Genomic DNA, 72,089 nt, shown 5'->3' on the forward strand with positions numbered 1-72,089 from the left:
GTCTAATTAAGACGAGTCCAACAGTATAAAAGTTTTTGAAAAACGAGGTTGGAAAAGTCAGGAAAATACATTTTAAAGAAAATAAATAAAACAATTTTCTCTTTCCTTTTATTTATAAATTTGCCACCTTCCCCTGATTAATTTCAAAATTGGTCCTTATCACACAATAAGGCTTGTCACACCATAAGAAATGTGTCACACCTGATATATATATATATATATAAGTTGAAAAAATAAAATCATAAGTAAATATAACATTATAGAATTTAAGTTAGTGATAGCAAAATATTTTATTTTCCAATAAAAAAAATTCCGCTTATTGAATATTTTTCAAAATACAATAGTTTTAAACAAACAAACAAGACCTTAAAAACCAAATATGAATACTATATTCAGGTCAATGCAATTAAGTAATAACCAAGATTATTCTCAATATTTCAAATCTAAATCTTTCAATTACATGACCATTGACAACTCATTTCAAAAAAATTCTTAACATCTAATATTAATGCATTTTATATGGAAAGTAACAATTAAAATAACAGTTACATAAAAAAAAATTATATTAATTAATTAATTAAGAAAATAAAGTCAATTACCAAATTTTTTAATTTAAAGAAACAGTTTTTATCACCATGTTTCTTTCCTTTTCTCATTATATTTAATGGAATTGTACAGGAAATAGATAGAAAGTGAGTAAATATTATTGTATATTTCTTTTCAAAAAAAAAATTAATACATTTTGATTTTTTTAATAAGGAAAATAACTATTTTTCACATGTAATAGATGCTTGCCAAAAAAAAAAAAAAAAAGTCAAGAAACAATTCATTAATGCCCCTAATTAGGAATATCTTTGATTAATGAATTCAATTTTGAATTTGTAATTAAAGAGTGAGAGAGATTAGTCTATATATAAAGAAGGGATTCAATAGTCTCAATTGATTTGCTTTGCTATATATTAACCCATCTAATGGCTTCCTTTTGCTTCCTTTTGCTTGGATAGAAAGAAAAAACGAAAATTATCATCATCTACAGTCAACGATCTTCCATCAGATATACTATTAGAAATCCTTTACAAACTTCCTGCTAAACATCTTCATAGAAACAAAATCGTCTCCAAATTCTGGTTATCACTCATCTCTGATCCTTCTTTTCCTTCTCAATTTTTGCTACGAAGAAAATCTCTTTCTTCTCATGTAATTAGACCATCTCTGACTTTGTACCAAACGTTTTATGATTATATTTCTTGTTCCATCATTGTTGAACCTCTAACCAACGACTGCGAAACAATGTCATGGTCGAAAGGCAGTCCACGATTTTCCTTAAAGTTTCTTCCTGAAACTAAAGGGGAAAAATTGAATCACAATATCCCTCTAGCTTCGAGTAATGGATTGTTATTATGCAGCAATTATCCTTGCCAGTGTCATTATTATATCTGCAATCCGGTGACGAAGCAATTTTTTACCCTTCCTCCCCCACCCACTTACAGCGAATTTGATATGTGTGGAATCGTTTGCTACCCAAGTTGTGAATCTGCAAATGGTTCCACTCAGACTCAGTTCAAGGTGGTGAGGATTGTTAACTACGACTACATCCTAGAATCAGATGTTTTGAACATGGAGATATACGAGTCTGCAACTAATCAATGGAGGGAATTAACGACAACACTTGATGATATAATTATGTTTGACAACACCACGTCTCATGCTGTTGAACACAGAGGAATCTTGTATTGGAGAAGTGGATTGAGCCATTCCCTCATCGCATTTGATTTAAATACTGATTCGTGTCTTAGGATTCATTTACCTGGAATCAAGGTTTTGTATTCTGCATTTGGAGCAAGCCAATATCATCTCTACTATGTGCGGATAATTTGTCTTCGTGCTGTTATTTGGAGACTTAACGAGTTTGAAGGAGAAACAATTTGGAGTGTTCATCGTAGATTAGATTTGGATTTGATAAGTCAACATGGTTTCAAACCCATATCTATGCGACATAGTATGAATAATGTATTAGCCATAGATCTCATAGATCCCATTGATTGTGATGTTCTGTATCTTTCGGATCATGACTATCGTATTTACTCATTGGATGTAGGAAGAAAAGAGATGCGAGAGATATATTCCTTTCCACTGCATTTGGGAGTTTCTATTCAGAGTCTTATGGTTGTTCAACCGATCTGGCCGATATCAGTTCCCTGCATGTTGTCCAACCCCGCCTCCTTAATGATGTAAGGCATGGATTGTGAATCGAGAAGTATAATATTTTCAATTAATCAGAAGAATGATGGAATATGGCTCAATTTATTACAAAATTTAACGATGTATTCATATATTATTTATGCTCTTGAATATAAAGATAAGATTAATTAGCTCTTGTTTAAGTTTTCTCTTGTAGTGTTGAAGAATTCAATTTTATTCAATGGTTAAAAACCTAGTTTAATTTTATCATTTTTCAAGATTTTCTTTTCTATGTTTTGTCAATATTTTCTTACAAAAAAAAAATGTAAAATTAAATTAGATTTTTCTATTATGAAAGTAAAATTACTCTAACTATAAGAGTAAAAATGAGCTATTTTGTACAGTAAAAGCCAAATTGTTGTTTCTAAATTAGTTTTCTAATTATCGCATTGCAAATTTAGTATAGAAGTCCAATGTTAAATATATAATTGGTCACTGAACTTACATAGTTGTCTTAAAATAGTCACCCAACTTCAATTTGTCTCAATAAAATTATTCAACTTTGAATTTTATCTCAATTGGGTCACTTTTGCGATTTCAGTGATTAAAAAACATTAGGATGATGACATAGGTGATACATTAGTATGAGACAACTCAGATTTCTGACCGAGATGACACATGACATCCACGCATGGTATCACGTGTCGATATTTTTATGAAAAAAAAAATTTGTATTTAGTTGTTACAGAATAAGCAAGTTTGGGGAGTTGGTGAGACACTTGCAAAATTCAGGGAGCTAATCTACTTTTATGGACAAGTTTAGGGAGCTGGTGATACGAAATAAGCAAATTTAGGGAGCTAGTGAGACACTTGCAAAGTTCAGGAAGTCAGTCTACTATTTTGGACAAGTTCAGAGAGTTGATGATGTATTAAACCTAAAATAAATAAAAACAATCAATGACAGATAATAGATGTGAATGCTCATCCATATCGACATGAGGTTCTATTTATTGTCGATATGGATCATCAGTCAAACCAGAGAGGAAGAAAATCTAGTGTTTCAAATTCTACGTCCCCTTTTCTGTCTATCTCATAAAAAATGATCACCACTTAATTAAGATAATATATTATGTGGCCCAGGAGGACTACACAAAAAGAAAAAAATTGAGCTTTTTTTGTGAGAGGACAGAAAATTTGAAAGAACAGATTTTCTTCCATCCCGAGCCATATCATTTTGAATGTTAGCTCGAGAAGTCTCCGCTTGTCCAAATTACAAAAGACATTTGCACTCCAAGTCTTCATAACAATTCAAAAATTGCGAAGCTTAGTGCCAATCATGAGACAGGATGCTTTGGGCCTCATGAGTAAGGGCGTATACAGGGAGGGGCCCGAGGGGATCCGAGCCCCTCCGGCCGCCGGAACTAACCATGAGCAGGGATACTTCCAACCCCTCCTGCCTCCATAAAATTTAAGGATTAGAATGCTAAATTGGTCATTTGATTAAACTGTGATTAAGTATTTGATAAATTGGCATTTGACATAAAAAATTTGATTGAATATTTGATAAATTGGTCTTACCAGGGGCAGTACCAGCCCCTATCTCCAAGAAATAATAATGGCATGCTGGTTTTGGCCCGAGAAGTGTTAGACCCTTTCTAAATCCAAATTTCTATTTTTCTTTTGCCGGTTAGGCCCCCTTAAATCCAAATTTCTAATTTATTTTTTTGTCCTGTTAGGCTCTCTCAAATCCGAATTTCTAATTTTTTTTTTTTTTTTTTTTTGGCTATTAGGCCTCCCTAAATCCAAATCTTTTTATTGAACACAGTTTTTTTTACATGTTAAGAATCTAGCTTAATTTTAAGACATTTTATATTGATACTTAAAAATTTAGAAAGTTCGATTTAGCAAAAAAAAAAAACACGCACGTGCAAAACCGGGCCCCCCAACTGACCACTCCTGTATTCGTCACTGCTCACGAGTATTATATACTTCCTGCAACCAAGAATCAAGGTGAAATTTCATTATTAACACAAACAATGCACAGCTAACAGAAAACATTAAACCTAATAGATTTTTTTTTTTTTTTTTGGTAATAGATTTTAATTATAAAGTTCAGGAAAGTAATAGAAAAAAAGAAAAAAAAAAAAGTTGAGCACAAATAAAGTAATTTCACCTGAGACAGATAACAGATGTGAAATTACATATTTGTCCCTTGAATAAGCGAACTACAAAGAATCATTTCGTCAATTGACCTGCAACGGAATAATATTTGTTGAAAATGATTGGTGACATCTGTTTGAATGTTGCAAAAACAAAGTAATTTCCTGTTTTGGAAGAGAAATTTTGGGTTGTAATAAGAAAACATAATGATTCCATTCTAAAAAAATAACTATTACAATTTACAGAAACAACAACAAAGTTTTAGTCCCGAAATGATTCGGGGTCAGCTAACATGAACCATCATATAAAACCGTGAAATCAAGTCGTGTCAACGACATAAATTCTCTCCCTCCACTTCGTCCTATTCACTGCCATATTTTCCTCAATCCTAATAAATTCATATCACTCTCGATCACCATCTTCCAAGTTTGCTTAGGTTTTCTCCTAAGCCTCACCATTACATTCCTTTGCCACTCTTCAGTCCTCCTAAGCGGCGCATCAAACGCTCTTCGTCTTACATGGCCAAACCACCTTATTCGGTTTTCCCTCATTTTATTCTCAATAGATTTAATCCCTACTTTTGCAGTGGTTTTCACCTGGTCAGTGACTGACCAAGTGAATTTGGTCGGTCGCCATTAGATCTAGGAGGTGTGACGATGATTTTAATCTCCACTACATGATTTTAATAAGCTTCAATCTAACGGTGATTGATCAAATTCACTTGGTCAGTCACTGACTAGGTGAAAATTAATGCTACTTTTGTCCTAATTATTTCATTATTCACCCGATCCTTTCTCGTATGACCACACATCCATTTCAAAAACAACTCATCTAAAAACATAATGATTTCATTCTAAGTAAAGTTGTCCAAAACTCACATGAGAATACGATTTACAAAAACAATTCATCTGACGTGTTATCATTTATATTATATAGGAATAAAGACCAAATTTGCACCTATCGTTTTTGGAGATGTGCATTTCAATCATTTCTATCTGGAAGCGAATTTGGGTTGTAATAAGAAACATAATGATTTCATTCTAAATAAATGCCTAGTGAATACTACAAGTAAAACTGTTCTGAAATGATCATATGATTTACAAAGACAACGCATCTGACAAGACGGTCATTTTTATTGCATTTATATCATATATATATATATATATATATATATATATAATCATGCAAAAATATATGAACCCATATAACACAATTATGACATTAAAACTCCTAAATATGAGGAATGGAAATGAAAGAAAAACGGAAAGACTTAAAATACTATTTAGTCCTTGACTTTTGTGTTTTCCCGATGATCTTATTTTGTGATATTCACCTACTGACCTATCAAAATATTTGTGTTCCCTCTTATCTATTATTTTGTGCCATTCACCCACTGACCTATCAAAAATACTTTTTCCCCTGATCTATTATTTTGTGACATTGACCCCTGACGTCTAGCAATCAATCACATTTGGTTCTATTTAGACGGTAATTATCACGTCTATAAGGAGACTTGTTAAATTTTGCGTTCGATGATAGCTAACCACAACACAAACAAATGATACAATATTTCATCAATCTGCTTAGTTGACTCAGTTTTCATATAATATATCACAATGGTAAACCACTTGGTTCAATGCTTCTATAACCTTGGAGCACATCAATTCTTCTTCATCCGATTAGCAATCATCTCATATGCGATTGAACGAGTCTCTTTACATACACGCGAATTTCTCTCTAAATTGGACTAAATGTGATTGATTGCTATAGGTCAGGGGCCTTAATAATACTTTAAGTCAAACTAAAACTGATAAATACCTGAATGTTGTGGACTCTGAAATGACTTATTTCCTTCTGAACTTACTTAAAGTGACATATTGAACCCCTCAACTTGCTTAAAGTGCTACACGCTTCAACCTGTCCACATCTCCTCCTTGTCACGTAGCACTTAGGCTCTGTTTCTTTATCGCTGAAAAAAACTGAACTGAACTGAATTGAATTGAACTGAATGCTACTGAATACTGAATTTAACTGAATGCTACGGAACTTAACTGAATGCTACCGAACTTCACCGAACTTAACAATAATGATGATATTAGACTTTAAAATAATTTTAATGATAATATTGGACATTAATAAACTTATAATAATAATAATGGTTCTAAAAAATTTAATAATATCAATAATAAATAAATATATTATTAAATATAAAACTAAATTGAATATCAAATAAAAGTCTGGGTTGATAAAATCTTGGCTCGATAAAAGCCTATGAAATTAAATAAAAATGAGTTAAATTAAAAATACAAATTACATACAAACACAAATTTACATATAATTTAAAGCCTATGAAATTAAATACAAATCTTCATATGAATACAAACTCTTAACTTTTTATTTTAATTAGGGGTTAATGTGCAAAAATAATGTTTTGGGTTAGGAGTAATTTTACCTCTAACGTCCAAAATGGTGCAATTTTATCTCTAACATTGATAAATTCGATAAATTTGAGAAATAATTCATAATATGGATGCAATTCCTAATTTTTAAATATGGATGCATACTTTAGTTTTAATTTTTTTATTAAACGATATATACTTTAATAAACTATCATTTCTTGACTTTTATCTAATTTATAGATAATGATAAAATATAAATAATAATAATAATAAATAATGATAAATTATAGATAAATAATTATAATAATTATAATAAATTATATATAAATAATTATAATATAATAAATAATGATAAATTACTGAATACTGAAACTGAATGCTGAACTGAATTGAATTGAACTGATTGTTACTGAAATTAAGTGATAAAGAACATTGCCTTAGGGGTTAATCATGTCACATTAAGCAAGTTCAAGGGTTAATAAGACATCCTTAAAGTTCAGGGAGCCCATCGGTTTTTTGGACAATGTTCAGGTGCTCCTGATGTATCAAGAATTCAAGCCTACATATAATATCATGAAGAATACATAAATCACATAACATGATAATGACACGACAATGAATTTTAACACTCATAAATATGAAAGAAATTGGAAAACCAAAACTGATTAGTACCTGAATGTTGAGGATTCTGAGTGATGATATCAGAATCAATCTCTAAGTGTCGAATGTTCGAAATCTTGGACCAATAATCTCCTTCCCTTGTGCAACTTTGTGTCAACAAAGGGCAATCCCATATAACTAGAGAAGAAAGAGATTCAGGCAGCCCTTCTTCTGGCATGGAAAGCAGCTTAGGACATTTCCAAATAGTCAACTCTCTAAGTGAAGTGAGATGCTGAAGACCCTTGCTGTTCAAAGACTTCAGATTCTTAAAGTTTTTCATTTTAAGAGAGGTAACATTGGCCGGAAGTAACTCCTCCTCCGGGAAAGATTCAGCGTCTTCGCACCGGTCAATACTGAAGTATGCAAGAGAGGAAAGTGTTCTCAGATTCCACTGTGTCCGGCCGGTAACTAGCAAGTCACAACATGATATCTCAAGGGATTCCAATTTGGAAGGCAGGCTGCCCCTGAATGGCTCGAGTTTCGGACATTCGTTTACTCGTAATTTCGCAAGAAACGGGAAGAGGGAATTCATATGATCTGGGAACCACTTCAAATTCAGGCAGTTAGATATATAAAGCTCTGTCAAACTCAGAACATGTATTCCTCCAGGAAAAGAAATGGCCTTCAGGTTTCTACATCTAGCAAGATCAAGTTTTTTCAAGTTGGGGAAAACATCTAAAGAGAAGTGCCTTAGTGAGTAGTAGTCTTTTATTTCAACCTCTTCCAACTTGGTGCAAAGCTCATAAGTTCGTGTTGCTTCGTCTACTAGAGAGTCTACAGAGCTGAAACGTGCATCAGCTTGCAGACGGTGCAAACCAGAAGGCAATTCTCTTAATTCCATTCGACGAGAATGGTCTTCGAAAACCATCCTTTTGATAGCTTCAACCCTTGGGAATGAAGATAGAAGCTGATGACATTCCTTGATTTCCAATTTTGTTAGAGAGGGAAGGTGATCCGGTAAGACCCTTGTCAGGTTGGCACATTCCAGTATGCAAAGCTCTTCGAGGAAGGGGAAGGCTCGACTGCCATCTTCAGCTACATAAGGAGTCCATTCCTGCCATTCTGGCATTCTCTCAAACTTCAAAGTTCTAAGAGATCTGAATGGACTTTTCGCCAACGGGCATTTTCCGTAGAATTCAGGTCCAACTATCACAATGCTATGGAAGTCTGTGATTGACAATTTCTGAAGACAAACTAACTGCCCAAGTGGTGGTAAGGAAGAGCAGTAATTGCACCCATCTAACTTGAGGGATACTAACTTTGAGAAAGAAGAATCTCCTACCCAAATCGGGAACATTGTACCACCATATCCTGATACCGAAAGACTTTCTAAACCTGTATGTGGTTGTAGTAACTCCAATAGGTGTCTTTCATGTTGTGAATCATCAGCATTCCCATCCCACCTCAGTTCTAATTTGTGAAGCTGTTTTTTACCCTTCATATCAGCTTCAGAAACGGATCGAAGATCTGCAACATTTTGAAGATTCCAAATACGAAGTTTTCCATGTAGAAGTTGAAGCTCCTTCAATTCTTTAATGCTAGAACCACTCCCTTTTCCTACCATAAAATCGGTAAGCTTTTGCAGCTTCCTCAGTTTTCCCATTTGAGATGGCATTTCTCGCAAAGTTGTCCAACTTATATCGAGATGACAGAGATTTACTAACATGACGAAGTTAGTTGGCAACTGGTCGAGATACACACAATATGCTAATATTAAAGTCTGCAAATTGTACAACCTGCATACAGTCACAGGTAACCTTCTGATTGATGTTTTGGATAGATCTAGATACCGTAAATGTTTCAATTTGCCAATTGAATCAGGCAACTGAGTTATACTATTGTAATGAGATAGTGAAAGAACTCGAAGGCGAATTAGTTTAGGAAGTAAATCATTAGTTACCTCTGAATCAATGTGGCTTCCCCACCACTCCACAGCATCCACATGTAAGAAGGTGCGTAAGTATCTAGCTTCGTTGACAGGCCTGAATTTCTTGAAAACATCAAGCAGTCTTCTTGTGTACGATAAATGTCTTGCCCTTCTAACCGCCTTAGATGAATTATCACCCTCCAACCAGAAGCAAAATTCTCCAGACTCAAACTTAGCCAAGTCATTTATAAGGTCATGCATAACAAAACATGAGGAATCACCACTTGACCTTTGAAAGAATGATCTCGATACGAGATCACAAAAGTACTCGCTTCCTACATCTCCGTCTTCTACAAATCCCTCTGCCATCCACAAAAGGACTAATGCCTCCTTTTTGAACTCATAGTCCTTCGGAAATATTGCACAATAAGCAAAGCATCTCTTTAAATACGAAGGAAGATAATGATAGCTCAATCTTAACGCTGGAAGAATCTTGTCATTTGCCAAGTCCCAGATGTTGCTCTTTGATATCTTTTCCCATTCACCAGTATTTCTCTTTGAACGTAGCAGACCGCCAAGGGCTTTCAAGGCTAAAGGCAGGCCTCCGCACTTTCTCATTATCTCCATTCCAACTTTTTCTAACTCCATTTTTGCACTCAAATTTTCGCCACCAAAAGCATGCTTTGCAAACAATAACCAGCAGTATTCATTAGTCAATTCTTGCAGATGGTAATGAGATGATGAACTGCACACCATTGATGCAACACTTACATTACGAGTCGTGACAATTACTTTACTTCCTTTTTCCCCAAACTTCAAAGGAGTATGCAGAATGTCCCAATCAGAATACTCATCTGTCCAAACATCATCTAAAACAAGCAAGAACTTTTTCCCCATCAGAATCTCCTTCAGCTCAAGTTGAAGTTGATTAAAATTAGCAGTATCACATTTCTTTCGATTCAACTCCTCCAGAATATCTTGTGTTACCTTCAAGATATCGAATTCTTCAGAAACACATATCCAGGCTTTTAGATCAAACCGCTCACTGACTCTGCTATCATTGTAGATAAGCTGAGCAAGTGTGGTTTTCCCTACCCCGCCCATCCCCACAATAGAAATCACATCGAAATCGTTACTACTCGCATCACCCGAAAATAGCAGCTTCATCAAGGCTTCTCTATCATCATCTCTGCCATAAATAACAGACTCATCAACTAGAGAAGTTGATGGAATTTTCTGGGATGTTGCTGTTTTATCTCCTACATATTCCCGCAAACCAAGAGCATCCTTTTGTTCGACTAAATATTCAAGTTTCTCAATAATTTTTTCAAGACTTTCAGCAATGTACCCTGACGCTGATATTGCTTGAATCCCCTTTTCAAAGGGATTCAAGGAAGTTAAAGATCCCCGCAATTGAACATGGCTGGTATCAGAGCTCGAAGCTTCCATCTCCATTCGCAGAGCTTCATAAGCAACCTCATCTAACAAGTCTTCAGCTTCATACACAGCATGTTTCAGGTCATCTAGCCATCTTTTCACAGCTGGTCTAGTGATCTGCTTCTCCTCTGCATCTTCCATCACTCCATCAACAGAATTCATCATTATATTTAACTTTTCTAGCAAACCTTGATTGAGTTTCTGGCCATTGAAGAAGTCGAGAACTGGACGTGAAGCCATTCTGTCAAACAAAACCTGAAGCAAAGCAGAAAGAAATGATCCTCCTACCAAGGCTGCAGCCATTGTTTCTTGTTTTCACCAAAGTTGTGATTATGGTAATAAGAGATAAGCAGGAAGACAAAGCAAACTAACGCAGAGATAAGCAGAAAGAAGAAAATGGTGATGAAAAGAGATCAAGATTAAGCTTTACTAAAATATTTTATCATAATTTCGATGAAGGAGCTACAGAAGACTTTCAGCAAAAACGTAAATTATATTTTATCCATAAGTGGAAGAATTCACTTTTGTCTTTTATTTTATTTTTTATTTTATTTTTTTGGGAGAGAGGAGAAAAGTCACATGGTGTGTGGACAAAACAAATAATATAAGCATTGCTTCTCATTTGGACTTCAACAGTTGCTGAGCTATTTCCTCTGCAAATTCTATTCTTGGCAAAAGTCATATTTTGTCCCTTGTACTTTACTTTATTTCCATAATAAGCCCATATATTTCAATCTGGCCTCGTTAGCCACTATACTAGTAATTTTTGGATAATCTAGCCGCTAACTAACAACACGATCAAGCATATCTCTTACTCTCCGTCAATTGACTTGACAACTAAGAGGATTACATCTGACGTGAATGACAACACATTTACTGACAGAGTGTGATAGATGTGCCTAATAATTTTTGTGTTTTTTTATTTCCCACATTATTAAAAATGATTAACATAGAACACACGTGGCATCATCGACAAATGGGATTGCGGAATTCAGGTCAAAATGATAACGAAGGAAACAGAAGTCAAACGGCAAAGGGTTTCTCGTTATAAAATAAAGACTTAAAGCAATTTCATTCCATTTCTTATAGTTGAAGGATCATAGGTGTAATTAACCCAAAGAAAATACCAAAGCAACAAGTATACAAGAATTTGATTTGGAGCACACTAACCTGTTGCTCCAAGTTGAAGAGCCAAATTGTCCCTTTATCCAAAATTAGCCAATAGAGAAAAGTGTCCAAAACTGAACAGAAAGGCACCTTCCTGTTTGCTAAATCATTCCAAAATTCAGCTAAGAATTGATATTGCAAAAGAAAAAACTCAATTTCTTCATTTCAATAAATTGTTAAAGACAAATCTGTGTTTTAAATAACTGTTTCTCACACATTACATGATATTTTTCAATTGTTAAATGATTGCAGCTCTGTCTCAAGAACAGGGCTGAAAAAATGCCAACTCGAATCATGAAAAGGAGCAAAATAATCCTCTGAAACTGTCTTGATTATAAACTCCTTTGTGAATCTTCGAGCAGCTACAATATGCTTTGATGAATCAACAAGAACTGAGTTCCTAAACTCTGATAAGTACTGATACACTTCAAAGCTATTCCCAAACAATACAATTTGGTTCAACTGCTCTAGACCCCAGTTTGCTTGTAAGAGATTGTTATATAACTCTGCCTCGCAATGTGGCATGTAGAATAGCGTTGGCTTTGTCACACATCTGCGACCATGCTCGTTTGTGGATAGAACAGAACAACCTAGTGTTTCCAGGACTTGAGATTCTACTGAAGAAAGAACTGGATCAAAAACTTCGATGTCGCCTATCCAACTTAACTCTTTTTTCATTAAGACCGCGACACTCAGCTGAACTCTAGGGGTTTCATACGATTCGATGCTGCCAATACCATATATTACCATCTGCATTTTCAACTCTGAGCCCAGAACCTGGTGAAAATAATCTGCCAATTCTGGAGTTCGGATTTGTTCCAAAACATTCTGATAGAACTGTGAGTTCTCTACCCGCTTCATACAGATCTGCATCTTTTCCATCAGCTTTGATTGTCTGTACGGATCAGATTCAATATCAGTTGGAGACCATGGCTGCTGCTGCTTTTCTGACGTCGCAGTTTTAGGAAAGTTTCTCCTCTGTTTTCCACGACGAGGTAAAACAACTGTCCATTCTCCATTACCTTCATGTTTGTCAAGGGTGAGTACTTTAGCAGAAGCAGCCATGACGATGTAATGTCCAGAACGATATTACAATACAAAGATTCAAGTCACAGTATATAAGAGTTATTCGACACTTTGTTCGTAGGTATTTGTTGATGCAATGAATGTTCAAATACTAAGCACTCCAACCTATTTTCAAACCACAATAGTTCTATCAGAAGGGATAATTTGCATTTATACCACACAAACTGCTTTATTATAAATTTATTTCAGGAAACAAAAGAGTAACATCACATGAGTATGTTTAACTACTAAATAGAAAAGAAAAGGTATTGAATAAAAGGTGCACCATGAGATACTAATAAAATGCACTCTTGCTTTTACAAAAGCAGCAGACGATATCATCAGACCCGTCACAAGTAATCTAAAAATATATATATAATGGTTCAAATTCAATTCTTGTCTTGACAAATTTGACAATAAAATCAATTATAGACACCACAGTCCCAGCTTAAACAGAATCCATAACATGAGTTCAAATCTCCTTCTGGAAAAATAGAAAAGTAACAGAAACAATAACCAAAAGCTCAACAATCTCTCCAAGACACCAATGCTCACCCTCTAGGTGACACTTTCTAGACCAAACCGAAGGAACTTGAACCTGATCAAAGGACCTTATGCAAAAGAAACATCAAACTAGAGCTAAACAGAAATCCTCATTGCTCTGAATCTATAATAATTCAAAACAAACTTCAGTGTTTTCCCATGGCCTTTGCTGGCCATTTTTCAGTTTTCTAGCAGTTCACATGGCTCTTCATTATAACCTTCTAAGCATGCATGCTTATTTCAGTCAAACTACCATGTAAATTGCAGTTACTACTTCACACCTCTTAATTAACTACTTCATATTCGACAGAACTGACATATATGTAGACATTAAGCCCTTGGCTACCAAGAAAGTCAACTTTGAAAATAAAACTAGGTTAATAGAATGGTATTCATTTCAACTGAATTTGAAATTTACATTTTTAACCATTTGAAAACAGTTTTTTTATATGTTTGATGTAGCTATATAGAAACTATACTTTATCACAAAAAAATAAATAAATAAACTACACAAACCCTTTGAAGGTTAAAAAAGTCATCTCAGATCAAACAAGTAATGTCTTTTTTTAAGCGAATTTGATGTTTACAACTAATCAATTTAGTAAGCAGGGACTTGATCTGTCCAATTATAATTGATCATCGGCTCAATGTGTTAAATAAAGATTATATTAGTAAGAAGGGACTTAATCTGTGCAATTATAATTGATCAAGGGCTCAAAAGATTAGAGGCTCAATCAACAAAAAAATGGAAAAGATAAAGAGCTTAAAGATGTTTCTTTCCTACATTATGTACTTATACTACAATCTAGGTTAGTAAGAGTGAAAGAAGTAAAATGAGCAGTAAAAAGAGTGAAACTGCTGGGAATAAGATTTTATCAGGCTGCACATAAGATTTTGACATACGCAAACAGAAATCGAATCAACAATTTAATACAGCCATTACCACAAAGAAAACAAGGAGTTCAAATAGACTAAAACAATTCCAGGAGGATTAATTCAATTCTATAAATGTATGATGTTTCAGATACAACATTGTAAAGAAATCGAAAACCCAATCAGGCATGACAAGTACAAAATTTTGAGAGATAATTACCATTTGAAAAGTGATGAAAAGCAAAACCCCAAATTGCAGAACACGGAGTGCTGAGGCGGATAAAAGTTGCTCAATCAAGTGAGAATCCAGATCATCGGAAAGAAAGAGGAATAGGGACCAGATGATGAGGAAGAAAGAGGAGAGAGAGAGAGGAAAGAAGAAGAGAAAGAAGAGAAGATCGGGTTAACTGGTTAGGGTCGGGTTCTACCTTGATAATAAAAGGCAAATTTACATAGAAACTCATTTTGAAAAACTATCTACAACAAGTCAAAATTATTGAAAAACTAATAAAATCATTAGTTTTAAAAATTAAACTTTATAAATTAAGGCCTTGTTTGTTTGGAAAAAATATTCTTCCCAATTTTTCATTGTTTGTTTGAGCAGAAAAATAAGTCAAAGAAAAATAAGTGACAAGTCAATGGAAAATGAAAGAAGAAATAAACAAAACATACGCGTTTAGAGAAAAATGGGAAAAACGTTAAAAATTGTAAAAATACTAAAATATGAAACACGAAAAAACATGAATAACGTGAAAACATTACATAACACGAGAATATGAAAAAAAACCCGCAAAAACATGAAAAGGTGAACAAACGTGAAAAACACAAAAACACACAAAAAAAAGCAAACACTTGAAAAAGCACAAAACATGAACAACACAAAAAAGAGAGAAAACGCGAATGAGTGAGAAAACGCGAATTATACAAAAACTTGAAAAAATACGAAAAACACGAAAACGCGAAAAATGCTAAAACACAAAAACGTGACAATAAGTGAAAAACGTGATAAACATGAAAAGACAAAAAATGCAAGCAAAACACGAAAAAGTAAAAAACACAAAAACATGAAAAATACGAATAACATGAAAACGTGAATAACACGAAAAGGTAACAAAGTGAGAAAAATAAAAAAACGCGAAAAAAAAGAAAAAGGAAAAAATCGAAAAAACGAAAAACTAAACGTGAAAACATAAAAAAAAATACAATAACGTTAATAACACGAGAAAACGTACAAAAAATGCCAAAAATGTGAAAAAATGTTTTTCGTGTTTTTAACATTAATTTTTTTCATATTTTCGTGTTTTTCCACTTTTTTCCATGTTTTTAACATTTTTTTACTTTTCGTGTTTTTAACAAATTTTCACGTTTTTTTTTGTGTTTTTTCACGTTTTTAGTGGTTGGAAAATATTTTCCAATGTTGTAGCCAAACACTGAAAAATATTTTCCAATGTTGTTGTCAAATACAGAAAAATATTTTATTTTCCTGCACAATATTTTCCCTCCATAAAATTTTCCAGAACACAATATTTTCCCCCAAACAAGCGGGGCTTAAGAGTCTATGATATATTTAAGTATAAAAGCATATTCTATTTGATATATACAGAAAAAAAAAATATATTAAAAATTAAGTTTGATAATATGATTTTGATGATATTGATGCTGGACCAGCTTATTCACCCGATGATCAAAAGAGATTGTCAAAAAAGTAGGACCTGAGAGAGTCCTCGTCTTCGGTCCATGGGTGGATTATATACAGATAGATAAAACCTTATTTTATATACTCAATTATGATATTCACGTAAAAAGTCCTTAATAAAACAATAGACAAGGTCAAAACGATCTGACCTAACTCCACCAAGCAGGTGTACATGATAGATTTGTTCATGGATTGGTTCCAACCTGACCTAACCGGATTTAATATATAATTATTTTGTCTAAGTCCAATCCAGTCCGCACTATATTTATAGTAGGTTTGGGTTATTTTATTTGTTTCGTGAAACTACAAATGATACTAATGTGAAATCAAATACGGACATAGAGTTTTATAAAACTTGTTTTGTATGTTAATGGTTTGGATATTTTTATACTTAAGAAATTTTTAAAAAAAAATTATTCTGGAATATAAAGTTTATTAAAATTTCGGTCCGGACTAGGTCTGGGTTTTGAGATAAATCTCAAACCATTCTATATTCATATTTAAGTACGGTTGCGTCGGACCAGACTTATTACGAAATATATATGTTTAAGAAGTTTTTGAAGAGCGGATCTAGACGAGTTGGGCGAGTCAGTGGATTTTTGAACAAGTGTAATGCAAGACAGGAATTCTGATCAAATTTTAGTTTGGTTGTCGGATCTAGCGATACATGTTGGTTTTTAGCTCAAATAGTGCATTCATGGTTTTTTGTAAGTTAGTCCTTTTATTTTCAAAAACACACTTTAATGTTTTTGAGTTTTGATAAAACTAACTGCTTAGTCGTAAATTTTATGTAGATGATAAATTTATCCTTATACATCTATGGCCACTGAACTTTTCTCGTTTTTACGATATGACCATTAAACTTTTAAATGCAACATAAAAATCACTAAACTTTATATTAAATTACATCTATAGCTCTTATTACCGTTGACCATATATTACAACCATGAGGCTATACAATGTAGCTTAATTTTGAGAATTTTTACATTAGTACTTAAAATTTAGTTATTGACCACTCAGATTATAACACATATATATACGAAATTCTTTTGAACAAGTTCGATTTAGCAAAAAAAATCTACACACGCACGTGTAGAATCGGTCCCCCACCCAACCAATCATGTATTCGCCACTGCTCAGAATCCTCATAATAACTTCTGAAATTTCACAATAACTTTTGAAACTGTATCAAAATTGTGCTTTTCTTTCATCTCCTTTAATGGAATCTCTGGGTCCGTTTGTTGTTTGTTGTTACGGTTTGCTGTTGGAAAAAAAAAACTTTTTTTTCCAAAAAGCAGAGATTATCTGCTTTTATAAATACTACTTTTCAGGTATAAAAGACAAACAGGAGGTCACTAACCAAACATCTAAAACTCTCCTTTTTGAAGTGAAAAGACAAACATGAATGTGGAAATTAGCAACCAAACACCTCTCTGTTTGCTTCCATGGCCTCTTTGCTTCTAAAACTTTCCTGTAATTTCTTCAAATTGCAACCATAAAAATTAATAAATCAATTACTTAATATTTAAGAAATTATAATTATATGAGAAAAAATATAAAATGCTAAAAATATATATTTTATCAATGAAACCAAATGTAAAGGATAAAATAGGTATTTTAAATTCTATTTAGTCAAATTTGACTATTGGATTATATAATTATTTTTAAAAATATAGGGATTAATTAATTTTTTTAAAACACGGGAAGTAAACAATTGCTTACACTATTTTTTTTTTGGTAAGAAGGGAAGGGAAAAAAAACAAACAAACAAAACCTAACCCGGGATCAGTCTAGGAAGACTGACCCCAATCCTATCCTCAAGAAGAGAAGATAACAGAAAAGAAGGAGGAACGGAAAGGGTAGAAACACCTAACATCCCCCTATGCCCAGCAGCTGCCAAGCGATCCGCCACGCGGTTTTGCTCCCTATAAATATGGGAGAAGGTAAGAGAATCGAAGGCAGGACGAAGCCTCAAGATAGCTTTAATGAGATTCTGACTCTTAAGACAAACAGCCTGGCTATCCGAAATCCTGTTGATAGCCTCCAAATTGTTAGACTCCACCGAAAGCCTTTTAACACCCATGCGAATGGCAAGTTTAATACCCGACAGAATACCCCAGAGCTCCGCAGAAAAGGAGGAGCCCGTACCAAGTTATGGGTAAACCCAGCCAGCCAGGCGCCACCAGCATCCCGAAGAACTCCACCAGCAGCAATTCTGCCATTACTAAGGCAGGAGCCATCCGTATTCAACTTGACAACCCCTTCTCTGGGCTTACTCCAACCAACTAAATGGACCTCTTATCCGGGGAAGGGCGACCCAGGGGTTCTCCTTCAAAGCTCTTTGTAATAACAGAGAGTTTTTTCGAGAAGTAAGACCGCAAGTCAGGAATAAGGACAGTCTTCTCAGCAAATAATTCTTCATTCCTCCATTTCCAAATTTGGTGACAAATAATAGCGAAGAGAATAGCATCGTGCTCCATACTGGCCAACAAATTCCCATTAATGCCTTCAGAGAACTAGTCAATATCAGAAAAAGCCATAAAGGAAGGAAGGATGTGGTGAGGAAGGAACCCTTCCCAGACCTTTCTACTATTCGGGCAATCCCTCAAAGCATGGCACAAGGTTTCCACATGGCCGCTACATCTGCTACAGGCACCAGATACATCCAAGTGCCTTTTGTGTCTATCTGCATTCGTGAGGAGCCTGTCTTTGACTCCCAGCCACAGGAAACTCCTAATGCGGTAAGGGATTTTGAGGGCCCAAATGGACTTCCAAATTTCCAAGGGAGGATCAGCCCTATTAGGGGTAAAAGCTTCATAGGCCGATTTACAAGAATAAGTACCATTATTAGTCAAGGCCCAGCAGTGTCTGTCCTTATCCTCCTCCTGATTGCTAATCTTCACACCTCTAATATTAAGGAGGGTCTCCAAGCTAAAGAAGGAGTCGAACTTAGACCAGATCCAGTCTCCCTCCGAGTCCACCACATCAGCAACTTTCCAGGAGAGGAGATCACACGGCGGAGGGGCGTTGCACACCTCAATCAACGGTTTGTCACCAATCCAGGTGTCATACCAAAAACTAATGGACCTCCCATTACCCACCTCCAGGCCAATTCCCGTACAGAACTCAGCAAAAACAGCACTAAGCCCTTTCCAGAGGAAGGAACAGCTGACAACCCTCTCCTTCGGGCCACCAAAGATTCTGTCTTTCCTATACTTGCCGCACAGAAGACGAACCCAAAGGGAGGAGGGGGATTGCCACATTCTCCAAAGAAGCTTCATTAACAGGACTTTATTATTGTCCTTAGCTTGCCTAATACCAAGACCCCCCCCCTGCTCTTAGGCTGGCAGGCTTCCTTCCAAGGGACCAGGTGAACCTTCCTCCCATCTCCAGACTCTCCCCACAGGAAACGCCGATTAATTTTATCAAGGTCGTTGAGGACCGGCTCAGTGAGCTTACAGGCTTGCATGATGTGATTTGGAGCAGCGCAGTTGATAGATTGGATTAAAGTAAGGCGACCTGCAAGGGAAAGAGAATTAGCTTTCCAGCTAGCACACAAACCGTTAGATTTGTCCAAAATGTCTTTAAAAGAGGCTTTGGAAACCCTGTCATTATGAAGAGGGACCCCAAGATATTTCCTAAACGATTGAGTCAGGGGGATGCCAGACATCTCACTCAGTCTTCTACACAAGCTATTATCCATATTCTTGGAGCAAAGCATACGGGATTTTTGGATGTTAATCTTCTGGCCAGAAGCCTCACAAAAGCAGTCGAGGATATCCATCACAGCCTTAGTTTGCTCCTCATTACCCTCCACAAAAATCATGACATCATCAGCAAAGAGTAAATGGGTAATAGGGGGGCAATGTCTGTTGATGGAAACAGGGTGGAGAGTCCCTTTGTTCACCGCCTCTTAGAACAGGTGAGACAATCTTTCCATGGCAATAACAAAAAGGAAGGGGCTCATAGGATCCCCTTGACGAATTCCCTTGGAGGGAGAGAACTCATCAGACATGTCCCCATTGATCATAACCTGGAAAACAGGAGAGGAGATACACTTTCCAATCAAATTCCTCCAGTTCTCCGGGATACCAGCTTTGGCTAAACTATCCAGAAGAAAGCTCCAGTTCAACCTATCATAGGCCTTCTCCAGATCCAGCTTGAGAGCCACGATCCCTTTCTTGCCTTTCTTAATCTTCATAGAATGGACAACCTCCTGGGTAATAACAACGTTATCCATCAATTGTCTCCCAGGAACAAAGCTCCCTTGATTTTGGCTGATAATATCCGGAAGGATCTTCCGGATTCTATTAGCCACAATCTTAGTAATAGCTTTATACAAGACATTACAAAGACTGATGGGTCTCATCTGGAGAAAGGAAGAAGGCTTGGCAACCTTAGGAATCAAGACAAGGAGGGTTTTATTAACCAAACTGATATCGTTCGAACCACCAAAGACACCTAACACAAAACTGTATATACCCTCTTTCACAGTGTCCCAGTGTTTATGATAGAAACTAGCGGGGATACCATCAATACCAGGAGCCTTAGTGGAACCGATGCTGGAGAAGGCCAGATCAATCTCTTTAAGATCAATAGGATGGAAAGCATCTTTAATAGCATCCTCCCCCAAACGAGGAAAGGAAATGCCAGAGTAGGCACTCTCCAGGTCCACAGCTTCCTCTCTGAACAGGTCCTTGTAGAATTCAAGGGCAAGGCGCCGAATGTCTTCCTCCTCAAAAAACCACTCACCACTGGCGTCTTTAATAGCCTCGATCCTATTACGCTGTCTCCTAATGATCGTTGAGAGGTGGAAAAACCTGGTATTCCGGTCCCCGTCTTGAATCCAAGCCTTCCTAGATTTCTGGAACCACAGAAGCTCTTCCTGTCTAAGCACTGCTTCCAACTCATTCTGGAGAGCTCTAAGGTGACCATTTAGGCTATGATCGAATCGAACCTCCAAGCAACGTTGAACACCTTCCATCCTCCTCAAGAGTTTGTTCTTCCTCCTGATAATATGGCCAAAGATATTTTTATTCCAACCAGCCACATTCCTCCTGAATTCCTCAGCAGCGAGGAGAACATCAGAGTGGGGATGCCAATTGCTTTTAACGAAATCCTTAAACTCGGGGTGAGATTCCCAAGCCATCAGATACCTAAAAGGTCTATTACCTTTCAGCCGTTTTCCTTTGACCAAATTAATGAGGATAGGGCAATGGTCAGAGTGACGGAAAGGGAGATTAAGCACCTTGACCTCAGGAAACCTATAAATTGCTGCAACATTAGCGTACACCTTATCCAACCTAACAAACACACTATTCCTTTTCCAGGTAAATTTGTGGCCAGCAGCACCCAGGTCCGAAAGCCTGCACATATCCATACTTTGCTTATGATTAAGACACCGGTTCACGTAATGATTACCCCCTCCTCTCTGATCACTCAAGAGGGCAATGTCATTAAAATCCCCGGCAACCAACCACGCCTCCACCATGTTAGAGCTAAAAGAATGAAGGATCTCCCACAGCCTTCTTCGGTTAGTCAAAACAGGATCAGCATAAACGAAGGTAATAAAGAAAGGTTTATTACCAGGGTAACATACCTTACTATGGATGAATTGACTGTCCATAGTAACAATATCAATATTGACTTGACCTGGCTTCCAAAAGAGCCAAATCCCCCCTGCCCGGCTAGTAGCCTCCGATCTGACGCAATTCCAATTCTTAAACTTTCTAACCACCTCATCTGCTTTGGCTCCACTGACCTTGGTCTCTAGAAGAACAAAGCAAGAAGGGTTAAACTGTTTAATAAGATCATTGACATGAATGCGGGTAGCCTTGCTCGCCGCACCTCTAACATTCCAAACAAAGAAGTCCATCAGAGGGGGAAACTACTGACGCAAGCCCAAACCCTAGATCAGGTATTTGTTCGGGGCTCCGGAGAGCCTAGAGGAGGTCCCAGAAGGACCCCTTTTATCCCAAGAGTCCAAACCATGAAGGTTCTTTTTAGGTTTCCCTTTGGGTTTCTTCATGTTTAACTTACTCACTCCTATAGCTTTACCAATAGGAGCATCAACAAGAGGATGTAGAATACTAGCCTCCCTACTCAACCCCTTCCCAGCTGACAGGATAGACTGGGGAATCTCTTTGGCTTTAGCAGAAGCATTAGAGACAAAGAGAGGATTAATAGAATTACCCAGACTAGAGGCATGCTCTACCGACTCCAGACCAGGCATGCTTAAATCAATCTGCTTATCAGAAGGATCCGAGTCCTGATCTTCCTCCATAGACAAAACACCGAACCTTGACCCGGAACCAGAAGCTGAGTCCACTCCAGTCTCAATCCCCTTATTAATATCCGGGGTCTGACCTTGATCTCAGGAGCAATCTGGAGAGTAGTCATCTTCATACTGATATCCGGCGAATGATTAGAATTAACATTAGCCCGTGGCTTCCTTCTCACTGGCCTCTTGGCAAGCATCCATGGGCCAAAACTCCTTCCTTCCCCTTGACTCTTCTCAACTTCGCCTATGATAGGTTGCACCAACTCCTCCACGTCCTTCCTCCTCTTAGGACATCCCTCAAAGGTATGGCCAAAGATACCACATTCATAGCAGATGTTGTGTATACCTTCATATTCAATATGAAAAACCTTGTTTTGAATACAGAACTGAGAAAGAAGAGACTTAGCGAGACCAATATCGATACAGACCCTGGCAAACTTGCCTCTCACTGCCCCAATGGTAGTCTTATCAACATGGTGGACTTTCCCAACAAGGCTACCAATCTTGTTCAGGAACCTATCACTGTAGTATTCAAAAGGTAGGCCCGGGAACCTAACCCATGTAAGGATCCTGTTAACAGAGCAATCATGGGGATCAAAATTTGGGACCCAAGGTCTCAGAGCCAACACATGATTGGAGATAATATACGGACCACCATTAACAACAGAATTGAAATCCTCAGCCCTTGTGAATTTAATGACATAATAGTCATTTTCAAGGTCTGTGATAGTAACCTTTCCTTTCTTTGCCCATTGAGCCTGGATCCTCTGGGCAAAGTAATTGAAACTGATCCTTTTCCCCAACACAGTGACGATTAACGCCAATTTCCACTTCGATCTCATGACCCGCTTGTCTTCTGAGGAAAGCCGGATCCTAGGACACAGCGGGTTATCAGGCTCTCCATCCTCAGAATCGGAATCAGAAAGAAAATCCCCGGATTCATTCTCAAGAGCATCCTCCTCCATCATGGGATCCTCCTCTGACACCCCTAGGACCTTATCCCTCCAGGAGGGGACTCCCACATCCTTCTGATAACCTTGGACTTGCTGTCCCTGAAAAGCCTTAAGTCCTGGGGACAAAGCCCCTTCCCTAATAGTTTCAGGATGCAAACTACTCAAATCCACGGAAACTACTGCTTGAGCGGCTTGCACGGCCTGTGCGGCTTGCGTGGCCAGCACGGCCTGCGCGGCCTACGCGGCCAGCGAAAGCCGCAAGGCATGCTCATCATGCGGGGGAGAGGCGGCAGGTAATCTGTCACACCCGACCATAAACGACCTCAATCGGCATCGGACGTGAAATAGAAAGATCATAATCAATACTTAGGAGTCTCCAATTTATCCAAATATCATTATATTACAATTGAACTACCAAAGTTCTAACCATAATTCTCACAATAAGCCTCCAACTTCCAAACCCGCCTAAACTCCTGTAACCTTCTCTATATCCTGTACTTTCTCACCTAAAAACATTAAAACATTTAAAAACGTGAGACAAAAATCTCAGTAAGAAATTATCAACTATAAAAACCATCTTTACTTAACATAGCTACATATATACGTTTATAAAGGGATTTAATCAAAACCTTATAAAATATACTCAAAACTTATATAATATTGTATCCATCCTCGAATTCCACCCGTGTAGATCATACAATCATAACAATATCGAGATATCTCATTTATATCTCGTTCCTTGCCTAACAGTTAGGACTACCAGCCGTGCACTCTGGCCATACCGCCATTAGGTATGGTCTTACAAATACAACTCCTACCCCGGGCAATCCTAGATGGACAAAACCATTTAATTTACAAAATATCACAACTCATACAAATCATATTTGGACTTCAATCCAAAATAATAACAACAATCACCGCAACAGATTTCTCAATCCAAAAACAATTCGTAAGAAATCATCAAATTCATTTCATTCAATATAGTTGATAGTTACTTACATTGGTCACTAATTGAACAAAATACACCCGATCGATTTGCCTCTAAATTCTGTCTAAGACGTTTCCCTCCAAACACTACCGAAACTCAAAAACTCTTCGGTTAGGACCTAGATCTATGTATAAGGATGCTATGGTTCCAATTTCGAGTGATTCGGACGGTCGAATTTCCGTAAATTAAAGAAACGGTGGAGAAACGGTTCAGAGAAATTGATGAATTTAAAAAGAATATAAAAGGAAAAGAAAAGAAAAAAGAATGGATAATATCTGCCTCTTCGCAGATTTCAATTTATATATACCAAATCTGGCGAATATCCAGTTTGATCCTCTATCTTTATATAATCATTTAAAAAATATCCTAAACTTTTAATTTACACCGAAAACCATCGAATTAACCCTAAATTTTTCCTATAACATCAAATAAAAATCACACACCCAATAATTATACTATATACTAATGTTAAGGTATAAATTCTAGAAATTTAGACACGGACGTGACATAATCCCTGTGGCCCAAGCACCGGAAACGGCCCTACCACACCGGAGTCCTGCGCGCCTCCACCCGCGACAAACGAGTCCAGGTCCGCGGCCGCGGCACCATCACCATCCAGCCCCCGATCGGCCGCCGCATCCCTAGAAACCCCAACGGAACCGCCGCACCCCTAGCACCCCCAATCGAACCCGCCGGATCCGCCTCCCCACCATCCACCCACTCCGATCTGCTCCTATCCCTAGACCGATCCCTCCGAATCCCGTTGCTCCGCCTCCTCCCCCGAGGAGATCCCTCGGATCTCCCATCATCCGCCGCCGCCCACGCCTCATCGAGCCCGGAATCATTACCCCGCCCGCGCCCCGCCACCGCCAGATCCGACAAAGGCCGGCCGCCCGCCTTCACCGACCCATCCCCTTTAACCTTCACGATCGCCTTGGTCATCGCTTGGAGAAAGAGAGAGAATAATTTTCCGTTTTTTTTTCATATATAATTGTTTACACTATTAATTTACCATTTTTATCATATATATTTTATTAAAAAAATCAATAAATTTTCTCAAAATTCAAGTTTATATTTTATTTTTCCTTTATGGATTCTTTCTCACTTTGTTGATCTTGCTTGGATTTAAACAGATATTGTCAATGGATCAAAGATTGATTCAACACCAAAAGTAAAGAAAAATAAGTCAAAAGTGCCTTGACTTTTGCAAAAGAATTATTTACAAATTAAGTAAAATTAGTAAAGTAAAATGACTCTAATTTCCATTAATTCAAACAAAAAAAAGAAATCCTTTTTTCAAGTTAATTACATTAACTAACATGTAAATCGACCAACAATTGTACACCTTTCCACGTGGCCATTATTAATATTTCCAAAATTGGCAAAAACTTACCTTTTAAGTGTCTCATCTAGGACATGTCATAGGGAAGAAAATTTAATTGATGTTCGGTGTCTCTTTCCATATACTTTTCACAAAAAATGGTATTCATTTAATTAAAATAATATATTTTAATAGTCAAAGGGATTCGTATAATAAAAAGGGACCAATTTTTATAAAAGAAACATGGAAAAAGACACTGAAATAGACATATCAGATTTTCTTCCTATCATAAGATAAGTATCTATTGACAATTATCAGATTTGTATTGTGTCAATTTTAGTTAGTGTTAAAATAGATCAACTCTAACACAATTCAAAAACTAGTATCTCATAATCGTGTTAACCTAATCAAATTAGTATCGATTTTGTATCGTGTTTTCGGATCACGTGTAGTTTTACTATATACGTATTAAAAAAATAAGAAAATATAGTACTATTTTTAAATATTTTATATCATTTTTTTATTAGTATGTTAGCATTAAGCATTCAAAAGTCCGTTAATATCATGTTGAGGGATATTGATTATATTTATTAATAATGGTGATATGTGTGAAGAGGGAACAAAATATAATAAACTCTCTTATTAATGATATTAACATTACAAGTATTTATACTAATCCTTACAATATTGAATTACTATTCTACCCTTAATATATGAATATATTAACACCCCTCCTCAAACTGGAGGCTGTGAGGAAACTAGATCCAGTTTGGGAAGAAAGAAATGAAGTGCCGCTGCTGATAAAGGTTTAGTAAGTAGATCAGCGAGTTGAAGTTTAGTAGAAATATGTGGGGTGGAAAGAAATCCGGAAGTAATATGATCACGAACAATATGACAATCGATATCTAAGTGTTTAGTGCGTTCATGAAATACCGGATTAGAAGCAATATGAATAGCGGCTTGACTATCACAATGTAGATGTATAGGTAAGGGGAGCGAAATTTGGAATTCACGGAATAAATATGAGATCCATTTAAGTTCACAACTGGTGGTTGCCATACTACGATATTCGGCTTCAGCGGAAGATTTACTAACAGTAGGTTGTTTCTTTGCCTTCCAAGAAATAAGAGCATTCCCGAAAAAAATTCAATAACCACCAATGGATCTGCGTGTTTCTTTGCACCGGCCCCAATCAGCGTCGCAATAAGCCGTGAGTCGGAAATCCGAATTAACTCCATAAAATAAATCATAATGGAGCGTGCCTTTGAGATAGCGCAAAAGATAGAACAAGGCCTCAAGGTGATGAGAACATGGTTGGTGCATAAACTGGCTAAGCTGTTGAACAACAAAACCAATGTCGGGGCGAGTGAAATTTAAATAAAGTAGTCGTCCAACAAGCTTTCGATACTGATCGGGAGCTGGAATAGGAGTGCCAAGAGAGGGATCCAAGTTCTTGTATTTTTTGGGGTTAGATTTCAACCCTAATCTAATAAAAAAAAATATGTGTCAACGCAAAAATGAAATATTACCTACCAAGCTAAACTCTAACACTAAATGTGTGTGTTGATTTCATATTGTACAATCAAGTCGTGTGTACTTTTGCTCCCTCCAGTCACAAGTATGAAATAGCCACTTCAATATGCTTTGTAAGAATTAAAACGAGGATCCCAAAAGCAATAGTCAACTAGATACTGTGGAGATAGCGTACTCCTTCTCACAAAACATTACTAACTTAAACATCGAGATGCAAATACTTACTATATACCTAATTCTACTTTAACATCATTGTTGCAGGGATTTCGAATGTAACATCATGGCCCAATACCATGTAGATATTGTCCGCTTTGATCCAAAGCCAACACAGGTCTCACGATTTTAAAATACGTATGCATGTATTGGATTTTCACCTTAGTAATAGGCGTTAGTCACTATCTCTCTCTATTTTCGATATGAAATTTAGTTCATTCATGTCATGTCATCATTCCTTAAGATTGCTTCTTGCTAAGCTCTTCTACTTCAATGCCACCCACTTTGTTATATCGTGTCTATTTGGTTTAATAGTTATTGTTTACGTTTGTTTTGAGCTGATTCTTCTCAATTTTAACCAAATGCTTAATATTTACTTTTATAGTAAAACATAAGAACCGATAATTCCAAAAATAACTTATGTAATTTCGCTCATTTGTAGACGGGTGCTTGGCAAAAGAAAGAATTGAGGTTATCGCCCGTTTGCAAAACCAACGACTTTAAGGTTTACACTGCCAATTTGACATTTGATGATCTCAAAATAAAATAAAAAAAATTCAAGAATTAAATTTGTTTGGTACTATATTTACCATGGAATCACATTTCTTTATTTTGAAGTCATCAACGGTCAAACTGACAATATCAATCAAAAAACGATTGGTTTTGCAAACCGACGAGAACCTCAATCCTCTTTTTTCAACCAAAAAAACCAAACATACTCATAATCATCGAAAGCAAATAAATTATTTTTAAAAGGGATAAGGTACCAAAATAAGCCTATGTTTTTTTTGGAAAGTATCAATTTAGGCTTCGTGTACAAAATAACAACAATATGAGCTTAACGTTTAAAAAATAGTACCAATTTATATCTCGATAACAGAACGTGACATGTCATTCATATTATTCCATTAAGTCCTGTCAGTTGTACGTGCAGAGTAATATGAATGATGTGTGACTTTCCGTTATCGAGACCTAAATTGGTCATTTTTTTTTAAATATTAAGCCCATATTGATGTTATTTTATAGGTAAAATTTAAATTAATACTTCTCTAAAAAAAATAAACCTGTTTTTGATACCTTATCTTTTTTTTTAAAAAAATTATCCCTAAAAAAACTCAAAAAAGAGAACTAAACGGGCAATTTTATCAAGGAAATTCCATAATTACCCTTTATTGACATCAATTACAAACTTTCATACTCTAATTTAATTTATGTGCTTATGACTCATATCCAAGCCATTGAAAACCATAAAATAGTCACACATCATAATATAAATCCTCATCATAAAAGCATAAATGAAAAGCCATTAAATTTAACTAACTTTACTACCTTATAATTAATTATCGAAATATTAAAGAATTTTTAGAGAAATATTTTTTGAAGAATTTTTTAGAGAATGGAAATTATGGAAGAAGAAGAAGAAAGAAAGGAGACAAAGTTTGAAAGATCAAAACCCTATATTTTATGTGTATTTAATTCATTAATTGGGGCTGCATCAAACATTGTTTCTAAGTTCTCATTAGATGAAGGAATGAGTCGTTATGTTCTTATTGTTTATGCTTCTGCTCTCGGAACTCTCGTTACAGCTTTACTTGTTCTTCTTTTCGAAAGGTAATAATTTATTTTTTCCGGTTTATTAGTCGTTGCACTGTTTGGGATCGGGAATGGAATATTCTGTTTGTTCATACATATAAGGAAGGTAATAGAACGGTTGATTGAATGGTGAATTTCGTAGTTCTTGTTCCGACGACACCCCCCTGCCTGGGCTTTAGCGTTGCTTACAATTTTTTTTTTTTATCTTTCTTCTTCATTTATTCTTCATTAATATTTGTCTTGATGATTAATTTGGCTTAGTAGGACCAATTTAGCTTATAATCACAGCAAACAAAAAATTCAGAAGTTAGGGGCCGATATTCGGTTCCAAATCAGTCCCTAAAAGCGTTTACTGACCGAATTTCATGAGTTACCAACAAAATACATTCGGTCAAGTAACTAGGTTGTCGGTGGTTACTGGCGATTTTTTTATGAAGTCCGGGTATCAAAAGTAGTCCAAAATGAATACGTTTCAACATGAGAAAATGTGTTAAATTGCTATTAATTATATATTAATATGTGTTATTTGGGCTAATTTGACTTTAGATGTTACGTTGAAGAGTAAATTGATAGTTTTGGACTAAATTGATCTTGCTAGCTAACTTTTGATACTGAATTGATACTTTACCCTTCCCAATTTCATTTATTTTTTCTTAATTTATATTTCTCTTGAAAATTAATTTGGCATAATAGGAGAATTTAGTTCAAAATCAAATTCAAGTATCAAAATTAATAATGAATACATTTCAATATGAGAAAACGTGTAAATTACTATTAATCATATATTAAGGTGTGTTATGTGGGCTAATTTGATCTTAAATGTTAAATAGAAGAGCCAAATTGATATTTAAAATGGATTTTGGATTAAATTGATTTTGTTGGCTAATTTGTTATACCGAATTGATACTTTATCTTCTCGCTTTCTTCTTAATTTATATTTTTCTTGTAGATTAATTTGGCATAGCAGAATCAATTTAATTGAAAATTAAATTCGGGTATCAAAATTAGTCCAAGATTAATACGTTTCAACATAAGAAAATGTGTGAAATAACTATTAATTATATATTAAGATGTGTTATTTGTACTAATTTGAACTTAGATGCGAAATAAAAGAGCTAATTAATTAATATCCGAAATTGATTTTGGACTAAATTGACACTACTAGCTAACTTCTGGTACCAAATCGATACTTCATCCTTTTCAATTTCATTTTCTTTTTCTTATAGTTTCTTCGACCCTTTTTTTTCCAGGAAAAATGAAAGTAAAATCAGTGGTGCAATATGTCTGAATATCTTCATCTTGGGTGTTCTAAGGTATACCATTTTTTTAAGTAAAATAAAATTGTAGATTTGCCAAATTTTTTTATACGAGCTAAGTTTGGAATTTGATTTTTAAGCCAATTTCTGCACGACCTGAGCCAGATTAAACTAATAGCAGGCTGGACATGGCTTGAATTGAGCATTTTAAATCCCGTTCAGTCTATCCCGAGTTTGGCCATGGACAAATCTGTTTATATAGAGTAGCTATTAGTTGATTTTTCTTTCAAAATCTGATCTTTCCAATCCTAGCTAAACATTTTTTATTTCCTGTTTGAAATTTGGAAGAAAAATAGCCATACAAAATGGGACAAAATGGGACCAAACAGACACTTAATCAATTTTTAAAATTGTATGTTTTATAGTTTAAATAAGGTTTTCGGTGATATAATCGCCGAATGCAAACGATTATTTGAAGATAATAACGGATTCTCTGTCCGTTTAATTAGGAGACAAGCAAATAGTGCGGTCCATCCTCTAAGTAGGTCGGTTTCTCAAAATGCTAGTCTAACTTTCTATAATACTTTACTGAGTTTTATTTCTTTCTCTGTGTTGAACTTTTGCTGCAATTTGGCTCATTAATGAAATTCAGTTTCAAAAAAGAAATAAAAAAATAAAAAATAAGGTTTTTGGTTTTTACAATTTCTTTTGTAACAATAAATATAAGACATAAAAAAGCTACTATGACATAATTTTTCTTTTTCACTTTATAACTGTCCTGGTCCAATAGACAAATGTATACATAATAAAATGTGCATTAATATAAAAAAAACATCATTTTTTGTTTATTATATCAATTTTTTTATATAAATTTTTCGATTATTCGATTTGAGGGTCGTTAGGTACTCTTTAGGTGGATTTTTCTCTCAACTAAAGTTTTCTGTATACGTTCGAATCCGAAATCACTAGTTTAAGCGACTTGAGACCCTTAACCATTTAAATCAACCCTAATTGATATTATTTTAATTTTTTTTATACAGTTGTTTTTTATTTATAAAATTTCTCAAAATCACATCAAAAAAAATTTCTAAATTCTTTTTAAATAATTGATCAGAACTCTAGGGAGAGTGACATGGTTTGCTGGATTGGAATATACTTCAGCAACATTTTCAGCTTCAATAACAAATTTAATTCCATCCATGACCTTCATTTTGGCTGTTATTTTCAGGTACACTTTTTATTATTTCAAAAACATTATTATTATTATTTGAAGAATTTTTTAATATAATTTTAAATTTGATTAATGTGTTTCAGAATGGAAAAATTGGAAATTGGGAAACTGAGTAGTAGAGCAAAGATTGGAGGGACTATAATTGCATTTGGTGGTGCTACTCTTATGACCCTTTACAAGGGTAAATCTGTCATTTCATTTCACAAAGCTCTTCACCATTCTCACCATCAAAATGGTAAAAACTTTGTACCAGAGAAGAATTTTATTGTGGGTTCACTTCTAATTGCCCTTCAATGTCTTTCAGCAGCAGTTTCTGTCATTTTACAGGTGACCAAAATACCCTTACTTTATTTTAATAATTAGGTCTGATTAATCGGTTTGAGGTTATTCGGACATTTTTTTTACCGACTCTTCTCCTCATCAATGATGGAGAGTGGGGGTCATTGGCCGAGCCAGCCATAAGAGGTTCAGTTGCGTTCACATGGACCCTGATGACTACGTAAATTTGGTCATTCACCGTTAGATTTAGGTGGATTAAATATAAGCCTTAGGATGTTTTGAATTTCTACCTTAGGATTTTAATCCGTCTAGATCTAACGGTGAATGACCAAATTTACATGGTTATCAGGGTCCATGTGAACGCAACTGACAAGAGATTAGGGTAAGGCTTTAAGGCCTAGCTACAGGCGAGCAAAATATTTTGACCGTCTTAAAGAAAGAGTCAACGGTTAAAACCGGTTCTGCATTTCATCTGATATTCGGTCCGGTTTCAGAATCTCCAACATATTTACTTAATAATATTAGGAATTTGAAAATCTCCAGAATTATATCTAGTTAGTCAACGGTACAATTTAGTTCGATTTTAAAGAAAAAATCAACCGTTTAATCCAATTCTGAATCTTTTTATTCTGGTATTCGATCCGATTTAGTCCTAGGCACCCCACCCCTCCCCATAGAGATTATGGGCTACCGGGAGTGTCCCTCCTCAAGAATGGTGTTGGCGGCTACTTAGGATCTCTAATTAACTAGCTCCACCATTGGAAATTGGAAAGTAGACATGATCATGGGCTGGATCGTGCCTAAGTAATAATATCCTTTATTCAGTCCCAACACAATCTGCAACTTTCAAAGTATGGGCTCAGCTGGATTCAGGCCAAACCAAAAATACAAATTCCAGACCCAACTCAGTCCAACCTAACTCATCCATATTTTTTTCTAAAAATATAATTGATATTAAAATTAAATGGTTAAAGATGATTTTTTTTCTATACTATAAAATTATAATAGTACATATATAATAAATTTATAAATAGAACATTTGATGAGTTGGGGAGAGATAAAAATGTTTGAGGTGCTTCAATAGCATTCTCAGACATTTTGGTTTCACTATTGCTCTAGATTAAAATTTTCGGTATGCACTCGAGCTCGAAAAAAAAAATCTCTAATTTAAACGACTTAATATCTTTTTCTCCTGCATGTCTCATTTCAGAAATTATGAATTAAAAAAAAAAATCTGCTTAGAAATATAATAAATTGGATATATGATGATGATTTAGGCAAGATTAATCAAGAAGTATCCAGCTCCAATGAGGCTCACAACTTTAATAGGAGTATTTGGAACCTTAACTTCAGCAATTTTAGCAGCCATTATTGATCATAAAGCTTCTTCATGGAGACTCCCCTTGGATTTCACTCTTATTGCTCCTCTTTATAATGTAAGTTTCTACATTTATTTATTAATTAATACAAAAAGTAGGGAGAAAATCTGTTGTCCCCATTTTTGTGTCCCCTTCCACGTCTCTCTCACAAAAAGTGGTCCATTTTAATTAAAATAATATATTTTATGAGTCAATGGGACCCACATGATTAAAAGGGGCCACTTTTTATGAGAGGAACATAAAAATAAAAAATAATCTATGTGATTTCACCTATTTATAAGTAGAGCTGTTGGGTTAAGCCACAAATGGGTGTCATTTATGAAAATTATTGTAATGGTTGGGAAATAATTCTCTTAGAGTGACTATTTTTAACTATACGGTTAAAAATAGTTTCATTACGGCAGTGAGTCCGCTGTAATTGTACAAAAGATAAAAACAACTTTTCTATCTTTTGTACCATTATGGCGGTGGACCCACCGTAATGTGCATGTTTTCAACTATAAAGTTAAATCAGCCGGAAGAAAATCTGTTGTTCTCACTTCAGTGTCCCCTTCCATATTCTTCTCACGAAAAGTGGTCCCAACTTAATTAAAATAATATATTTTGTGAACCAAATGGATCCACACAATAAAAAGGGACCACTTTTTGTGAGAGAGACATAGAAGGGAATACTGAAATGGGAACAACAGATTTCAGCTGTTTCAAAGGAAATATTTTCCAATCATTACTTGATTAAGAATAATTTCTTTAAAAAATTCTTTTTAAAGGTTTGACTGAGTAATGTTGCATTCACACGACATGTTAAGTCAATGTGCTAGTTAGATCCAAATTTAAGAAGATATTAGAGCTTTCTAGTCCAATGTTGAGATACTTATTGTTGGGTCGGGTCAAGCTCGGACCATCCTGAATCGGATATGACACTTGTCCGCTTCCAACCTAACCTAACCTAGCCCAGTACGTACTATTTTTACATTGGTTCGGGCTCGGGCAAGCTTAGGAAACTAATTTCCAAGCTCAGTCTGGCCGGCTCAACTAATATATTTATATTAAAAAATAAATTGAAATTAAGGCTTAAAACATCATGAGCCCATGAACTTGGTTATAAAAAGTGATATACGTTTTCTATTTGTTGGAATCAATCTGTTAAGCCCACTTTATGCTTCAAATGCTACGAGAGGTGTATGTTAAGCATTTCACATTGTTAAATTATGAATAAATACGTTCATGAGTTGAATTGGGTCGGACTCGAACCAACCCTAATTGAACCTCAAAAGTTTAGAAATGTCACACACGTTAAAAGGTAACAAATCAACACGTTAAATTAAATCAATAACTCAACATCTCACACCAACAAATGCAATATACTATACCGGTTTTGATCACATACATCTTAATGACCATATAGAATTTGGTCATTCACGGTTAGATCTAGACTTATTAGAATCCTAAGGTGAAGATTCAAAGCAACTTAAGACTTATATTTAATAAGCCTAAATCTAACGTTGAATAACCAAATTTATTTGATCATTAAGGTGTATGTGAACCTTACTGTACACTACATTAGGTGTTAATTTTAAATTTCTTATTTTACAAATGGTGTAAAACACAAATTGTCTTTAAAAACACATTTCTTTATTTATAAATATGTGAAATTACATATAGGTAAAGTTTAAAAAAACCCATACACTTTCAACATTTATTTATTTATAAATATGTGAAATTATAACTTCAATTTTTGGAATTTTCCATTTTAAGGTTGTTAACGATCATTTTTATAGTTTCAAACTAAAACATTATTGTTTTTAGCAAAACGAAAAAAACTCAGTTTCCGTTTGGATAATTTTTTTAAGTACCAGTTTGATAAAAAGTGAAAACACATGGATTTTTTTGGGAGACTTAGGGGGCATTTGTTAGCCTATTTTTCACCTCATGTTTGTCTTTTACTGCCGAAAAACATCTTTTTACAAAAGCATAGAATATATGCTTTTTGGAAAAACAGCCTTTTACAGAAGCAAACAACAAACAGGAACATCAAATAACAAGTAGATAAACGGACCCTTAACCTTATATTTTTTTCCCGCTTTTCTTCAATTAATACACTGATTTGAATTAAGTAATTGCATAAAAAACACATTCATTTCTTATATGTACTAGTAATTTTTAGTAGGGTTAAGGTGCAAAAACACCCCTAACGTTTTGGGCCAGGAGCAATTTTACCCCTAACGTCTAAAATGGTACAATTTTACCCCTATCGTTGGAAACCAAGAGCAATTTTACCCCTAACGTTAATAAATTGGGTCAATTTGAGAAATAATTCATCAAATTGTCTTTTCGGTCATGAATCTTGTTATCTACACTTCATACGTGTGTCATTTTATCAGTAACAAATCACAAATATTCGTTGGGATGTAAAGAAAAAAAAATACTATCTTTTTGTATTGATTAGACAAAAAACATTCAAAAAATCCACCAAATTTATAAATATTAATCTCAAATTCTATTATTAAATTATAAAAAACATGAATTCCTTTTTTTTAGAATGAATTATTATGCAATTAGTGCAGAATAATATAGAAAAATATATGTGTTTTATAATAGTGTCTGAAATTAATTCAATTTATCAACGTTAGGGGTAAAATTGCTCTTGACTTCCATCGTTAGGGGTAAAATTGCACCATTTTAGACGTTAAGGGTAAAATTGCTCATGGCCCAAAACGTTAGGACTATTTTTGCACCTTAACCCTTTTTTAGTAATTACTTTGGCATATTTTATAATTTTTAACTAATTATAAATTTGGTTTTGAATAATATTAATTATTATTATTATTATTGCAGGGCATAGTAATATTTGGGATAGCAGGTTATCTTCAAACATTGGTAGTACGAAAAAAGGGACCAGTTTTTTCGACATCATTTAGGCCTCTTTCAACCCTTCTTGTTGCTATTTTGGGTCTACTCCTTTTAGGAGAAGCTTTACGTTTGGGAGAGTAAGTTCACATTTTTACAACTTCTTGCTCTTTTTTTTTTTTTTATTCTGAACAGGACTGTAAATGAGCCGAACCGAGCTGTTCATGAGCGGTTCAGTGGTCTGTTCGATAAAAGTTCGATTCGATTTGTAAACGAACCGTTCGTGAACACCATTTATTAGCTCGGTTCGTAAATATCAAAATAGAAAATTGTATTTTGTTAAGATCGAGAAATAACTGCTTGTAAATATTTCGAGAATCATTTAAGTTTTAACGGTTATAATAATAGCTAATAATAACGGTAAACAATGAAAAATTGAACCAAACATGTTTTTAGTATTCCTTTGGTTTAATACATCATTTGCTCCTTCAACTTGTCCAAAAAACTTGACTAGTCTTTGAACTTTTAAAGTGTCCTAAAAGCTTCCTTAATTTACATAAAATATTCAGTTAGCACTCTAAACTTGCATAAAATGTAATCAGTTAATCACAAAAAAAAGAGTAAGAGCTCGTTTGTTTTACCTGTTGTTTATTGTTGCTGTTTGCTGTTACGGTTTGTTGTTTGTTGTTTGAAAATGCTACTTTTCCAAAAAGTAGGGATTCTGCTTTTATAAAAATCTACTTTTCAGCTACGAAAATCAAATATCTAAAACTCTTATTTTTAAAGTGAAAAGACAAACAAGTGGTTAAAAAAAAGCTGCAATCAAACACCCCATAAGCTGCATGCGGAAGATGTGTTGTACGTGCCTTAGAATGTTATTGCATAATTCACAAAATAGATTAAAATATATTCAAATGGAAGTTCTTAATTGTTCAACTGTTAAACTTTTTTTCTCTAATATTAGAATCGCATACTCTGACTTTGGTCATTTTACTTTTTTAAGATGCGTGCAACACATCTTCCGCATTTAACTTACTTTTTTTTATAACTGAGTGTTTAATTGACTACACTTTATACAAGTTCAGTGGGCTAACTGGATATTTTAAATAAATTAAGGAGGCTATTGAGATAATTTAAAAGTTAAGGGAGCAATCAAGCTTTTAGGACATATTTAATGGACAAATGATGTACTAAGCCTATCCATTTGTTTTTTTTTTCGTCGTTCGTACATAGTAGGTATATAAGTGATTATATAGAATTAAACATTTTCATGGGCTGGGTTGGATTGTTCTCCGGTCAAATCTAATTGGGCTCTCATCTAAAAATACTCAAAAACAGACTCAATCCAGCCCAACTCGATGTTAATTTAAGCGGGTTCGCGTTGGACAAATCACAAACTCATAGAAACTCATGTAAAAAGAAATATATAAATAAATTTATTAATATTAATAGACATGACGGATCTGGCCGGAGCATTCTATTTTTATAAATTCTAAGCTGCCTAAGAAAAATGCGGGTTTTAACGGATCAAACTGTGTCTAGTGCCAAGTTTCCTTGTCCAAGCTTAGCCCAAAAAACGTGGACTTGGACGGACTGGACAAGTACCCTGACCCGTGAATAGGTAACTGAGAAACAATTATTGATAGCTATTTTAAACAGAAAAATCAGCTAACATATATAAACTATCAACTAACAATAGCAATTGAACCAAACAACTCTTAATACTCTAATTATATATACTCTCCATTTTTTAAAAGATGTTTTTCAAAATTTTGACACGTAAATTATAAAAATTTTAAAAAAATTTAGAAAAAATACAAAAATAAACGTTGTAGTTTGATCGGTTTGTAATGAAGAGTATATATGGTGTTTTCAGATATGTGAGAGATTAATAGAGAGCGTGTAGTATTTAGTGGAGAGAAATATATGAGAAAAAAAGAAGAAATTGTGAGGTGTCAATTGGAGATTGGATAAGGGGTAGGATTTTAAAAAGGGTAAATAATTTATTAATCCCTTACTTTTTACCTAACATACTGTTAACTATTTTGAAAAACACATTATAAGATCCATAACTTTTGTCAATATTAACCCTTTGGTCCTTTTATCTAGTTTTTTTAGACTTGTAATCGTTATATTTTAGCATAAACAGATATATAAAATAACAGAGTAACATGATCAATTTGTATTGTACTGTGGTTGTCCTAAAAGCTACATGATATTCGGTTAAAAATCTAAAAAAAATAGATAAAGGGACCACAATGTTAATATTGGCAAAAGATAGGTACCTTAAAATGTGTTTTTCAAAATATAGGGACTAAACAGTGTCTTAGGTAAAAACTAGAGGACTAATAAATTATTTACCCTTTTAAAAATAAAATAAAATACAAAATATAAAATAAATGAAGAACAGAAATATCGATCTGACCCTTTAACTTTGATTATCCTATCATCTCACCGTTTAAACTATCTTTGTTAATGGAACCAACCTTAAGATATTTGTTTATTAACTTTTTTTTTGATGAACTATTTATTTATTAACTTTTAAACCACATAAATTATACAAATCTATTGAATCACAATGTTTGTTTTTGTAATTAACTATAAATTTAATTATAGTATTATTATTTAATAACAAAAGATCCTTATAATTATTTTTGGAATCCAAATCAGTTGGTTAATTTTATTGTATAATTAACATTAAATGTGATCATAGATCTTATTTTTTTTAATATTGATTTTTTTCAATATTTTAGAAAAAAAATATATTTTTTTTCAAAAATACATTATTTTCAAAAACAGATTGATCAATTTTTTTTTCTAATTCATCAATTTTATGCAATCATATGTAACTAAGAATCCAGGATAATACTTTGTATATATATTTTTGTTGACAGGTTAATTTTGTTTTTTTAGGATATTGGGAGCTGCATTGATAATAACAGGGTTGTATGCAATTCTATGGGGAAAAGAAGCTGAGAAAAAGAAAAACTAAAATTAGAAAGTGAATTCATTAATCACTTTTTGAGAAATTATACTATACGTCCGCGGATTAAGTCATTTGTACATCGGACTAATAATTTAATATTACATTATATATTTTAACATTTGAGATCTATAAATTAAAATTTAAAATTTATTTGTTAGTCTAAATTTTTATATAAATAATTAACTAAAGATACCGTGTTAATATTTTATTTGTTGATGTCCCATGTGACATTAAATTATTGATCTCATAGTGTGCGGATTCTATAGTATAATCGCTCTTACGTTTTTTTTTTTCTTTCTCAAATTGGAAGTATTGTTAATAATTTGATCTAATATATAATGTTAAATTTGTAAATTATTTAATTTATATATGGTTTTGATTTGTTAAATTTATGGTGGATCTATTTATGTATTTGACATTTAATTCATATATTCTAATTATGTTTAGAATTCATCATCTTTTTTTTTAAAAAAAAAAAATCAGTAATTGAACTTGACAAAATATAAAATTCTAATTTTAAAGAAAAACATTGAATGATAGATAAGATAAAATACGGATATAAAAGTTAATTATTTATAATATAAAATTCAAACTTGATTTTTGCCATAATTTCCTCAAATATATTTATATTAAAAAATACAAGCCTAAACTAGCCCAACTTAGCCCCCCAATTAATATATTTTATTTTAGGCTTTTTACATAAGTATCCGATTAATATATTTTATTATAGGGTTTTTTACATAAATATAATAGTTAGGTAAATCATATTATTAAAATTGGTTCTAAAAATATTACTATCTCTGTTTCATATTACATGTCTTTTTAAAGAGTTGTATAGAAATTAAGGATATTGGAAAAAACGACATTATTGCCGCTTATTTATGGATTCTAATATTTATATATTCTATAATAAGTTCATTATTCTAATTAATTTCCGTAAATCCCCGTTTTATAGCAGAAAAAAAGATGACTTAACGTGCACTGGCCATATAAAATGATATGTAATATGAAACAAAAAAAATCTATAGAAAGACATGTCATAGGAAACGGAAGTAGTATTTTTTATGCATCGCAAATAAAATATGATTTGAAATCCTAATTTAAAAATTTTATATTCCAATTTGTAAATCTTAAACCTTAAAAAATATATTATAAACTCATAATTTATAAATCTTAGTTTTTAAAATTTATTAAAAATAATAATTTATTTAATTTAACATAACTAAAATTATTATTTAATATAATTGTTGATAATTTTTAAAATGAATTTCTTTCTTTTTTATTATTTTCATTAAAAAAACTAATTCTCAAACCAAATCTAGCCTACCCAATCAATATGTTTATATTAAAAAAAATTACATTAAAAATTAAATTTAAACTATAATTATGAATAATAAAAATTTAATTAACTAGATTAATAAAAAAATAAATATAATCTTTAATTACATAAAAAATAATTTAACGACAAAATAATACGTAATATTATATATAATATTTTTTTTTTGAGAAAATATTATATATAATATTAGGAGGGCCGAATTGGGTTAGAGATTTTGAAAACCAAACTAATTTATGTGAGTTGTACAAATCCAAGCCAGATTAAACATCCAATAAGTATGTTGAAGCCCAACCAGAAAACAAAGGGCCCGGGTTGGTCAGCCCAATAATTCTTAAAACTAGCAATTTATGCTAATTTTCTTCTTCATAATTAATATATTCTTACCATAAAGAAAGGTAAATTTAAAAATAAATCACCAAAATTCTATCAATAATATAAAAAATTATATAGCAATAAACAAATTAATAAATTTTAAATAATGATAGCTTTATAGAAAATTACTCGATTGAATTGAACGTTTCTTCATGGAAGATCCGACTTAATTAACTTACAAAAGAAAGAGAAAGTTCGATGATCCGGCGTTTCTTCAAAGAGGTCCTTTGCTCGCTTAGTGGGTAACAATGGCCTTTCTTGGTTGATACCTCTTGCTTAGTAACCTGCACCAATGCAACCTCTTCAAAATGAGTTGGAAATGTGGCTGGTGTGACTCATGCGGCCAATTGAGCTCCTTCCAATGCGACCAATTGCATGCATCTTGAATGGGTCATTGAAAAGAGAACATTGTCCTTTGGTAGGCAGACTTGTCTACTTGTGCTGTTTTGTCCTTCACTGTAGGCTATTTTGTCTTATGCTGCAGATTGTCTATACAGCAGTTGTTTTGTTTGTTTGTGCCAAACTGTTCTGTCTGTTCGGCAGACTGTTCTCAGCTGCTGATTTCTATAGTTTTGTCTTTGTTTTAGTATTTTATTAGTTTTCTTGTGCATTTAAACCCACTTTGGGCTGTTGTACTGAGGATTATCATTGTAAGGATCAGAAATCCTATTTAAGAATCATCAATTAGAGAAGGTCTAATATAGACCAAACTTAAGCTTCATTTCTTCTTGTATTGCATGGTGACAAAGAGTGAATAGTCACTCTACGGGTCGAAACCAGTCTTAGGCTTGTGGATGTAAGTGGTTTTTTTTTCCTATTATGTGCAAGAATATCTTTAGATGATTGTTAGATTAGGTGCTTAATTCATTATAGGTCTAGCAAGCCTATACTTTAGTAGAATAATTGCGGAGGAAACTCGGATTAGGCGATGGAAAATACCATCTAACACACATTACTTAAGGATGGAGACACGATTAACTAATGTGCCAAGGGTTTTTAGCTTCACGGTTAAAATGCTTTCTTGTTCTTAATGCATAAGTGTCTTTGTGAGTCTACGTTTTACACTAGTTTGCATGCTCTGAGAAGAATCTCTAAAACATGGGAGACCTGATCTTAGTGAGCTTAGTGAAAGTTATCTTGGAACTATGTGCATGATATTGTTTGTTAGGGAGAAATCTGTTTATTCGCTAGCCGTCTGGTTGTGCTTCCATCCTGTTCTCTATTATCCTGACCCACCCTAGAATTACTTTGCCTGTTTGTTATTAATTCTGATTCATGTATTATATTTCTTTCGTTTAATTTTAATTACTCAAACTCCAATTTTAAGTCATCCAACTTTCTGTTCTAAGAATCTGACTGTTCTATTTAAATATAGTGACTTTTACTTGTTCTATTCCTGTGGAGATGATAATTTACTATTACTTGTATCTAGTGCACTTGCTAGAGTCATACCTTTTAAGGGCCAACACTATAATTTTTTTATTGCTAATATCCAAACATATAATTGTCATTTTGTCACAAAAGTTTCAACAATTCTCAAAGAGTCAAAATGCCAAATCACATTATTATTATTATTTAACTTTTATGTTAATTAAAATATTAAAAGTAGTATAAAATAGGGTTAATTAATAGAAACATTCGGTTCTTTATGGAGGATATACCATACATATTCTGTCTATGGACCCACATATATCATAAAAGATCCTACACTTTTTTTTAACCATTGTCTGTCTATGGACCCATGTAGGAATATGAATTGGAGGTCCTACAAATTACATGTAAGATAATAGAGAAATTTACACATAATTACAAGTTTTAAAAAGTATTTAGAATTAAATCAGCTTTATTTTTTAATATTGTCAATTGGATTAATTCTCTTTTCATTTTGTCAAATTGAACACCCACGTTTTTATTTGTTAATAGTTAATATTTTTTGAATCAATAGTTAATATTTTTTTTCCACCATTTTCTCTTTTTATAAATCCTAATTGATTACTTTTTTTTAAATACTAATTAATTACTTATTCACAAATAAATAAATAAATATATATATATTAAAATTCATACTTTACTTTTTTTTTTTTTTTTTGAAAATTTGATTCTGTATTGAACTTATTCAAATTCATACCTTTTTTTCTTTTGAAAGGGGTTCAAATTCATACTTATTCATCTAAAAAAATTTTGGCATTTTTTTTTTTTGAGAAGATTACATTTTTGACAGTTAAACATCCCGACAATTTGATATATATATGAAATAGTAAAAAAAAAATCAGTAACCGTTTCCTAAAAAAATCAGTAACTGTTTGACATTTGTGGAATAAATTGTGATGCTTTTGATACATGAAGGATCAATTTATCAATAATGGTTAAATACTAATATTGTTAGTATATATGACATCTATGTAAAGAACCCAAGATAATATGTTTAATATAAAAACCCATCAAACAATTAGTATAGCAAAAGACTTGTTTTTTAAAACTAAAGGATTTGTTAATTAAAGACTTCTTTAATTATCACAACAAAATAAATAAATAAATTCCTAATGTGATTCCAATTACAAGTTAGGTTTCTAAATACTAGCATTAATTGTGTTAATTAATTAAAATATATTAAATAATTAGAATGGTAAAAGATTTGTTTTTATAAATCAGGTAGAAGACTTGTTTTTTTGGTAAGAAAGGAAAGGAAAAAAAACAAAACCAACAAAAAACCTACACCGGGATCAGTCTAGGAAGGCTGACCCCAATCCTATCCTCTAGGAGAGAAGGCAAAAGAAAAGAAGGAGGAACAGAGAGGGTAGAAACACCTAACATTCTCCCATGCCCAGCAGCTGCTAAGCGATCCGTCACGCGGTTTTGCTTCCTAAAAATATGGGAGAAATTAAGATACTCAAAGGCAGGACGAAGCCTCAAAATAGCTTTGATGAGATTCTGGCTCTTCAGACAAACAGCCTGGCTATCTGAAATCATGTTAATAGCCTCCAGATTATCAGATTCCACCGAGAGCTTTTTAACACCCATGCGAATGACGAGTTTAATACCTGACAAGATACCCCAGAGGTCCGCAGAAAAGGAGGAGCCCGTCCCCAAGTTATGGGTAAACCCCGCCATCCAATTGCCACCAGCATCCCGAAGAACTCCTCCAGCAGCAATTCTGCCATTGCTAAGGCAGAGGTAGAAGACTTGTTAATTAAATAGAATTTTATTATTTATTTACCATTTTCTGTGGTATTGTTTACTTTTCTGTTATTTAAAATAGTAAGAAGTAGTTAGTATGATGAAAGACTTGTTAATTAAATAGGATTTTTCTTTCAATTACGAATAAAATAAATAAATAATTTCCGAAATCAATTCCAATTAGAAGTTGGAAAATATATTATTAATTATTAATAGAATTTTATTATTTATTTACCCTTCTCAGTCACTTATCTTCGTCTTCTTCCCTTTCTACTTCTTCTGTTCATTAATTTCGAATTAATGGCTTTGTTTTGTTTAACTATGATCAACAATCTTCCATTAGAAATACTGTTAGAAATCCTTTATAAACTTTCCGTCAAACAACTCTATAGAAACAAGATCGTTTGCAAGGTCTGGTTATCGCTTATCTCTCATCCGTCCTTTCCTTCCCAATTCTTGATTCGAAGAATTTCTTCTTCTTCTCCTGCAATCAGACCAACCCTTACTTTATATCTAACTTTTTATGATCCTAAGTCTCGGTTCTTACAATGTTGAATATCTAACCAACAAGGGAAAGTCATTGTTATGGTCGAATAACAGTCCAAGATTTTCCTTGAATTTTCTTCCTCAGATTCCATCGAAAAAATTGGATCACAATATGGTTCTAGCTTCAAGTAATGGACTGTTATTTTGTAGAAACACATGCTTTCATGGCTGCCAATTGGATCACAATATGGCTATAGCTTCAAGTAATGAACCGTTATTTTGTAGAAACACATGCTTTCATGGCTGCCAATGCCTTTACTATGTTTGCAATTCGGTGACGAAGCAATGAGTTACCCTCCCTTCACCACCCACTTGCACCCAATTTGTTTTATACGGAATTATCTGCAATCCAAGTTTTGCATCTGCAGATGGTACGACTCAGACTCGGTTTATGGTGGTGAAAATTGTTAGCAATGGTAGATTTATATTTTCAAATGTTTTGAATATGGAAATATTCGATTCTGCAACTAATGAATGGAGGGTATTAACCAAAACGTTGAGTGCTAAAATTATATTTCACGTAAGTGTTAAAGCTGTTGAACATAGAGGAATTTTGTATTGGCTAAGTCTAATGAGTCATTCGGTAATGGCATTTGATCAAAATCATGATCTCGTTCTTCAGATTCCATTACCTGGCTTAGAACTTTTTCGTAGTGTTTTTCAAGCAAGCGGAGATCAGCTCTATTATGTGCAACTAGATTTTAAACCGAATAAATACTGTAATGTTTGGAGATGTAACGTGCTTGAAGGAGAATATACATGGACAGACCATCGCTCAATTGATTTGGATTGGATTGACCAAAAGATGTCTGGGTGTGGTCTGCAATCTAATATATTAGACATAGATCCTATAGATTGCAACGTTTTGTATCTTTCAAGAGTTGATAAAGTATCATGCACCAACCTCATTTACTCATTGAATATGAAAAGTAAAGAGATGAAGGAGCTCTCTAATTTTGCGACATATTTAGGTAATTTTAGTCAAAGTATTAAATTGGTCGAACCGACATGGCCAACATTAGTTCCTAAGTTGCCCAACCTCAATAGTACATCCGATTCAATAGTAAATCCGATGCAATAGATTTGATCCTTATTTTCATAGGCAATTGTTAGTGTTTTTTTTTTAATCAGTTCTTTTATTCCGACAGTTTCACTGATGTTATGCATTTTTTTCTTCTTATCTAAGCAAACTATGCTTTTAATTTTGTCATGATTAATAATATTAGGTACTCAATAAATAATATTATATCATTTTTTCCTATTTTTCCAGCTTCTTTAATGTATTTCTCAGTTTTACAAATTTCAAAATAAATAAAGTATATTGTTTGCAATTTTTTAATCCACATGATTGTAGTTTTATATATTTTAAGGAAGGATAAGGTATAAAAATACCCTTAACGTTTATAGTCAAGAACAATTTTACCAAACTGGTGATTGCTCTTTTGATGATAATATTTCTTATATAAAAAAAATCAATTTTTAATATTAAATCATAAAAAATAAGAAATCTATTTTTTTTACTGATAGTTGCAATTAGTGTAGAATAAAAAAAATAGAATATCTATATTTTATAATAATGTATGAATTGATTCAACTTGCCAATGTTAGAGGTAAAATTGCTCCTACTACCAACGTTATGGGTAAAATTGCACAATTTTAGACGTTAAGAATAAAATTGTTCCTAGTCGTAAACGTTAGAGACATTTTTCCAGCTTATCCCTTTTATAATTTTCTTATGGATTAAATTAAAAAATATCCATATTAAACAGATAATAAGAAACAGCTAACATTTTACTGCAACTGCAAACAGCTAACAGCAACCGCAACAGCAACAACTATGAAGTAACAGTTTAACCAAACAGACGCTAAGTCTTATTAGGTTCCTTAATCAACAAAAATCCAAAACAGGTCCTAAGTCTTCTTTGTTTCTATTTTTTAGAACTCTTTTTCGCATTTTAATTCTAAATGGAAAACAAAAAAAATGTTTTGTAAAAATTCGAAATAGTTGTTTTTAAGAGAGAAAAATCAATTAATATTTACTATCACTAAGAGCAAACATGTCAAACAAACGGGCTCATTGTGTTATTATATAAAAGGATAAATAAAAACATATATGAGATATACTACCATTATCTAGTACTATTTATGCGCAACACCCTTTTTTAATATTAAGAGCCTCTTTGGTTCAGCTGTTAGCTAATGACGATTACTATTGTTGTTTGCTTTTTTAACTTTTTTGCGGGTTGTTTATTGTTTAATTATTAATGTTTGGTAAAATTATATTAAACTATAACAGCTGAACCAAACAAGCCCTAAGTCTTCTTACAGCCCGTTTGTTTTCAATTTTCAGAATTGTTTTTTTTTTTGCCTTTTAAATCTAAACAGAAGAGAAAAAGCATTTGGTAAAAATTCGAAATAACTTCTTTTTACAGAAAAATCAATAACGGTAGCTAATAGTAGCATCAAACAGAAAACAGAAGCAAGTGAAACAAACATATCCTTATTAATTAACAAAATTGCAAAACATCAAAATTTTCAAAATGGTTTCTTTCTTTTCAATTGGTTAGTATGATGAAAGAGTTGGTATTTAATTAAGGGAAAATTACAAAACTAGATCAAATGGGAGGTTCATTTACATATTTAATCCATTTACTTAACCTACTACATATCTAGACTGATTTTGTGTGACTTTCCCATAATACCCCTAATCTTTCCACTTCCCCAAACGCGACCGGTCTCTCCCCTTTCCTCATTGGTTGCGCGAAACGGTTGACAACTCCTCCATTAATGATTCCAAGACTTTTGATCTTCCTATCTTTTTTAAATTGCACGAAATCTGCACCATTTCTCCAAATCACAATGTATTTCTCTTCTTCCCCTCTTCATCTCTTGATTCTGCAACTTCCTAATCCTAGAAAACGAAGCCATGGTTCTTCATCTTCCATTCCATGCTCGTTCGAAGAAATTGTGATTCTAAGTTATTTTCATCGTTTTTCCCAGTTTATCATATTGGTTTCGTCGAAAAATGTAAGTATATACTGTTTTTCTGCGTTTTTCCTATAAATCCACTTAGCATATGCGGTTTTCGCGAGGTCTGTGGGGAGAAATTTATCGACTTCACTTCGCAAAATGATGATTACGCGAAGTTTGCGAGGTAATTCGGTAAATTTCTCTCGCAGACTCCGCGAAATCATCGTTTCGCAAAGTCAGAGCGTCACATTCTCCTCGCAGACTCCACGAAATCATCGTTTCGCGAAGTCAGAGCGTCACATTCCTCCTCGCAGACGTGCCGAAATCATTGTTTCACTAAGTAAAATCACCCTCTTCCTGCACATTTATTTTCACATACTTAGCGAATCATCATTTCGCGAAGCCAAATCTTCTTTTTTTTTTCTAACTAACACGATTACATTTTTCTAAAGGCGGTTGAATACATAATATTCATTCCTGGAAGCCGACGTGTTAGGGTGCCATGAGAGACATCCATTCCAAAAGGAATGGACTTCCAACCATCGGTTGTGAATAAGAGCTTACACCGTGGGACACATCCATCCCTGTGGTGAATAATAGCATATGTATCGTGAGACATCCATCCATCGGTGGTGAATAATAGTCTATGTATAATGAAGTGATTTGTTAGAAGTTTATTGTGGCAATCTTGTTCTGTACCGTGACACACACCCATCCATCGGTATTGAATAGGAGCCTATGTATAATGAAGTGATTTGTTATGCGTTTATTGTGGCAAACTTGTTCTGTACCGTGATACACATCCATCCATCGGTATTGAATAGGAGTCTATGTATTATGAAGTGATTTGTTAGGAGTTTATTGTGGCAATCTTGTTGTAAATTTTGATAATATTATGATTTTAATGTTAGAATCTGTTGTTGTTTTGGCATTTTTTTGTTATATGCGAATTAGCTTCAAAACACATCCAGCCTTCGCATATGCTAATTAAATTCATCAACTAAACCAAACATTAGCTTCGCATATGCTAATTAAATTCATCAAGTAAACCCAAACATTAGCTTCGCAGGTTTCGCATAAGATCGAATCTGCAAAGTCAGACGGGAGGGAGACAGACGCGGGTAAATATTGAGAGTATTATGGAAAAGTCACACAAAATCGGTCTAGATATGTAGTAGGTTGAGTAAATGAGTTAAATATGTAAATGAGTCTCCTATTTGACCCATTTTTGTAATTTACCCTTTAATTAATTAGGACTCAATCAATTAGCAATTTAGCATAAAAGATTCCTAATCCAATTCCTAATAGATAACAGAAACATAGATATATTTTAGGATTAAGGTGCAAAAATACCCCTAACGTGTTGGGCCAGGAGCAATTTTACACTTAACGTCTAAAATAGTGCAATTTTATCCCTAACGTTGGAAGCCAAACACTTTTTTAGTCAATAAATTTTAGGCTACTAAATTACAGTTCTATAATTATATAAAATTTAATAAATTAATTACTATATATTGGTAGAGATTATGTAGGAAAAAGGAGAAACAAACATAAAATAGGAAAAATAGATGTTTTGTTATTAAAAACATCGAGTAAAGGATAATTTTGGTATTTTAAAATTTATTTGGTATAGTTTGACCATTGACTCAAACATAAGGATTAAAGAGTTGATGAACACAAAAACTGAGGGACTATATAATTATTTCTAAAAACAGAAGGACTTACTATTGTATTATAAAAACTCAGGGACCTTATAATTATTTACCTTAGATTTTATTTAGAATTTGACTCAGATCTAACTAGACATGTCCACGGGCCCGGGTACCCGCCCGGCCCGCGCAGGTCTGTGTCTCTTGGATCGGGCTTGGACAATGCAATTTACTCTTAGATCCAGGTCCGCTGAAGCCCGTCTATTTTTTGGACGGGCTTGGGACATATGAAAACATCACGGCCCGGCCCAGCCCGGCCCGCCTTATTATTATTAATTAAGAAATTTATATATTTATAATTAAATATTTATTTTAAGTATAAATTGATTTTTTATAATTAAAAATTATGTATATTTGTTTAGGTGGGCTTATATGGGTTGGGCTTGGGATTTGATTTTTAAGCCCGAGCCCAGCCCGACCTGAGCCCGCCTAAATTAATACTGGGCTGGGCTTGGGACGAGCACTTTTACACAAAAGCCCGTAAGGTCCGGCCCGAACCCGGCCCATGGACAGGTCTAGATCTAACTAACAGAAAATGTTGGACTCAATAATTCAATTCCAATTAAAAGTCTGTTTCCTAAATAAGGGTGAGTGATTAATTACGCATCAGGACTCGTTTTTTTCGATTTTCAGCATTCACGTCTTCTTCTTTTTCCCACGGCTTCCTTCTTCTTGGATAGAAAGAAGAACCATAAATCACCATCTACGATTAATGATCTTCGTTAGAAACTATCCTAGAAATCTTTTACCCACCCGCGAACTAAATGACACGAGTATGAGACGCAAAAAGTATACCTGTTAAAATAATGGGACGGGTATTGATAGTTAAAAAATAAACGGGTAAGGATTTAGGATTGGGATTGGCACTACCCACATGTACCCTATCCGTTGTCACCCGTATTCCTAATTAGATAATTACGAAAATTAAAAAAACAAAATAAAGATAAGAATTAATTACGATTTCATATCATCCATTAATTAGGGTAAACAAAACTTGTAATCCAATTAGGATTCACATTCCTAATCCTGGCAGATTTTGTTTCATAAATATTATATTTATGGCTTCGTCTTTCATATATTTTCATATTTCTAATGCCTGGGTTTTGATTGGGTAGACGAAGAAAAACAAATTCTTCGTCCTCTTTATTTCCGATCAATGATCTTCCGTTAGACATACTGCTAGAAATTTTTTACAAACTTCCTATTAAACAACTCCATAGGAACAAGGTCGTCTGCAAACTTTGGTCATCACTCATATCTCATCATTCCTTTGGGTCTCAGTTTTTGATTCAGAGAAACCCTTTTTCGTCTCGGAACACACCAGCTTTTACCTTATACCTAACATCTCATAATTGGCTTAGTTCGTTTCACAATCAACACCTAACCAACAATGGGAATTCATGGTTTACAGAACGAAAAAATTCCTTCACTCCGAATTCACCAGGCCAGAGAGATAAAGTTCACTGTTTAGGTTCGAGTAATGGGTTGTTGTTATGCAGCAGAACAAGTTATCTCTGCAGCTGCCTTTATTATGTTTGCAATCCGGTGACCAAGCAATGGATTACTCTCCCTTCTCCATCTATTTCAGGATTCGTTTGCAACCCGAATTCTAAAATCACCCGGTTCAAGGTGGTTAGGATCACCTTGAGTACGTCTGAAACAAATTCTAACGACTTGGATTTGGAGATATTCGATTCTGCAACTAACCAATGGAATGTATATAAATATAAATCCAATTCGGCTATTATCTTCGACATGAATAAAATTGCTATTGAACATAGAGGAATTTTACATTGGAGATGTAGAAGAAGCAACATGGTTGTTGCATTCGATCCAAAAGTTTATCGATCCCACACGATTAAATTACCCGGAATATGTAGTGTCAAGGTTCATCAAGTACTTGGAGTAAGCCAAGATCATCTCTATTATGCAGAGATTGATTTTCGAATTAGATACATAAATCATATTTGTACCATTTGGAGATGCGTCGAGTTTGAAGGAGAACACATTTGGAGTGTTCATCTCCGCGTTGATTTGTATGACTGGCCTCGTGAACAATTTAATATGGATCTATGGAATTACACAGTGCATTGGCAAGTACTGGGCATAGATCCTGTGGATTGCAATACCTTGTTTCTTTACTTACATATTTCAAACTTTGAACACCATATGCGTTCCATTTACTCAGTCGACATAAGAAGAAGAAAAATGAAGAGGCTCTATTGGTTTCGTTTATCCGGTTATGTTATACAGAGTTTGACGTTTGTTCAACCGAGTTGGCCGACAGTAGTTCCTGAGCTTCAACCACCGTCTGCCAGTGATAATTTATGTAAGCATACTCACCCTTCTTTCTTTTCCTAGTATTGTAATGCTCAACACTAAATTTAATTATTTGTTTAATACTATTTAAATTTAGTTATTTTAATTGAGAGAAACATATTAATTTTAGAATATTTGATTTTGTAATTTTTTTTCGTTATTGTATTAGGATAAAAAAAACATCACTGAACTGTGTATTATTTCCAGAGTTTGATTTTGTGAAATTTTTTTAGTTTTAATTTCAAATAAACTATGTGGTTTCACATTTTTTATACACGTGTAGTTGGCAAAATTTTCATTTTTTCAAATTTGGCTAATAACAACTTCAAAATGAAAATTTTTAAGAATTAAATAATATTTTAAATAACTTTAAAGTTTCAACTTTTTTAGGTTTTAGGTCATTTGGTGTCATTTTTGGCATGAGGTATTAGAGATTAATACAATAAATCGCAATAAAAGATGTTATCTAACACACCCTTCACATGCATATCATTTTAAGTAAGTTCAAATCTGTCATGACACATTTTTTTTTAAATTCAGTCACTATTGATGTATTCAGCTTAAAACTTAACTAGTTTATACATCTGACATCATTTTGCATAATATCAGGTATAATTCTAGAGATTTTTAAATCTCTAATGTTAGTGAGTAAATAACCTGAAGATTCCGGAACCGAACCGAATATCTGAAAAAAAAAAATTCAAAACCAGATTGAACCGTTCACTTTTTTTTAGGACCGAACTGAACTGTATCATTTACTTTATTATATACAATTATGAAGATTTTCAAATCTCCGAATTGTACCGAACCATAGTGACCCTAATTGAGCCTAAAAATTAAGTAGTGTATATATATATGTGATGCAGGTATCAACTATAAAGAAGTATCCAGCTCCAATAACTCTTGCCACATTCTCAGGCCTATCAGGAACTGCAACACTCATTGCTGCAATTCTAGACCACAAGCCTAAATCATGGAGATTGTCCTTGGATATCACTCTTCTTGCCCCTATTTACAGTGTAAAATCTGCAATTTGTTCATCTTTTTTTCTATTTGGATGAAGTAATTACCAAATCTAGCTGGCTCTCTTCTTTTTTCTGAAAAAAACTGAAAACCGAATGTTATTGAACTGAATGCTACTGAAATTAAGTAACAAAAGAACAGGGCCGAGCCATAAGTAAAAAAATTTCATGTTTTTTAATGTTGCAGGGAATCATGATCTTTGGAGTTACTACCTATATTGAAACACTAGTTGTAAGAATGAGAGGTCCAGTTTTTGTGACGGCATTCAGACCTTTTGTGACTGTAATTGTTGCTGTTTTGGGTTTCCTTATTCTAGGCGAGGCATCGTCTCTGGGAAGGTAAATTTTTGGGTAAATGTCAATTTTATCTTTAAGGTTATATTCAACTTTAAACACAGTAAAACTTCGCTTAATCTCCATTCGCTATAAAATTAACGAACTCTAGCCCAAGCCGAGCTTTGACTTGCTCAGGCTCAGCTCAACTTATTAGAAAATAAATGAGCTCGTTAATGTTATATTTCAATTTGCTTAAAGTGATTTATTATTCCCTAAATTTACTTAAAGTATACATATTTCAACTTTTCCAAAATCTCTCTTTACTACTTGATGCGCGGCGCCTAGTAGTGTTCTTTTTAACGACGAAAATGTGTATTACGATGAATGTGCTACGAATATGGATATGTTCTTTCTAAGTGCTTTGTATCTACTAGACGCTACGACTACGTAGGGGCAAGTGTACCCCGTCGTATCAAGTAATAATCCGGTTAAGACCGGGTATCGAATCCACGGGATTTATAACTGCAAGTATTAAACGACTCGGTTCTACACGTTATTTAAGCGGTGAATACTTTAGGGTTGGTGTGAGGCACAACTACAAGCTACTACTAACTATGTGTGAGGCAAATTTATATAACGAAACTCTATGGAGTGATGTGAATGCGATAAGTTATAACTATGACAAATAATAACTTCTAATGTTTATATGGTTGAAGGTTTGCTCGTGCAAAGACGACTACTTGTAGTGTAACCGACCCGTGAAGTACTTAGACTACGTGGTTCCTAGTCAAGGCGTGTCTAATGCTTGGGACCAGAAATTAGGGCCCGTAAGTTCCGTGGCTTGTCAATTCCTACGGTTTCCGGTTTGTCACTTCCGGTAAGGCAACACCTATATGAATCCCTAAGGATAGCCCGAATGGCGTCGGAAATCGTGTTCTCCTACACAATAGTCAATTATGAATGTCAAAACAAGTAACAAACATCAACACATATATAGAAAAGAAGATTATGAATCATAAATTATAAATATGGAAAGTGTAGATATGAATTACAAACAAGCCTAGTACATAGGATGAGATCAAGCTAATTAGCAAGTGTAAAGGGAAGAATCCACCCTCGGAACTAGCTAACCGGACTCAAAAGCCGTCTCTAACGTCTTGAATGGTGGAGCTCTCGAGCTTGGTGAGCGGAGATGGAGCGGAACTTTGGTGAAATGCCGGTAACAACGAACAAGCTCTCGAGATGGAAGAGTTTAGTTACACAAAGCCTAAAACAAACCTAAACTACAATAATTAAAACAAGTATAGTTTTGCTCTCCCTAGTTGTGTGTTTTTGAATGGGGTTCAAGAGCTTCCTATTTATAAACATCAAGCAAATGGCAAAGTTGTAACTTCACAAGGAACAAGTATGGAGCAACATTATTTGGTGCAGAAATCCCATGACACGCCCCGCGTAAGGTTGTCTACGCCCCGCGTAAATGCCCATTCCGTCAGAAATCTCCTGCATGTGGACCAATTCCATGTCTAATTGTCTCAAACACGCCCTGCGTAGCTGGAGTACGCCCCGCGTGTTTGAGTCTCTGAAGTTTTATTGCTTGAATTGGAGCTTTTACGCCGTGCGTAGTTGAAACACGCCCCGCGTAAATGAATCTCTGAGCTTTTATCATTGAAGAACTGCCTGATACGCCTCGCGTATATGGTGGTATGCCTCGCGTACCAAGAGTTGACTCAAGGAGACAATGCAGTCTGACTTTCAGGATTAGGCCAATCATTTCCGACATGTGTCATACGCCTCGCGTAGGGTGGCATACGCCCCGCGTATGCTGAGTCAATTCCACATGGCGTCCGTGGATAAGGCAATTATTGCTGACACCATGTTTCACGCCCCGCGTAAGGGGTGATACGCCCTGCGTGTTTGGGTGGATTTTCGCTCCTTGCTCGTACCTGAAATACAAATCTTGCGAGCCGAGTTAGCTTGACGTTTTTATTTCAAAAACACGAAAAATTAACTGAAAGTACGAAATTTATTTTCATTTTTTTATTTTATTAAAACGATTTATTTTTGTGGTTAAACTTATTTATTTTATCCAAAATCAACCCGTAAATCATGCTAAAAGATAGGGGTAAAATATCCCTATCAAACCTCCTCGAACTTTAAAGTTTTACTTGTCCTCAAGTAAAAGAAATCGAAAGACAAGGGATTGAGAAAATTAAGAAACAAACCGAGGTTGGTTTTGCCAAGTGCGTGATTTCAAAGTTACTGTTTTATGCAAAGGTTTCGGTAGGTACCTACGCAAACAATTGAGTACAAAACTTATTTAAAACCTCCATGATCAAGATTAATAGGCAATATTAACGGGGGTTGATTATCTTTTGAGAACCCGATAGTACCTCACCAAGGGATTTCGCTCTTTCGCTCAATCAGGTGGGTCAGTGTTTTAGCACTCTTCTTTGCACTTACTCGAGATCATGTTGAATTTGCATTTGCATCCGGGTTTTGTTGAAACACCTTTCTACATGATTTTGATTTGACAAAATTATTTAAATAAAATTAAATATATTCTAAACACACTAAGTTTAAATTCTTTGATTTATTATACTAATGTGTGTGTTCAATGTTGAGTTAAAATTATTTATAAGACATAAAGAGTAAAGGGCCAAAGCCCAATACGGAAGTCAAAGCCCAAGTCAAACAGATCAAGACAACTCGGCTCGCGTGTACAAAACGTTGTCGTTATGATCAAAACACAACTCAGCAAGAGAAGGATCTAGAAGACCTTCGTTGAACAACTTCGGAGTGAAGCCGCTGAGTTGAATCGACAAAGAGTACAAGACAGCAGCTGAGGAAGAACAACTTCCAAACAAAGTAATTCCACTTTGGGTAAAGTTCAGAAGACACAGAACGCTGTCTAGTTGACCTTACCATAAATGGAGAGACATTCTGCCGAGCTGACTAAAAGCTGCTCAACACTGACCGAGGACAGAAGATACTCAAATCTGATTGGCCGAGAGCTCTGAGCAAAACTGAGTGACAACGACAGGAAGCCGTTTCCCTCCAACGGTTATTTCGAAATTCGAAATGACCGATGTCTCAGACGTCTCTATAAATAGAGCCCTTCAGTTGCTTCATTCAACACAGAACTTTTATCAAGCCATTACGCTGACCAAAATTCTACGCAAAGTTCAGCAAGAAAAAGCAAAGCAAATTCTTACACCAAATTCTATATCTTTTGTGTAAAAGTCTAGAGTGATTATTCAATCATCTAAAGTGTCTTAGCAATTGTTGTTTAGGACAAATCGTTATCATTTCTAGAGATTAGAAATGAGAGGCTGAGTACTCGGTTATAGTACTCAGCGAGAGTTTAGGAGTGAGTAGAGGTATAGAGGAAGGTACTCTTGTTATACTCAGCTTCTAAGTTGTAAAAGGTTTGATGCTCTACCGTTAAAGAGCTCAGTAGAGAATTCGAAATCTCGGAACGTGTTCCGGGGATAGGACGTAGGCTTGGAGGCCGAACCTGGATAAATCTTCTGAGTAATATCTTTCTAACCTTAAACTCCTTAATATATATATTGCTTGCTTAAACAAAACTGACCAAGTAAAGAGGTCACGATGAGTTGTGTGTATTGAGTATCTGAGCTCAGGAATAGACTCAAAGTGCTATCTCATGACTCAACGAAAGAAGCTGACTTAGTCACCAGTTGACTAAGCTAGTGTCTTATTGACTCAGCGCGCTGTGTAATCCTTTTTCAAAGAAAAAGAAGTCAGCCTTAACGTACTTAAATTTTAAATAGTTCCTATCCCCCCCTTGGAACTAACTTGTTACGTTATAAGGGACCAACAAGTGGTATCAGAGCTTAAAAGCTCACTGTTAAAGGTTTAACTACCTTGAGCTGATCCCCACTATGGCTGAAAACAGCACTCGGTTTCTCCCAGGAAACCAAACAACTCAGATCTTACTTGAGGGGCTGTCCATTACTCGACCTCCCCTATTATTCGGGTCTAACTATACCTTCTGGAAGAATAGGATAAAAAACTTTATTCAGGCAACAAACATGAGTGCATGGCTTTCAATAGTCCAAGGCCCGTTTGTTCCTGTTGAAGTTGTGGCTGGCCAAACAGTTGTCAAAGCTGAGGCCAAATGGACAGAGGATGATCTCAAGAAGCTACAAAATCACGCTTCGGCTATAAATATGCTTCACTGTGCGCTCGATGCTGCAGAATATAATAAGATATCAGGTTGTGAGTCGGCGCAAGAGATCTGGAAGAAGCTAGAAGTCACCTACGAAGGAACCAACAAAGTAAATGAGTCCAAGGTGAACCAGCAGATGAGACTATACGAGCTGTTCGAAATGAACGATGATGAAGGAATATCTGACATGAACGCAAGGTTTACAAACATCATCAACAAGCTCAAGAGACTTGGGAAGATCTTCACCGAGGAAGAACAAGTCAAGAAGATTCTTAGGAGTCTTTCTAAAAACTGGCAAGCAAAGAAGACTGCTGTTGAGGAAGCTCAAGACTTAACCACCTATAAATATGATGAACTCATCTGCTCACTACTGACCCATGAGATCTCGATGAAGAATTTCGAGGTGAATGAAAAGTCTGAAGACAAGAAGCAAAAGTCTCTTATCATGAAAGCTGACTCCACTGATGGGAGCTCAACAGATGATGAGGAGATGGCTATGTTCACCAGGAAGATGAAAAGGCTGTTCAAAAAGAATGGCAAATATTCTAAGAAGCCCTACAGAAAGTTTGATAAGTATAAAGCTGAGTCCAGCGACAGCAAATACAAGAAGGACAACTCAAAGCCCATTACATGTTTTGAATGTCATCAAACTGGCCATATCAAGTCAAGCTGCCCCACGCTGAGGAAAGAAATGAAGAACGGCAAAAAGGCAATGGTGGAAACATGGAGCGACAGTGATGAGTCTTCATCATCAGAAGCTGATGCCACTGAGTCAGCAAATATCTGTTTTATGGCTGACGAACTTGCTGAGTCGTGCGTCTCTGAGCATGCTGACCCTTCCATTGCATCTGACGATGAGGAGCAATCAAATGAGGTAATATTACTTCCCCATCTCAGAAATGAAATGGTTAATGCCCTGAGTGACCTCTACACACTTGTCAAAAAGTGTAATAAGAAAATTAGAGCACTCAGCAGGCGATGTGACGAGGTTGAGAGGTCAAACTGAGTGACCTTCGATATCTTCTTCAGGACAACTCAGATTTGCATAGTAACATTGGAATTATGCAAAAGTTTGTCTCTGAGGTCCAATCAGATTCCAAGAAACTGAGAAAGGACGTCACATCCATTCAGAACCAACTAAAGGTTCCAAACAAAAGAAATATTCCTCTGAATGCTCAGTACCGGAGTACTGGTCAGCAGAGATGGAATCCCCAGCGGAATGTCCAGTATGACTTCTATGGAAAGAAAGGACACACCACAAAGGTGTGCTGGCACGCTCAGCACTGGGGTGCTGACCAGTCAGTGAGAAATCCTAAACGGAAGGTCAGCTGTGACTTCTATGGAAAGAATGGCCATACTGTCCAAGTATGCCGCCATAAAATAAAATATGATGCTTTACCTGTTGAACCTAACAAGCAAGGACCCAAAAAGAATTGGGTACCTAAAAGTAACTAGTTACATTGCAGGTAAGCCTGAGATGTGCCGAGAAGTCAAAGATGTGGTATATTGACAGCGCATGCTCAAGGCATATGACTGGTGATGAAACTCAGTTCATCACATTCGAGCGTAAACGAGGAGGAAGTGTAAGTTTTGGAGACAACAAAAAGGGTAAGATAGTAGGGTCAGGAACCATTGGAGGTAATCCTACTATTGAGTCAGTCTCCCTAGTCAGCGGACTCAAATATAACTTACTTAGCGTAGCTCAGCTACGTGACAATGGGAGAAAAGTTATATTTGATGACACTGGATGTGAAATATTCGAGGGTAAAACTAATGAGTTAATTTTAACTGCCCCTCGCATTGATAATGTCTTCATGCTGAGCTTGGAGAAAAAGTTTTCAAAAACTGTATGCTTAGTTTCAAAGGAAGAAAATTCCTGGTTATGGCACAGGAGACTTGGTCATGTAAGCATGAACCTCCTGGCCAAATTAGCAAGAAAGCAATTGGTTGAGGGACTTCCAGAACTTAAATTTGAAAAAGATCAACTATGCCACGCTTGCCAAGCTGGAAAACAAACCAAACAATCTTTTCATAGTAAAAATGTTGTCTCAACTAAGCGTCCGTTAGAGTTACTACACTTGGATCTCTTCGGTCCAGTCCAGCCGCTGAGTCTGGTGGAAGAAGATTTTCCTTGGTCATTGTAGATGACTTTTCTCGGTACACTTGGGTCATCTTGCTGAGTAGCAAGGATGAGACCTTTGAGACATTTTCAAATTTGGTTAGAAAACTTGAAAATGATAAAGACCTAAAATTGGCTCACATCCGAAGTGATAATGGTGGAGAATTCAAAAACCAACAGTTTGTTGAATTCTATGAAGCCAGCGGCATTGATCATAATTTCTCTGCTCCTAGAACGCCTCAACAAAATGGGGTTGTTGAAAGGAAGAACAGAACATTGGTTGAAATAGCCAGGACAATGCTGAGTGAGCATAGACTTCCAAAGTACTTTTGGGGAGAAGCTGTTAACATAGCGTGCTATATTCTTATGCCCTGTTCTTTATTAGTTAATTTCAGTAACAATCAGTTCAGTTCAGTTCAGTTCAGTTCAGTAGTAATCAGTTCAGTTCAGTTCAGTTCAGTTCAGTATTCAGTTTCAGTATTCAGTTTCAGTATTCAATAATTTATCATTATTTATTATAATTATTATATATTATTATTATTTATATATAATTTATTATTATTATCATTATTTATTTATAATTTCAGCAATTTATTATAATTATTATAATTTATTATATATTAATTTATCTATTTTCATTATAATTATATTTATATATAATTTATGCTTTGTCATTATATATATTATCATTATCTATTATAATTATAATTATTTGGTGCAACTTATTTGCAAATTTTGCGAAAAGTAAATAAATATTATATTAATACGTTTACATTACAATGCTCTAAAAAATTAACTGGCTCAACTACCTTAATATCTCAAATAGTGCAATTTTATCCCTAATATTAGAAGCCAATAGCAATTTTACCCTTAACATTGATAAATTGAGTCAAGATTTTGTATTCATATGAAAATTCATATTTAGACGTTAGGAGTAAAATAACCCTGGACCCAAAACGTTAAAGGTATTTTTGTACCTTAATACTTAATTGTAATAAAAAGTTAAGAGTGTGTATTCATATAAAAATTTGTATTTAATTTCATAGGCTTTAAATTATATATAAATTTGTGTTTGTATGTAATTTATATTTTTAATTTAAATTAGACTCATTTTTATTTAATGTCATAGGATTTTATCGAGCCTAGATTTTATTTGATATTTAATTTAGTTTAATCTTTAATAATATGTTTATTTATTATTGATATTATTTTTTTTGGTAGAAATATTATTATTATTATTATAAGCTTATTAATGTCCAATATTATCATTAAATTATTTTAAAGTCTAATATCATCATTATTGTTACGTTCGATTAAATTCGGTTAAGTTCGGTATCATTCAGTTAAGTTCAGTAGCATTCAGTTAAATTCAGTTCAGTTCAGTATTCAGTATCATTCAGTTCAGTTCAGTTCAGTTCAGTTCAGTTTAGTAGCATTCAGTTCAGCTCAGTTCAGTTCAGTTCAGTTCAGTTTTTTTCAGTAATAAAGAACAGAGCCTAACATTGGATACTTTCGTGCCTTTGGCTGTAAATGTTTTATTTTATACACCAAAGATAGCCTAGCTAAGTTTGACTCAAAAGCTGATGAAGCTATCTTTTTAGGCTACTCAACAAACAGCAAAGCATACAGAGTTTTCAATAAACAAACTCAAGTTTTAGAAGAGTCAGTACATGTTGAGTTCGACGAAACTAACCCTGCAGGAAGATATCTACCGCTGACCGAGGATGATCCACACTCAGTACCCGCTGATCAAGATACAGCCGCTGAGTCATTCCCTCAAGGGCTGACCAAAGGTAAAAGTGAACCAAATATCATTTTCACTGGCCAGTCTTCACCTGCAGAGATTGTTGAAACACAGACAGCACAAGACATAAATCTACCAAAGGAGATAAGGATACCAAGAGGACACTCAGAGAGTGCTATTCTTGATGCCGCTGAGAATACCCTGATGACAAGAAACCAACTCAGGAGATACCTCAGCAACGTAGCCTTCGTCTCAGTTCAGGAACCTAAGAACTTCGCTGACGCTGAGGAAGATGAATTCTGGATGAGCGCAATGCAAGAGAAACTTGACCAATTCAGAAGAAACGATGTATGGGAGTTAGTGCCACATCCAAGGAGTCAGAAGACCATTGGAACAAGATGGGTCTTTCGCAACAAGCTGGATGAGCAAGGAAACGTAGTCAGGAACAAAGAAAGGCTTGTAGCTCAGGGCTACAGTCAGTAAGAAGGTATTGACTACGGTGAGACCTTTGTCCCAGTGGCAAGGCTAGAGGCTATTAGAATTTTATGCGCTTATGCAAGCTATATGAACTTTAAACTGTTTCAAATGGATGTTAAGAGTGCATTCCTTAATGGAGTTATAAACGAGGAAGTTTATGTTAATCAACCTCCAGGGTTTGAGGATCCTAAATTCCCAAACCACGTTTATAAACTCAAAAAGGCTCTGTACGGCCTCAAGCAAGCACCACGTGCTTGGTATGAGAGGCTGACCAGTTTCCTGCTGACTAGAAACTATGTCAGGGGCAAAGCTGATACAACCTTATTCATTAAGAAAAAGGGTAAAGATACCCTGCTGGCTCAAATATATGTTGATGATATTATTTTCGGTGCTACTAATGAGTCAATGTGCAAGGAATTTAGCAAGCAAATGCAGACTGAGTTTGAAATGTCGATGATGGGAGAACTCAACTTCTTCCTTGGACTTCAAATCAAACAAGGGAAAAATGGCATCTTCATCAGTCAAGCTAAATATGCCAAGGAGATATTGAAGAAATATGATCTTGAAAATTGCAAGCCAATATCCACTCATATGGGCACTGACACTGTCCTCTGCGCTGACGAGAATGGTAAGTCGGTAGACAGCAAATTGTATCGAGGTATGATAGGCTCTCTACTTTACTTAACAGCAAGTAGACCGGACATTCAGTTCTCAGTATGCTACTGTGCTAGATATCAATCTAACCCTAAGGAATCTCATTACATAGCTGTAAAAAGAATCCTTAGATATTTGCAAAGCTCAGTGAACGCATGTTTATGGTATCCCAACACTCATGGCTTTACACTCGTTGGATACACTGACGCTGACTATGGACGAGACAAGCTAGAACGGAAAAGCACCTCTGGAGGATGTCATTTCTTAGGAAGTTGTCTTGTATCCTGGTTCAGCAAGAAGCAGGCGTCAGTAGCCTTGTCTACCACTGAAGCTGAGTACATTGCTGCTGGACACTGTGTTGCTCAAGTCCTATGGATTAAGCAACAGCTTGAAGACTATGGTGTTCAAACAAAGATAATTGAGGTCAAATGCGACAACAAAAGTGCAATTGATCTATCAAAGAACCCAATTCAACACAGCAGGATGAAGCATGTCAGCATAAGACATCACTTCATTAGAGACCATGTACCCAAGGGTGAGATAAAGCTTACCTACGTCCCAACGGATGAGCAGCTTGCGGATATCTTCACAAAGCCACTGGCTCGTGAACAGTTCAGCATACTGAGAGAATCCATTGGTATGTTTAATCCTCTTCAGTAAATTCCAGCTCTTAATATAGACTCGTGCTGAGTGAATTAACATGCTGAATGATCTATTGTTTGCTGAGTGAATAAATGTATTCTGAGTGTCAAATGCTAAATTAATGAATATCACATACTGAGCAAACATTGGCACCAAGTAGTTATCTCAAACTGAGAAATCATCCGTATGTATAAAACTAACCACTCAGAATATAAAACGCTTAGTATTCTAAACGTTGAGTATAAGATCCGTTGCATTTAATGCTAGAGCACGCGAATAGCCACCTAGGATGATGTATGCGCCGAATGTGTCATAAAAGCCAGGATCATTATCGGTTCACAATCCCAAGGCAAAACTGACACATGGATTCGATAAGATCCACTTTTCACCGCTATAAATAATGGGCAAATCCCCATTGTTATCTCTTTACACTTACCGAATTCTCTGGCAAAGCATTCTCTCTCTAAAATTCTCAAAACTTCCCAATCTTTCTCTGAAACTATGACCAAGGTTTCCGTTAACATCTCCGGTGCCGGTCAACCTAAGACCAGTTCCGATGAACCTTCCAGGCAAACTACTTCGCCTGAAACTACAAAGGTCACTATGCCGAGCTGTTTTCAATTAGAGATCCCACTTACCCTGACCTAGTAAGGGAATTTTATCACAATCTACGGGTTGCCGACGACAACCAGGACTATCTGGTAACCGTGGTAAAGGAGAAGACAATCTTTATTAACCCTACCTACCTTGCCAATTTGCTGAAATTGAAGAATGAGGGAACAAAGCTGAGAAGGAAGGGTGACCATGAAGGAACTGGGTACGTTGCCACCTTCTGCAAACCCACTGGCCATTCTGGAGAAATCTCAAGCTCATCAATGGGCCAGCACCAAAAGATGGCACACTATCTCCTGACCAACTACATCTACCCTAAGATTAACTGCACCAGCTCAGCGACAAATTTCGAGCAATGCTTCATATGGCATATGCTGACCTACAAGCCCATCAACATGCCAGTGTTCTTAATAGCCGGCTTCCAGAGGAGCACTGGAACTTTAAGGCTGGGCTCACTCATAACCAGAATCCTCAAAGACCATCAAATTGATCTCTTCGAGGAAACTGAGGCCCAAGGCTCTGAGATCATAGCTGCTTCGCTACGTGCCTTGAAGTATGACCAACCAATTAAGAAAGGCAAAAATGCTGATGAGGCTGATGAGGAGACAACTGTCCCAAAGAAGGGCAAAAGGACAAAGGCTCCAGCTGCCCGAAAAAGGAAAGCTGTTGGGACTCCCTCAAAAGATGCTGAGTCTCAAACTAAGAAGCTAAAATCAGCTTCTCAAAAAGGTCAGGAGAGACCTAAGTCAGCTGAGAAGAGAAGCAGGCAAGATGAGCCTGATACAGAGGAAAGACTGGAAGTTGAGCAACCTCAAAAGAAGCATAAGTCTTTTACGCTGACCCCTATTGATGCTATCCCCACTGACATCATTGTTCCTGGTGATTCTCACTACACACAGTGTCAAGGAACTGAAGCTGAGCATCAAGAAGATGATGTGGAACTGGATGATCATTTCATCACTTAGGTGGAGGAAGAATTAGATACTCAGATCAGGATGCTGAGGAAGAAGAAGAAGAAGGCAGTGGTCAGGATGACACTGAGGAAACAGCGAGTGAAGAGGAAGCTGCTGACCCAACTAACACTGAGTTGGCTGCAGATAAAGTACAAGTACAAGCTAATCAGCTTCATGCTGATCAAGAAGAGACTTCTCCTTCTCACTCAGGAGAGTCTATCCAAGCTGACACTCCTCCTCGCAGAAGAAGATTAGTTAAGGCAAGTCAGAAACCTGTCATTGACCTCCCTATTCAAAAGCCGACTAAAGATCCCTCTTCTCTTAAGTTCAAGTTTTTTAGTAAGCAAAAACCTTCTTCTCAACAAGCTTCTCTTGAAAAGAAAGCCTCTGTTTCTTCACCAAATGAACAAGCCGACTTGAATGCTTCCGCTAACTCAACGAGCCAAATCGAGCAAGTTCTCGTCAATACTGCTGCTTCAAGCACTGTGCTGACTCAGAATATTCCTGCACCAATCATCACTGACAGCATTAGGATTACTACTTCACCGACCATCACTACTGTCGATAAATCCTCTCTTCCAGAAAATCAAGTACAGCTTGAAAACACACTACCAGTCACTGACCCTATCATAACTCTGACTCCTCCACAAACTGGTTATATTGAGGAAACTAGGCAACATGATGATGAATCCCTCAACTATCTGCATGCCACCGAGACTGGTAGAAAACTCATCAACTCAGTGCAGTCATTAATTAAGGACATTCATCAATCTGCTGAACCTACTGCTAGGTCGAGTAACAATGCATCAACTCAGCTGTCCCAAGTCACTCAGGTCTTAAATGAGGTAAAAGGACTGAAGGACTTGCTAAGTAATATGATTTCAATTCAATCACATCAACCCAAGCAGGACTCAATAACCAAGCTGGCTGAACTCCAACTGACAAAGGTTCAACATCTAAACACTCTTCAAGGCCAATTCCAGACCTTGTCAGCCGCGAACACTCATTATGCAACTTCTGATGAAGTTAAGATGCTCTTCGCCCAGCTTCACACTGAGCAAATCAAGACCAACCATAAGCTGGCCTCCTACTCTCAATGCTCGGTGGAGCAAATAAGCGAAGCAGTTCGTCTGCTGAACTTAAATAAACAGGAGATGGACACTGACCAAATGAAGCAAAATGAGATATTGGTCAACTCACAAAGGACCTTCACCCATGTGCGTCATAACAATCTCCAGCGTTAATATTACGACACAGCCTTGCTGAAGACCTTTCATCAAGTTTTTACTGCATTGACAGATTCAATTACTTGGGTAGGTAAGTCACAAGCTTACATACTGAGCCTGCTCAGCGCCGCTGAAATCGGCATACCCAAAGAGGTCTTGAATGAAGGCGTTATTGTCTTTAACGGCATTAATGAGAGTGCCGATAAACTTAAGGAGCTGTCCGCCGTGCTAACCGCCGCTGTCTTAACTGACTCTTTTAGAATTCCTGCTCCTCCCGATGCTGACAAAATGGGGGAGAAAGAACAGGCTAGAACTCAGCAGGAGGCTCCTAGAAGCAGTCAGTCTAAGCAAAAGAAAAAGAAGTAGAAATAGGCTAGCTCAGCTTTGTTTAACTTAGTCTGTAGTCTATATGTTCTTGTATGCTTATCTTTTGCTATGTATGCTGACTACTTCACTCAAATACAATACTTGCATCTTTTATCCTAACTTGAGTTATTTCATATGATGCTGAGTATTATGTTATTATGTATCTTCAATTACATCAACTGTGTTTACTGTCTATAATACTTGTTGATTTTATCCCATGATGATCATATGTTTGACATTGTCTTGTATGTTTATAAAACACTGTCTCATAAGACCCATTGAACAAAATGATTACTCAGTACTCTCTGAATGTTACACCTTCCGCTTAATACTGAGTAAACTAGAATATGTTCCATGAGCTGACCTATATCTGAAAACTGACCTTAGACTTACTCGATTAAACCTTAAAATGTTTTGAGTTAAAACTAAGTCAGTATCTCAACCCTGACGGGGGAGTTTGCTAAGTAATAATAGGTCAACTATCATAGGGGAGCTCAACACTGAGTTCCTCGCTGAATAGTTTTGCCAACATCAAAATGGGGGATTTTGTTGAAACACCTTTCCACATGATTTTGATTTGACAAAATTATTTAAATAAAATTAAATATATTCTAAACACACTAAGTTTAAATGCTTTGATTTATTATACTAATGTGTGTGTTCAATGTTGAGTTAAAATTATTTATAAGACATAAAGAGTAAAGGGCCAAAGCCCAATACGGAAGTCAAAGCCCAAGTCAAACAGATCAAGACAACTCGGCCCGCGTGTGCAAAACGCTGTCGTTATGATCAAAATGCAACTCAGCAAGAGAAGGATCTAGAAGACCTTCGTTGAACAACTTCGGAGTGAAGCCGCTGAGTTGAACCGACAAAGAGTACAAGACAGCAGCTGAGCAAGAACAACTTCCAGACAAAGTAATTCCACTTTGGGTAAAGTTCAGAAGACACAGAACGCTGTCTAGTTGACCTTACCATAAATGGAGAGACATTCTGCCAAGCTGACTAAAAGCTGCTCAACACTGACCGAGGACAGAAGATACTCAAATCTGATTGGCCGAGAGCTCTGAGCAAAACTGAGTGACAACGACAGGAAGCCGTTTCCCTCCAACGGTTATTTCGAAATTCGAAATGATCGATGTCTCAGACGTCTCTATAAATAGAGCCCTTCAGTTGCTTCATTCAACACAGAACTTTTATCAAGCCATTACGCTGACCAAAATTCTACGCAAAGTTCTGCAAGAAAAAGCAAAGCAAATTCTTACACCAAATTCTATATCTTTTGTGTAAAAGTCTAGAGTGATTATTCAATCATCTAAAGTGTCTTAACAATTGTTGTTTAGGACAAATCGTTATCATTTCTAGAGATTAGAAAGGAGAGGCTGGGTACTCGGTTATAGTACTCAGCGAGAGTTTAGGAGTGAGTAGAGGTATAGAGGAAGGTACTCTTGTTATACTCAGCTTCTAAGTTGTAAAAGGTTTGATGCTCTACCGTTAAAGAGCTCAGTGGAGAATTCGAAATCTCGGAACGTGTTCCGGGGACAGGACGTAGGCTTGGAGGTCGAACCTGGATAAATCTGCTGAGTAATATCTTTCTAACCTTAAACTCCTTAATATATATATTGCTTGCTTAAACAAAACTGACCAAGTAAAGAGGTCACGCTGAGTTGTGTGTATTGAGTATCTGAGCTCAGGAATAGACTCAAAGTGCTATCTCCTGACTCAACGAAAGAAGCTGACTTAGTCACCAGTTGACTAAGCTAGTGTCTTATTGACTCAGCGCGCTGTGTAATCCTTTTTCAAAGAAAATAAAGTCAGCCTTAACGTACTTAAATTTTAAATAGTTCCTATCCCCCCCCTTGGAACTAATTTGTTACGTTATAAGGGGCTAACAGGTTTTTCCTCCTAAAATATGATTAGGCAATATTAAAAATGAACCCGGAGGGGGTTTGTAATGTGGGTGGCTTTTTAGTGGTTAGTTTAAAGAGACTCAAGTTCCAAAATACCGACTTATGATCGCACCGTATTTTGCTTCGGCCTTAGCAAATTTTACAAGATATACTTCAAAATTGCTCGGGTGGAGCTTGAGAATGCCTTTTTACTTTTATTGTGTCCTTTGTTTTGATAGAGGCACAAAAACAATATTTTGAAAGCTTATGGTGCTCATTTGCTAAGGCCGTGACTTATTTCGGGTAATTCGGGTGCAAATTGATTTTGTCGGTATTTGAACAAGAGGAAAAAGGGTTAAATGTTAAAAGGGTATTAACAAAAAAGTTGGTTAATAGGCTCGAAGGGGTTTCCTAATGTTCAATGAAAACGAGAAAAAGAAATTAAGGAAAATTAACCTAAGTGGGTTCGGTTTATCATCTATTGCCTTTTTACCACAAATAAGTGTACTTAACCCGGTATTGGATGCAAATTCTATGAGTCGAGTGAAGTCAAAGCTCTCAAAAAATTGTGAAAGAATTAGAGTTCTCGTACGAACTCTTTTAGGCTCAAAAATACCTCACAAAGATTCGGGTTTAAATTGTGTACTATCAAGTCTTCGCTAAATTTTCAACTATCCCGTTTTTATTGCCTTTTTAAAGTTTATTATGGAGATAACATTTGTGTTAAGACTCAATGTCTTAGTTTAGCACTAACCTAAGCTTTGCACAAATTTCCTAACTTCAAGACCAAGACTAAAATCTCTTAATTGAATCATTCCTTTATGTTCCGACGCTTTTATTTTTGACGATAAATAATGGAACTTTAGTCAATTTCCGAAAGAGGGATAGCGTGTCAGGAAAATTTAAAAGAGTCAATAAATTAGTTTAACTTTTTATTAAATTTTTATTTTTGTTTTTGGTAGTGCAAACCATACTAAGAGTGCGGGGTTGCACGGCCCTCCGCGTTATTTAAAATGATGCCTATTCCAAGGGCATCGCAAAAAGAAGTCAAAACAAAAACAAAAATAAAGGTAAGGAAGGAAAAGAGGACCCTTAGTGGTCAGGGACCCTAGCGAGGCGTGCCCAGGGGGGCGCTCCGTGTAAGGTAGCATTTTTATTACGTTTTGAGTCAGAGACTCAAATACGCGAGGCGCAGGAATAGGGCGCCCCACGTGTTTGAGTTTCTGAACTTTTTTAAGGCGGGTAATGCAGGGTACGCGGGGCGTACCATGGGGTACGCCCTGCGCGGTGTTATTTTAAACAATAAAACAAGAATAACGAATGCACAAAACACAAACGGAACTTAACGATTTTAATTAGAAACAACATCGTACATTAATAACATAGGAAATAACAAAAGAACATACATAAAGAAAACATAAAAAAGAAAAATGGAAACTAAGGTTGTGGTGGAGGAGGGTTGCCATGGATGTTGAAGTGGGTGTAGAAGGCATTGGTGAATGCGTCAAAGTTAGCCCTATCCGTTTTCCTTTGAGCCTCAGAGGCATCGAAGCGAGCATCGAGGGCATCGAAGCGGGAGTCGAAATGGGCCCGATCCCGGCGTTGGTTATCCTCCAAGATATCCAACCGAGCATAAAGGGCGTTGAAGTCGTGGAGGGGTGGAGGACTGAAATTGAGACCCATGCTTGAATCCGAGTCCCCTTCCGCATTGGAGTGAGCCGCCCCCGAAGTCTCTCCCGGGCCAGAAGTTGGATGCTTTAAGGATTTAAAGGCGTTTTTGTCCAACGGTCGAGGCACAAGGCGCGGGAGGCGCTCAATGGCATCGGAGCCGAGAGCGGAGAGGGCGAAGATGGTGACGAGGTTGCCGAACCCGAGCTTGGCCCGTTTGCGGATGGGTGTGGCGTGGAGGTGAGCAGCCACGTGATAGGCAAGGTCATAGGTGAGCCCATTGGCACAACAGTAGAGGGCCAACAGTTCGTGCTTGTTGACCTTAGAGGATTCGGACTTCCCCGAGAAGTAAAATGAGATGAAGCGGTGGAGAAGTTGGAGGATAGGGTCGCGGATGAGAGATGGGTGGAGGTTGGAGATATCATAGTGTTCGGACCCGGTGATGGAGGTCCAAAACTCATGAGCGTCAACACCGTCGGGCCAACTGGATGTGCCCCCCTCCGCTTGGTAAGTGAAATGGTGTTGGAGCCATTGAGTGTCAATGGAGAAGGGGCGGTTGTGGAGGCGGAAGGTGAAGAGGGCGGCTCCGGGGACGTTGTTGGAGGTGAGGGTGGTGTAGAACTCAATGACCAAGGAGGGATACACGTGGTATTCTTTACTATAGATGTCGTACCACCCGAGGGCACGGAGACTAGCTTCGAAAGACGTGTCGAGATCGTGTTGATCAAGCATGCTACGTTGGATATAGGGAAGCTCCATGACGGTGGCGGCACAAATATCTTCGTACCGGGTAGCCTCTTCCTCGGTGAGAATGTGAAAAGGAGCCCGGTAAAGGCGGGTGAGGGGGGTGTGCTTTCCCGCTCGAGTGGTGGTTGTGATTGGTTTTGGGTGCGGCCGGTACGAGCACGAGTGGCTCGTGGGGGACGCATATCGGCGGTGTTCTTTCTCCTAACCATGGTGGAATGTGAGATAGAAAGAGTAGAAGATGAGTGTTTGAAGAGTTGGGGTAATGAGTGAGGAAGAAAAAGGAGGAAAGGAAGGGTGTATATATAGGAGGGAAGTGGGGATCTAAGCAAAACTCGGATCCCCAGGAGGGATACGCGCGGCGTGAAGCGGCCACGCCACGTGTATCCCACCTCTTGAGCGTTAATTACGTAATAGGGGCGCGATACGCGGGGCGTACATGGGGGTACGTCACGCGTAGTGCACCTCCTGCTTTTTTTGAGGGAAGAAAAAGGTAGGGACGCGGGGCGTACAGGGGAGTACGCCGCGCGTGAAAACGAATTTGGACAAGCTGTTTCGGTTTTTTATATATATATATATTTTTTTTGAGTTTTGATTTATGATGTTATTAATGAGGTGTTAATGTTGTTATGGCTTTTATGTTTAATTAATGTTTTTGTGTGTTTTAATTTTGAAATTAAGAGGGTAGTTAATGCAAAATTTATTATGGAGGGAGGTTGAGGTTTTGAATTTGAAAAGGTAGAAGTTGATTGGAGAGGAAAAGAGGTGGAGTGGAGAAGTGGGAAAGATTTTTGGGGAAGAGAAATGATGGGAGGTTATGACAAAAGAAAGGCTGCCATGGGGAGTTGTGATTCACAACTCCCCGAGGATACGCGCGGCGTACCCTAGGGTACGTCCTGCGTGTTCCCCACATGGCGCTTATTCAGGAGCTTGAAAAAAAGAGGAAGGGTACGCGGGGCGTGGTGGGAGGAACGCCCCGCGTACCGTGTCTGTTTATTTAAGAATTAGGATCAGACACGCAGATGCGCGGGACGTATAGGTGAGTACGCCCCGCGTATCACAAATTTTTTTATTTTTATTTTTTGGATTAAAGAGGGATTTGTTTTTCTTTTGGTTTTATAAAAATAATAGAAACTAAGCTAAAAATAAAAATGAAAGTAAAAATTAAGACACAAGCGAAAATAAAATGTAAAACAATAACTCAAAAAGGAAAAATTAAAGAGAAGAGAAAAGAATAAAAATTTATAATACATATAAACAAAAAGGTTCGAGTAACTCAAACCGTTGCTATGTTTATAGTCGAAGTAGCTCGACTTTCTCACGCCGCGGCTTAGGGCAAGATATCCGGGTTGGAACTTGACGGGTCCGAACTTTTATTATTGAGGAGCGTTATCACCTGTCCGGATTCCCTATTCTTACCTCGCGGGTTTTGTTCGGTGTTCGCCGGGAGGGTTCCTAGTGGCCTTTCTTGTTGTTGACGGTTTAGGTGGGCCACCTGGCGGCTAAGATCCCTGCAAAACACTTCGCTATCAGAAAGACGGGTTAATATGTCTTTCAACAAAGACGTGACCGGTTGGTCGTGTACATTGTTGGAAGGTGGAGCGTTCCGATTACCGGGCGCGGCTTGTGATTGCCCGAGCCCGTTTTCCTGATATTCTTGCTCAAAGCCGGATGGGGGCCTCAACACATTATTATTATTGCCATATGACAAGTTCGGGTGTTGGTACCGAGGCCTCCATCCGCCGTTATTATTATTGTGGTAGTGATAGGAGTTCGGATTAGGATTATACCTTGGATTTCCTCCTACGTAACTTACACTCTCGATGTCGCCGGTGAAAGGACTACCGGCTTCGCAGTTGAGTCCGTCGTGGTCTCCACCACAGTGATTGCACATCAGGACCTGTGCACTTTTGTTGAGGCTTAGCTGGGCAATTAATGAGTCAAGTTTCTTATGCATCTCTGCCATGGAGCTTTTCGGAGCCTCTTTCTCCACAGCAAACATTTGGTGTCGCGACGGGCTGGCAAGCCGATCCTCTTGCCATTGCACGCTTTTCCTCGCGAGCTCATGAATGAGCTCGTAGGCCTCACTAGCTGACTTCCGAAATAGATCCCCACTTGCAGCGGAATCAACAGTCGCACGGTTAGTGGGGGTTAACCCGTGGTAAAAAGTGC

General features: G+C 35.8%; 3 protein-coding genes across 7 annotated transcripts; 1 reads left to right on the forward strand and 2 right to left on the reverse strand.

The window, feature by feature from the left end:
- Window positions 1-4,103: 4,103 nt before the first annotated feature.
- LOC136223877 (putative disease resistance protein At3g14460) lies at window positions 4,104-11,007 on the reverse strand. Of its 3 annotated transcripts, none has more exons than XR_010686177.1 (4): window positions 7,413-11,007; window positions 6,160-6,320; window positions 4,355-4,433; window positions 4,104-4,173 (listed from the first exon to the last, which is right to left on the reverse strand). XR_010686177.1 is itself a non-coding variant. In XM_066012043.1 (2 exons), exons 1-2 carry the CDS (start codon window positions 11,005-11,007, stop codon window positions 7,286-7,288), a joined length of 3,609 nt encoding a protein of 1,202 aa, XP_065868115.1. In that variant the 3' UTR covers window positions 7,113-7,285. The 3 variants fall into 3 exon arrangements, 1 of the variants encoding a protein (XP_065868115.1); XR_010686178.1 differs by having other exon boundaries at window positions 6,160-6,325; XM_066012043.1 differs by lacking the exons at window positions 4,104-4,173; window positions 4,355-4,433; window positions 6,160-6,320 and adding an exon at window positions 7,113-7,299.
- Window positions 11,008-12,014: 1,007 nt separating this feature from the next.
- On the reverse strand, window positions 12,015-14,787 carry LOC136223878 (protein SENSITIVITY TO RED LIGHT REDUCED 1). Its single transcript, XM_066012044.1, has 2 exons — window positions 14,573-14,787; window positions 12,015-13,062 (listed from the first exon to the last, which is right to left on the reverse strand). Exon 2 carries the CDS (start codon window positions 12,934-12,936, stop codon window positions 12,103-12,105), a length of 834 nt encoding a protein of 277 aa, XP_065868116.1. The 5' UTR covers window positions 12,937-13,062; window positions 14,573-14,787; the 3' UTR covers window positions 12,015-12,102.
- Window positions 14,788-28,662: 13,875 nt separating this feature from the next.
- On the forward strand, window positions 28,663-39,115 carry LOC136224155 (WAT1-related protein At5g07050-like). Of its 3 annotated transcripts, none has more exons than XM_066012419.1 (8): window positions 28,663-28,947; window positions 30,180-30,242; window positions 31,300-31,413; window positions 31,500-31,651; window positions 31,721-31,743; window positions 32,973-33,131; window positions 35,910-36,061; window positions 38,835-39,115. In XM_066012419.1, exons 1-8 carry the CDS (start codon window positions 28,733-28,735, stop codon window positions 38,911-38,913), a joined length of 957 nt encoding a protein of 318 aa, XP_065868491.1. In that variant the 5' UTR covers window positions 28,663-28,732; the 3' UTR covers window positions 38,914-39,115. The 3 variants fall into 3 exon arrangements, with proteins under 3 accessions (XP_065868491.1, XP_065868492.1, XP_065868490.1); XM_066012420.1 differs by having other exon boundaries at window positions 31,724-31,743; XM_066012418.1 differs by having other exon boundaries at window positions 28,666-28,947; window positions 31,500-31,743.
- Window positions 39,116-72,089: the final 32,974 nt, after the last annotated feature.

This window comes from Euphorbia lathyris, chromosome 3 (genome assembly GCF_963576675.1).
Source record: "Euphorbia lathyris chromosome 3, ddEupLath1.1, whole genome shotgun sequence".
NCBI classification, from domain to species: domain Eukaryota; kingdom Viridiplantae; phylum Streptophyta; class Magnoliopsida; order Malpighiales; family Euphorbiaceae; genus Euphorbia; species Euphorbia lathyris.

Bases quoted from the DNA above. Each gene is read 5' to 3' on its own strand.
- LOC136223878 (XM_066012044.1), bottom strand. From the start codon at position 12,936: ATGGCTGCTTCTGCTAAAGTACTCACCCTTGACAAACATGAAGGTAAT.
- LOC136223877 (XM_066012043.1), bottom strand. From the start codon at position 11,007: ATGGCTGCAGCCTTGGTAGGAGGATCATTTCTTTCTGCTTTGCTTCAG.
- LOC136224155 (XM_066012418.1), top strand. From the start codon at position 28,733: ATGGAAATTATGGAAGAAGAAGAAGAAAGAAAGGAGACAAAGTTTGAA. The intron at 31,744-32,972 runs GTGACCAAAATA...ATGATGATTTAG, and splicing joins CAGTTTCTGTCATTTTACAG to GCAAGATTAATCAAGAAGTA. The intron at 33,132-35,909 runs GTAAGTTTCTAC...TTATTATTGCAG, and splicing joins TTATTGCTCCTCTTTATAAT to GGCATAGTAATATTTGGGAT.